General features: G+C 34.0%; 3 protein-coding genes across 5 annotated transcripts; 2 read left to right on the top strand and 1 right to left on the bottom strand.

The window, feature by feature from the left end:
• The first annotated feature begins 16,486 nt into the window (after window positions 1–16,486).
• Window positions 16,487–18,660, top strand: LOC105791776 (hypothetical protein). The gene is made up of 3 exons (XM_012620006.2): window positions 16,487–17,155; window positions 17,881–18,066; window positions 18,154–18,660. The coding sequence occupies exons 1-3, from the start codon at window positions 16,580–16,582 to the stop codon at window positions 18,445–18,447; spliced, it is 1,056 nt and encodes a 351-aa protein (XP_012475460.1). The 5' UTR covers window positions 16,487–16,579; the 3' UTR covers window positions 18,448–18,660.
• Window positions 18,661–37,535: 18,875 nt separating this feature from the next.
• Window positions 37,536–43,082, top strand: LOC105791775 (protein DETOXIFICATION 43). Of its 3 annotated transcripts, XM_052634327.1 has the most exons (14): window positions 37,578–37,659; window positions 39,491–39,567; window positions 39,930–40,135; window positions 40,243–40,364; window positions 40,508–40,792; window positions 40,961–41,151; window positions 41,238–41,470; window positions 41,542–41,642; window positions 41,725–41,888; window positions 41,991–42,062; window positions 42,147–42,263; window positions 42,346–42,441; window positions 42,550–42,671; window positions 42,756–43,082. In XM_052634327.1, exons 3-14 carry the CDS (start codon window positions 40,041–40,043, stop codon window positions 42,808–42,810), a joined length of 1,653 nt encoding a protein of 550 aa, XP_052490287.1. In that variant the 5' UTR covers window positions 37,578–37,659; window positions 39,491–39,567; window positions 39,930–40,040; the 3' UTR covers window positions 42,811–43,082. The 3 variants fall into 3 exon arrangements, with proteins under 3 accessions (XP_052490286.1, XP_052490285.1, XP_052490287.1); XM_052634325.1 differs by having other exon boundaries at window positions 37,577–37,659; window positions 40,508–41,151; XM_052634326.1 differs by lacking the exon at window positions 39,491–39,567 and having other exon boundaries at window positions 37,536–37,659; window positions 40,508–41,151.
• Window positions 43,083–45,093: 2,011 nt separating this feature from the next.
• LOC105791773 (cellulose synthase A catalytic subunit 3 [UDP-forming]) lies at window positions 45,094–52,356 on the bottom strand. Its single transcript, XM_012619995.2, has 16 exons — window positions 52,211–52,356; window positions 52,011–52,088; window positions 51,202–51,361; window positions 50,653–50,848; window positions 50,204–50,430; window positions 50,039–50,108; window positions 49,726–49,924; window positions 49,200–49,466; window positions 48,732–49,077; window positions 48,508–48,645; window positions 48,023–48,148; window positions 47,723–47,935; window positions 47,307–47,571; window positions 46,986–47,188; window positions 46,324–46,674; window positions 45,094–45,956 (listed from the first exon to the last, which is right to left on the bottom strand). Exons 3-16 carry the CDS (start codon window positions 51,220–51,222, stop codon window positions 45,372–45,374), a joined length of 3,207 nt encoding a protein of 1,068 aa, XP_012475449.1. The 5' UTR covers window positions 51,223–51,361; window positions 52,011–52,088; window positions 52,211–52,356; the 3' UTR covers window positions 45,094–45,371.
• Window positions 52,357–72,089: the final 19,733 nt, after the last annotated feature.

Raw genomic sequence — 72,089 nt, 5'->3', positions numbered from 1 at the left:
CTCCCTAGTATTGAAATGTGGACGTTGGCAAAAAACTATATTTCCGCGAGTAGCCCGTGTACCTAGAGGAACAAAATAACACGCAATAGGGGTGCCGACAAGCAAACCTTTAGAATCCAAACAATATTTAGCTATCCACACTATATGCACATGTTAAAGATGATAAATCAACTTCAGAGGGAAAAAGTCGATAGGTTAAATTTGTAATAAACGACCCAAGTATTAGTGGACAATTACATCGCAAACACATCATGAAAGTTTTGTGCAAACCAATATCCTAAATTAACTTTAAATCCAGAATGCATACACCACAAAAAAAATTCAGTTTTAGTTAGGACAGATGACGAATTATTTCGTCCTGAAAAACTAAAGGCTAAAAATCGATGGATATATCTTAAAGTGGGTTAATGCACCAATAAGTCTTTTGTGGTTTTCAAATTATAAAGTTGATTAGAATGAGTTAAAGCACAATATACATCTTGAGCATCAAAGTTACTTGGAATATCTAATAGAGCAGTATGATAGGCATCGGATTGAATATTGTTAGGGTCGACGAAACCCATGGCAATGTTAAATTCAAAAATAGACATCCTAAAGTCCTTACTAAGTAACCGAAAATAGATAATGCTTTGTGTTTCAACAGTCCATAATGCATTAATACTGAAGCTAAATGTAGTGTAGAATTCATAAATCAACTTATAATATGCACTACATGAAATATTTGTAAATGAATTCCAACAAAGCTTCAAAATAGCCAATCACAGCATCGTGAATATTTAGCATATCAAGAGTGGAGAGATCGATTTACTTACAAACCAGGAGCGGACGTTGTCGGATGTTATCGTATCTTGTGCGATGCTCCCAAGATAAAAAGTTTAGAAACCCTCGTAATTTTCCTTCGGTAGGAATAGTGTTTGCACGATCTCGTCTATTACGTTGATCGTCTCGTGATGGTTGAACATATTCGTTAGGCGAGTCGAGTGGTGGACTTGAATTTCCAGTAGCGTCAGTACTACTGTGTGGGTGTCGCTGACTCATGCGTCGTTCGTCGACGGGCTCGAGTGCTGGACGATCGTGTTCGACGTTGAGAGACACACTTGTTCTTAGTTAAGGGACCTTCTACATGGTCATTAGAGGTCCTGACCTCTTCTGAGTAACCTGTATAATACGTTAGTAAAGGTAAAATAGGTTGAGGATCAGGAGTCGACCTTTCGGGAGTAGCGGGGCTGCTGTTCGAGTGTTCTGTTTCGACCAGAGTTAGACTCTGTCAGCAACGAGTCCTCACTGGTGCGGTCATACGTCTTGTAGGAGGTGGATAAGGTTTTGAGTTATCGTAGTCTAAATCGAAGACTGAAGGTGCTAAAAATCAATGTCGACTTCGATTAAGTGAAGCCAGAATATTATCGGTTGTTTGGTTCCGAGTTCCAACCATGGTTTTCTTACAAATTGCACGAATAAATGATTTTGCTTGCTACGGCGGTGGAAGATGACGACGGTGGCGTCGAATCGCAGACGGTATGATTTTGGTTGATTTTTTAAGGGTAATTGCAGAATTTAAGGTATGGTGTCAGTTAAGGTAATGGGAGGGTGGTTTGAGTGTTTGGTGATAGAGAAAAAGAAAAAATAGATGAGATGGTGTTTGGGGACAGAGGAGTATCAAAGCGTGGGGTGACAATTCCAATCGGCAGCGGCGCGTCGTTGATGTGGTGAAGACAGTCGCTGAATTATGGTTTCCGGTGGAGAGGGAATAAGGAAAAGGAAAAAAAAAGAAGTGTTGGTGGTGACTTGTCGATGGTGCCGAAAAAAGGGGTCATGGTGACTCGTCAGGGCGGCAATGGGATCGACAACGTGGCGAGGACGAGTTGGTGATGAGGGCGGCGATGACGGCGTAGGTTTGGTCTAGGGTTAGGGTTGTTTTTGTTTTGAAGAATATGAAGAAGATGAAGGGAAAAAAATAGGGTTTGAGGATTTAGGGATTTTGGTGTTTTATTTTTCTTTTTCCTTTTTTTTTCTTTTGTGGCTAGTTAAGCCTCCTTGGTTATTTCTTTTTTTCTTCACTTTGGGCCAACTAGGCTATTCGGCGCATTTTCTTCCTTTTCGTTTTTTTCTTGGGTTAGTTTGTGTGTTGGGCTTATTTTGGGTTTATTGTGTGGTTTGGGTTGGTATTTGGGTATGGGGTAAGTGGGTTAAATGGGTTAGGGAGTGTTTATTTGATTTGGGTTTTTGGGGTTTTTATAAAAGTTAAGGGTATTAGTTTTTTTATTTGTACGTAAATAATCGTCACCATTTAGAATGTTGTGCCCACGCCACCATCATTATCTGACTTTTGGAAAAAATTCATTACGTTCCTAGAAACATCAAATTAACTGGATTAAATAAAAATTTATTTATTTACAACCTAAATCTTACTAAAACTTAAAATTAAATAAATGAAAATAAACTTGGATTGCCTCCCAAAAAGAGCTTTTGTTTAACTACGCTCGACCTGGAAATTTATTTAACCGGCTCTTCGAGGGCTAATTCCTCAACTATATGGACTTGAAAATTTTCGTAGAAAGGCTTTAATCGTTGTCTATTGACCTTGAAATTTTTTTTGGATTATTCACTTTTAACCTCGACTGCACCATGTGGAAACACGTGAGTAACAACAAAATGCCCTAAGCACTTAGTCCGAAGCTTACCTGCAAAAATTCTTAATGTTGGGTCATAAAGTAATACTTTCTGCCCTACTATAAATTGTTTATAGGTTATATTTTGGTCATGATATGCTTTGACCTTATCCTTATAAATTTGGGCACTTTCATATGCTTCTCGTCGAATTTCCTCAAGTTCCTGAATATGTAACTTACGATGCTTACGTGCAGCTTCCAACTCCATATTGCATTGCTTGATTGCTTAAAACGCTTTATGTTCTAACTCAACAGGAAGATGACACGGTTTACCAAAAATTAGTCGATAAGGAGACACACCTATGGGTCATTTATAAGCTGTATGGCACGCCCACAGTGCATTATTTAGTCGCAAACTTCAATCTTTTTTATCCGACTTAACGGTCTTCTCTAAAATCAACTTGATTTCTTAATTTGACACTTCTACTTGACCGTTTGATTGAGGGTGATAAGTCGTAGTGACTCGTTGCACTACCCCTTATTTATTCAAAAAATGTGTCAAGTACCTTATTACAAAAATGTGTTCCCCGATCGCTGATCAATGCTCATAGTATGCCAAATCTGGAAATAATATAACTCTTTAGAAAATCGACTACCGTTTTGGCGTCAGCATGACGAGTGGTTTTTGCTTCCACCTACTTTGACACATAGTCAACAGTAAGTAAAATATAAAAGCTACCGTATGATGAGACAAAAGGTCCCATAAAATCAATGCCCCATATATCAAATATTTCACAGACATGTACAAAGGTTAGAGGCATTTTATTTTTCTAGCTCAAGTTTCCTACCATTTGACACTTTTCACACGTTTTACAGAATAAATATACATCTCAAAAAAAATGTGGCCAATATAATCTATATTCAAATGCATTATGCATAGTTCGTTTAGGGCCAAAATGTCTATCACATGCATAAGAATGACAAAAAGATAGAATGGATTTTACCTCAATTTTTGCAACACACCGTCGAATTACAAAGCGGCTGCGCAATTTTTGAAAACCCCTTAATGAACCGCCTATAGAAACCTGTATGAACAATGAAAGAACAACTCTCTCTCACAATTGTGGGGTATAGCAGTGAGTTAATGATGTCAATTTTTTTCTTTATCGACAGAAATTTCCTCAGCAGAAATGATATAACCTAGAACTAATCATTTATCTACCATAAAATGGCATTTCTCATAATTTAGAACAAGATTAAATTCTAAGCATCTTTCAAAAATTTTTGAAAGAAATGACAAACACACCTCAAAAGACTCAACGTACACAGTAAAGTCGTCCATGAACTCCTCAATTATTTTCTCGACGTAGTCAGAAATATACTTACCATGCACATCTGAAACGTGGCTGGTGCATTACAAAGTCTGAACGGCATCTGTCTGTAAGCGAACATACTGAATGGACACGTAAACATCATCTTCTATTAATCTTCCTGTGCCACTAGAATCTGGAAAAACCCTAATTAACTATGACAACAATAATGAGACTTCCCAGCTAAACGTTCTAACATCTGGTCAATAAAAGGAAGTAGAAAATGATCTTTCTGAGTTAAGGAATTCAACTTCCTATATTCGATTCAAACTCTCCACCTGTTTTGGACCTGGGTGGGAACCATCTCACCTTTCGAATTGTCAATTACGGTCACACCAATTTTTTCGGTACTACATGGATTAGGCTAACCCAATTTCTGTAAAAAATGGGATAGATCATCCCAGCATCAAGTAACTTTTGAACCTCCTTCCTTACCACTTCCATCATGTCGGCTATCGTCCATCCAATTACCTCGTTATAGTCTCTAAGAACTTGTACCAAGTTTTCCTCTTCTACCTTCGAGAGTTTACTCGAGATTATTACCGGTAAGGTATTTCTTTTACTAAGAAAAGCGCACTTCAAATGGTCCGGAAGTGGTTTGAGTTCCAACTCTGGATCTTGCAAAACAGATGATACAAGCTTAGTTTGTGAAGGAGAAAATTCAAGAATTTTACCTGAATTTTTCCGTAATTGTAGTGCCTCTATATGAGCCACTGTTTCACGAACAGACTCTTCAAATGTTATCTACTCCTCTAGTTCCTCTATGGCATCAAAGTCTAGACTTTTAAAAAGAACATATCGTAATTCATCATCGTCATGATATTCTAAATGTAATTCAGTTAAAGGATCGATTATATCAATATTAGAAACATTAAAAATCATGCTAGGGCGGTTCATGACCTCATAAAAATTGAATTTCACCACTTTTCCATCGAACTCCATAGTGAGTATCCCACTTCGTACATCAATTTTCGTTTGTACGGTACTAAAAAATAACCTCCCAAGAAGTCTGTCAGATGAATTAGTAGAGTTGTCATTCTCCATGTTGATAATGTAGAAGTCTGTAGGAAATATCAGTTCGTTTACCTTAACAAGAACATCCTCCGGCACTCCTTCCGGATGCACTACAGATCTATCTGTAAGTTGAATAATTACACCTATTTCCTTCAAATGACTCGCATTAAGTAGTTTGTAAATTGACAAATACATAACATTAATTGATACGTCTAAGTCACATATGACTTTTTTAATACAGACACTACCTATTTTTCAAGATATGGAAAACATACATTGGTCCTTACATTTAAGTGGTATTTTTCTTTGTAAAACGGCAGAGACATTTTCTCCGACACTCACCTTTTCATTGCTTAGAAGTTTACTCTTATCTGTGCATAATTCTTTTAAAAATTTTGCATACCGTGGAATTTGCTTAATCGCATCAAGAAGAGGTATGTTAATTTCTACTTTTCGAAAGGTGTTGAGGATCTCCTTCTCTTTTCGCTCCTTCTTGTATTGGATAAGTCTTCCAGGAAATGGAAGTGGTACTGAAAATGATTCTTGTGGTGCTGACTCTATTGGAGCCTCTGTGTCAAGTCTCTTCTCATCTCGACCAGCGTAATAGGCACGACTCATGCCAGGTATGGACTCCAAAACCTTACCACTCCTCAACGTTATAGCACTTACATTGTCTCGAGGATTAGGCTCAGTTTGGGTCGGCAACTTACCTTGGGACTCCAAATGACCAACCGTGGGCGCAAGCTTGCTCACTTGCTTATCTAACTCTTGCAAATGCATTTCAATTTTTAGCTAAAACTTCTCTGTACTACTGGCTCACCTTTTCACTATTGCTTCCAAAGATGACTTTGAGAGAGGTAATTGTTGATTCGGAGGCAGCCTTTATTGGTAAAGTTGATTGAATCGAGGATTTGACCCATAACTTAGATTCAGGTGATCTTTCCACCCCACATTATGCGAGTTCGAGTAAAGGTCCTAATCGCCTTTAGGGCGGTTCTAAAAAGTTCCCGACAACATTTTCTTGTTCTGTCAAATCCTTATGTAAAATCAGACATGAGTTCATCGGATGGTCTGGCTTAACGCAAATTTCGCACAACTGTGCTAGGCCTGTTTTCTCTGTAAGCAAAGTTTGAACAACGTTAGTTAGCTTATCAATTTTATCTTTTAAGGACCCACGAACCCATCTCGTGGGTTCTGTGACCGGTCAGAATTGTTGAGAGTTAGCAGCCATTATTGAAATCAACTCTCGTGCTCTCTAAGGAGTCATATTGACTACAGGCCCTCCACTTGCAGCGTCTATCATTTTCATTTCCATCGGGAGCAATCCTTCATAGAAATATTGCAAGAGTGACTGTTCTGTCACTCCATGTTGTGGCAACTGGCACACAACTTTTTGTATCGCTCCCAGTAATCGTAGAGCGATTCAGTCTCATTCTGACGGATTCCCACGATATCTTTCCTTAGTTTGGCCGCTCGAGTTGCAAGGAAAAACCTGTCATGAAACAAAGGAGACATGTCAGCCCATGTGTTGATAGATCCATGAGGTAAATAAAATAGCCACTCTCTCGTAGAGTTAGCTAATGAGAAAAGAAAAGCATGACGTTTGATTTGGTCTTCGGTTACTCCCTGAGACTTCATGCTGGTGCACACCATATGGAACTCTTTAAGGTAGGTGTGTGGATTTTCGTTCTGTATTCCACGGAAAGTGGGTATAAATGGATCGAACCTGACTTTAACTCAAATGACATTTCTCCCACTGAATAGGTTATACATAAGGGTTGTTGTTCATCCCTGCCGCTGCAAGTTGGCGTATCGTCTGTTCGGCCATATCGTTTGGTTCTTCAAATGAGAAAATTTCCTCGATGTAAGATATGGTTTTGAATCTGGGATTTGGTCATTTACCGCGTCGAATGGCTTCTTTCTGCAGTTTTCAGGTTAATTTCTCAATTTCTGGTTCAAACTTTAGAGTTCCTTATTCTAATCTGGTAATAAGGTAAACAAACAAAAATTAGAAAATATCTCCAATCCCCGACAACAGCGCCAAAATTTGATGAGCATCAAAACCACCAAAAATAATTCATACAAAGTAACTTTAAATAGTAGTAAATAGTGGTAGTAGGGTCGATTCCACAGGGATTGGATGTTATAATCAACTTCCGTGTTTAACTTGTGATCAGAATTTTTGTCGTGTCGAAAGTCATGGCAAAAGTCGTGCCCACGACTCCAAACGGACCTGCTGAAAAATAAACAAATAAATTAGCGGAGTTTTCAAATGTCTAGAAACTAAATAATTGAAACAACATAATTAATTAATTAATTAAATTAGAAATTAAATTGGAAATTAAACTCGGATTTGGTAGTCAAAGATAATAAGCCTTAGCCCTAGACTCGGTGGATTCTAGATTTTTGAATCGATCCTCGAAAATTAATCTTCTCCTCCAAACAATAAGCTGGTTATAGCAGTTAAGAACTTCCTAACCACTAATTCTTCCTCCTGTAGCTGGTCCTAGTACGACCTGCAAACCAACCCTTACCGATTATCTAACCGAGATACACGCTTTCCCGATTCAAGATTCCGCCTTAACTATTTATATACATGGAATTTACTAATTTTAGCCTTAACTACTTTAACATAAAATTAAATAAAATTAAATAAATAAAATAAGAATTTTTTTTCTATTTTTGGCTTTTACAAAGTGAAAATCTGATGAGTCCTTGGCTTTCTTCACATTTTTTGATACTGCCTCATTTCATTGATTGTGTTTCAATTTGGTCCTTTTCTGCTCGTTTTTGTCTCTTAACGTCCCAATTGCATCCCTGACAAGATTAAACATAAAAGTACTAATCTAGCAAGGATCAATTTAGAAATAAACCGAATTAAAGAAGAAATGTCATGCAAATTAACATGTTATCACTTAAGGAAAAAGTTAGAAAAATTCACGATGCAAAGGTCACATGGGCGTGTGGCCAGGCCGTGTAACATTCGAAATAGGGACAAACGGCCGTGTCCCAGCCCGTGCCCGTGCCCGTGTAACTTTCTGACTTGGGTCACATAGCCGAGCCACACGCCCATGTGCCAGGCCGTGTAACCTTCGAAATGGCCTCACACACCCGTGTGTCAAGCAGTGTAACTTTCGTAAAAAAACCATTAAAACCTACAGGGGACACACTGTTGTGTCGCATGGTCGTGTGTCACATACGATTGAGACACACGCCCGTGTACTTGGCCGTGTGGACAAGAAAATGACCAAAATCAAGCCATTTCTTTCACCCATTCAAACATGAACCTACAAGCAACTTGCACATATAGTTAAGACCTTAAAACATACCTAAATCATGCATAATAAGACCAATTCCCTATATCAAATATCCATACAACCAATATGCCAAAAGGCACCTCAATCACAATTCATTAAACTTACCAAAACATATGTATAATTAACCTTACTTCCAACATACACATTTAGTTTCGTATCATCTTAAAACATACAACAATTAAGACCATTTCTATCATAGCAACCTAATTCACCAACAAGCCAAAACAAACCATAAGTGTATATTTTCATACCATTCGAATTGTACCAAAAGGATACATATTTATAAGCTTAGTAAAGTGTATAACAACTTAGTTTAGTATTTTGTCCAAAAGATACCATAACAACCTATATAACCACATATACATGCCACAACCCTAAAGGACACAAGAACTACCAACAGTGAAGGGATAGTGTGAGCTAAAGATTCGATCCGTCCAACGTCAGTAATAACGAATCTACAAAACAATTCAGAAAAAATGAATAAGCTTATAGAGCTTAGTAGAACATAGTATATTATTAAACTTAACAACAATTTAATACAACACATATTTTACTAGATTCAAGGTTACTGAAGTGTAAACAGGGCAAGTATGTGCAATTCAAGGTTGTCGAAGTACAAACAAGGGCACTTATGTGTAATTCAGGGGTACCGAAGTACAAACAGGGGCACATATGTGCAATACAGGGTATAAATAATTATAAGTGTTTAATTTCATAACTATATTGTAAAATATAAAAATAGAAATTCAATTACATATTGAAATATTATGAACTTACCTCGACAACTAGGACGTAGAAATGCGATCGAGCTAATCCGTGATTTTCACCTTTCCTCGATTTAGGTCCGATTGAGATTTATCTTGATCTAAATAAATAATTATATTCAATTAAGTATTTCAATCAATCTCAACATTCAATTCAATCCATAATTCACATTAATGCATAATTATAATTTTGCCCCTAACATTATAACTTTTCACAATTTAATCCTTAAGCTCATAATTTAAAATCTAAACATTTCAGCCCTATTCCATGCTAGCTGAATCTATTATGAGCTCATATCAGCTCATAAAAAGTCATTATTTCGTAATTTAACCATGGTATTTTACTATTTTTATAAATAAGCCCCTAAATGATAATTTCATCAAAAATCTTTTTACAGAACTTGTTTATTTAACAACAAGGACTCACAATCTTTCATACAATTTCAAGAATCATACAAACATGTTCATGGAAAAACCTTAAAATTTTAACAGTTTTGTAAATTAGTCCCTAGGTTAGCTAGATTAAGCTACAACGATCTCGAAAACATAAAAATCATTAAAAACGAGACAAAATTACTCACATGCAAGGAGATATACCTAGACAAATGTGCAAGCCCTAAGATGGTTTCTTTCTTCTTCAATTTTTATGGAAAATTAGCTTGAAGAAGATGATACCTTTGTCTTTTACATATTTTACTTAATGAATTACTTTATTAACCTTACTTAATAACTTCAAAAATCACTTAAGTTAAGCTCATATTTGTCCACTAACTTCATGAATGGTAATATTACTATTTAAATTCCTTTACAAGCTAATAGATACCTTTAACCAATAGAACTCTACTTTTGCACATTTTACGATTTAATCCTTTTCACGAAATTAAGCATGCAAACGTCAAAATTTCTTAACGATTTTTTTATACGACCTTACTAATATACCATAGACATCAAAATAATAATAAAATAAATTTTTACTCGTAGAATTTGTGGTATCGAAACCACTATTTTGATTTCAGTGAAAACAGGTTGTTACACTATTCTCCCCCACCTATATTATGGTGTACAAAAAATTTACTGGCAAATAAACCTCAAGGATACAATGAAGCCCAATGATTGTCTATGTTTTGCACTGACAGAAACAATCCACTGGGATTTGGGCAGAGCATAACAAGGATATCAAATTCTATAAAGAGAAATTCTTTATAAAATAATCTAGGAATATAAAAAATAATGGGAGATCAGAAAGAAACTTTTTTCTATGTTTTTTGGGTTTTCATGCAAATGAAACTTCACTCCTATTTATAAGAGGCCTCATGTCTCTTTATAGAGGCATGGCTACTCAAATGGATAATCATATCTTTAGCAATAAACATAATTATTCAGTATGTATCTACTTGAATAATTATGACTATTTGTTATTAATTAAGTGACATAACTTTTGGTAACTTATAACTTTTCATTTGCAACTATTGGAACACCATATATTTTGAAAATGTTCCAATTATATAGGCAATTTTAATATAACCTATTAAAACAGTGTTAATAAAATTTAGGAGAGTTATGTCTTTCTTTCTTTTTTTAACATCGATCCAAATTGATTGTATCTAATGCCCAAGCTAATAACTAGATTAATGGAAAGATCTAATTGATATTATACTAATAATTTGATGACTCAGTTGAAATGTTTTGAAGTTCAAGGAATAATTTATAATATAAGCCATAATTCAAGAATATCTAATGGAATTAACCTTATTTTGGTAAAATAGCTATTATTTAAAATAAATTAATTTAAAGCTTATTGTTTTAGGTTAGTTAGGATAGTTAATTAATAGTATTAAAGGCGGTTTAGTTTTTAATTAATTTTAAAAGTGATATTTTAGGTTGAGGTTGGTTGTTTTAGATTGGGTTTTAGTACTTATGATTCATGTTAGTATGATTTCAATTTAAGACAATTCAAATTTGACATTTGAGTTATTTAGTATGAATTTTTTGCTTTTTATAAAATAAGATAAAATTTGATTGAGTAGTATTTAATTAGAATTTATTGATAACATTTAAAAATTCGTATAGACAAATTTAATTGACAGTTGAGTGGAGAAAACCCCTAAAAATATTTTTTTTCTTTCAAAATATGTTTGCTTGTTTTCTTTTGTTTTGTTTTGCTCAGCGACAGTGTTAGTTTCCAGGTCTATCACCCACCGTTTTCTCCCTCTCTTCAACCTTCTCTTTCATTTTTTTCTCCTCATTCACTCCATGTGCATTTTCTCATTCAGTTTACAAATCTATTTTGTAGGTATCTTTATTGTCTTCATGAGTTGTGATGGGAAAATGATGGTATCTATCATCGCTAAAACTCCACTGGCCACTAGCAGTTTCTCTTGGAAAATGGGTGACTCTTCATCGGCTTCTTAATTTGTTTCAATTTTGAAAGTATTTAGAATAATAAATTATTTCACAAGATGGTTTGGACTTGTGTTGTTTTAAATTTTACATATTTTTTGTTTGTCTTTCATTATTTAATAAGCCTTCACTTTTAAAAGTTTGTGTCTACTCTTGTAGCACGTTTTTGGGTATTGCTTATGCATATAGTATTGCTTTTGCAAATTATTTTAGGGATGGTTTTGTCATTGTCTTCTCTAACTTGGTGGATGCTCAGTTCTTTTTCCAATTTTTACCAACCGTTTTGGACCATCCGGGGTTGATTTTCTTATCGTATTAAGTGCTTACAATCACTCTAAATATTTTGTGCTTGAGTTATGATAGATCCAATTGTCAACATGACATAGTGTTCATTAGATGTTGAGGCTGAAACCTTTGTTGTGTTGATGGAGCTTGTCCTTCACCACCTAGGATGGGTGTTTGTTATTCCCCCCCCCCCCAATTTTATGGTCTCATTCATGGAATGAATTAATGAATTTTTTTGAAAGAAAAATTTGTATAAACATTGCATGCTCAAGTTCAATTTAGAAAAAAAAAGGTATATGTTGACATCGTGTCCTCATTATCTATTGTTGGTAAAGGATGAAACTCTCAGATCAACTCAAAACACTATTCCAACCCTAAATTGATTAACAAGAACCATCTAAAAAATTAGGTTGTTTCATATGGGGATTAGAAATTTAAATTTACTTGGAAGTAAACTAGGACATGGATTTATAGGATAAGAATGTGAACGTTTGTTGATTATTGCTTGCCAACAATTTTCAACAATATGTTAAATTGCAATTAGACCAAGTGATTACTAGTAGGAAAAATATAGAGATGCGCACCAAAAGCTTGTTTGCACAATTCAAAAAATTCATACGTCTACGAGATTTTATCGAAAGAGTTAATACATTATGCTCAATGAGTACAAGCTATGATATAAGTTCTACTCACTCACCAAGTAGCAACCTCACTCCTATACTCAATCTAGATAACTTCCCTTCTAAGGCTTCCCCCATTGAAAGTTTAGATGTAAATTGGTGGACTCTATTCAATTTACTTACAATTTGCACTTAGTAAAACAGTACCTATATGAACAAGTATAGTGCTTTCTTTCTTTCTTTCTTTCTTTTTTGTCATTTTAAACCTAAAAAAATCATGCTTATATAAGAGTTAATCAGGCTTGTTAAATTACAATTGATTACAGTCAATTAATTTCACTGAAGTAACGACAAAAACAAGTCTTCAATACCCTTCATAAAGGTAGAGATCTTTTAGGCATCAGTCTCCTTGAAGATCAAATCTTCTGATTTTGGAACTTCGATTATATTGAAAGTCTCCAAACCAATCCTTACTTGACTTGAATCTTGCACATTTGACTTCAATAATAAGCTTTTAATAATTCTCACGATTCACTCAAGATAAGTCCCAAGTAGATTTGGTAAAAAAATATACCAATGAAATATGGTAAGTTATAATACATCCAAGTTTCCTTCAATTTCAAATTGGCATTAACATTGGGTGGTAAAGTTGGCACTAACAAAATAAACTAGGAATAAATATATCAAGATTGTACACATGAATTTTTTATTTAATTTTATAGATGAAATTTATATAAAATTTTATTTTAATTTAATTGTGCATATTTAGTAAAATAAATAAATTCAATTACTTTTATGTCAAGTATATATATACATATATATTGTGTATGTAATAAGTAAGCTTAAAATATTGCCACAAGATAACAAAGTTAATGTTTTATGATAATTGAATTAAAATTAAATATCATATATATAATTGCAAAAATTCGAAGTTCCTACATTAGACCTTGAAGGCCCGGTTCGAGTCCCATCATTTGCATTTGTGATGTGTAGGTCACTCTTCCACCATGTGTATATGCCTTCTATGGGTTTTGTCCAATTTCTTTTCAGATTTTGTTTGGCTTTTTCCGGTTCTTTATCCACTATACGTTGTATTGGTTGATTCTACATACCATTGTAGTTGGTTGAACATGTTACTTATACTTGCAATCTATACCATGTCTTGTATTTGTAATTGTATTATCTTATATCAGTGAAACTTTCAAAAAAAAAATTCTACATTACATTATACATTGAATAGAAAAAATCATGTATAATGATTAAATGAAATAGATGCTAAGAAACAAACTACACTAGTGAAGTGGTGCCAAGGAAGTGCGCACTTCCTTTGCCACCAAATGTGAAACAGTAAACAAATGAAAACAAGAAATTATTTATGCAGTTCGGTTTCCCTATGTTTGCAGAGGCTAGCTCAGTTAGAAATATCCACTCTATTTGTAACTTGAAAACACGATACTCACACCACTAACTTCACCCATTGTGAATTCAACAAGCAAAACCAAAACACAAAGGTTTTTCTATCAATATGCACTTACAAAATATAGTTCCTCACTCGAACAGATTTAGTGCTCTTAATTTTAGGTACATAAACCTATACAAGTCTCTCAATTATATAGATTTGTTACAGACTTGCTAACATAGAGATCTATCACAATCCCTATAAAACAACCACTATAGACTTTAACACAATATAATAATAAACAGGGTAAATAAGGATTCTTGAGAGTTAAGTCTTTAGTGATTCAATTCAATCCAATCTCCAAAATATGTTTATCCAAGTGATATGATCTTCATTGATGGGCTAGATATCGTCCATATACTCATCATAGCTCATATAAGTCGTTAAATAAATAGTCAACACCTTAAATATAGAAATTGTCTCCACATAGATTTGGTGGCTAGAGAGTGGACACTCCCTCTAGCACCAAATTACCAGTTTCATACTTTTCAACATATAACATTAAGATTCATCGCCAAGTAAAATTTAACATCCAACAGACATCTTTCTATTTTGAAATATATCTTCCAAAGGGGTTTTCCTTTTTCTTTAGTTTGCATCTCAAAACACTCTTCTGTCATCAATGATGGACAAGGGGAGGCAAGCTTTGGGGGATTCATAGTAGATAGCTTCAAAGATCAGATAAATATTTTATAATTTTTAATTGGTATGTAGTGTTAATGATGGTTAGTGTGCAAATGAAAAAAAAAAGGTTTTTATAATTTTTTTCATATATTTTTAATTTGTTTTATATTTTTTATGCTTTTTATAATATTTTATAATTATTATTATTTTTAATAATTATCTATATTTTAAATATTTTCATAATCTTTTACATTTTTTTCATTTATATATTTTTATAATTTATATACTTTTTTAAAAAATACTTTAATATTATTTTTATTTTAATATTTTATATTTTTTCATTATAATAAATTTTATAATTTTCTATATTTTTAATAAATTTTATAATGCTTTTAGTTTAAAATTTTTTATACTTTCGGTGATTTTAAATATGAAGTTTTCACCATGTGGCACAATCTTGTCATGGTACATGGCAAAAATAATCTAAAAGAAGAAACCATTATTCTTTAATAGTTAACGGTCAAAGAGTTTAATTGATTAAAATTTTAATATTCAAGAGCTTACTTAAGTGAAAAATAAATATAAGGGCTTAATTTATTCTTTTAAAAAAAAAAAACAAGAAGAACAAAGGAGGAACATATGGTTAATGTTACTTACTTGGGAACATGGATTCTTAGGATAGGAATGAACTAGGGATAAATATCAAAATTAAACTTTGATTTAATATCATTGAACTCATGTAAATTTGATTTTGATTTAATTTTATAGATGAAATTTGTATAAATTTTTATTTTGATTTAATTGTATATATTTAATAAAGTAAATTCACTTACTTTTATGTCAGATAACTATAATCTTTTTTGTGCGTATACAATAAATAAATTTAAAATGATGTCACACGATAACAAAGGTAATGATTTATAAAAATTAAATTAAATTTAAAAAAAAAATAATCATAGCATACCTTGAATAATATTAAGATTCATGGGCAGGTAAAATTCAACACCCAAAGGGTTTCCATTTTTCGTTGGTTAGTGTTGGAAAATTCACACACATCAATGGTAAATTATTTACAGGAGAGGGCAGCGAAATGATGAAGAAAATAATAAATAAATAATTAATAATGAAAAGAATTGGGGCACCTGCTTGGTGATGATGGTACAAGGATAGTGAGAGTGAGACGGGGAGTATGCGCTGTTGCTTTTGGCATCTCATAAAACCAAATGCTGCTCTCCGATCCCATTCCCACTTTCTAATCTTCTTCTCACTAACTAGGATCACTTTAATGATCTTTCATCATAACCCCATTTATATTCAAACCCGGATATGCTTGTATAACAATTCATCATGCCTTGCAAAGCAAGCCATTTTTCATCCTTTATTCCAAATCTCTTATATGAATGATGAGATACAAGCAGCAAAGTATATATACAGTATAGTATCTTTGAAGGAATACGGTGTAGATTAGTAGTTTGGTTGGAGTGTGAATTAATGAGCGCGCACACACACACACTCATCATTATAACAATGTAATTATGAGTGTGCTGTGTGCACTAGTGTTTTGCTGTTCTCCATAAATATAATATAATATTCTTCTACGTCAACCTTTTTTTTTTCTTTTTGAATGGAAAAAGGAAATCAGGATAGTTTAAATTAAGAACAAAAATGAAAGGCAGTGCGAAAGCGTGCCTACTTTGTTATCATTCCTAGGATGTAAAATGATTGAGATTTGGAGACAATTCGGTGCAAAGCAATTAGTCCAAAAGCCAATCTTGGACTCTAGGATCCCTTTAATTTCATTATTTATTTTTAAGAAATTGCGTAATTGCTTCAATTAAAATCAAGAAAGAAACAAAATCATTGGTATAAATAATTTATTCAATTTGAATAAGAGATGAACTTAAAATTTTTGAAATTGGCAAAAGGGGCCCTACATGGCTCCCTAGCTATAAAATAAAATACAAAATCTATATCTAAGAAAATGAAATAAAAAAGAATCATACATAATTGAATAAATCCGGTTATTCTCTCTCCATATTCTGATGAATAATATATATGGGTGTTTCTCTCTGATTTCCATGTGCAGTAGTAATAGTTTCTCTCTCTAGTTGAAGAGGATGGAAACGTACAGTCATCATGAAGACCAAGAAGCGTTGATGTTCCACGCCTATCCATGTGCATACTACGTTCAAAGCCCTTCCACCATCTCCCATGCAAACAGTGCCGATCATATCCGCAACCCCACCAACGAAGACCAATCCGCCGTCACCCTGCATTTCCACTCCCCCACACCCTCCGAATCAGCCATCCTCACCAAGAACCCCGACGTTTCTCGCTTCACCCTTTCCCGTTACTCTTCCTCTCGTGGATCCAACAACTCCTTCTTGCATGACAAAAGCATCGTCGCTGCTGCCGATCACAAAGGAGGATTCAACCGCCTCATCATGATCGACCATGGGGTCGGTAAGGGTGATCAAAATGATGATGATGATGATGACAATGATGATGAAGAAGGACAAGGGTTTTATGGGAAGAAAAAAGGGTGGTGGTGGAGGTATTGTTCTTTTAGAAGCTCTAATTCTTGTGCCTGGATTTCTTTACAAATATGTTGGAGGCTTGTGTTGAGCTTAGGATTTGCATTGCTTGTGTTCTACATTGCTACGAAGCCACCACCTCCTAAGATTTCTGTTAAGGTATGTATATTGGTCAATGGTCCTCTATTTTTGCTTCAAAACTAAAGGCAAGTACCCACAAGAGCATAGTTTATAATGCTCCAATACCAACTCCAATGTTGGGTTGTTGGCTTGTTGCTGCCGGACACGATGAGTTACAACACTGTTACCAATTAAACATTTGTTTTAAGCGTAAAGACCAAAAGGAAACTCGCATTAAAAGAGTAATTTTACAAGAAAATTTACATTTCATAGCCATATGATCTTTTAAAATGCATATTTTCAGGCAATTCTATGCAAGAAGGTAGTCTTCTGTCTCTCATACTATTTTTATTTTTTATGTTATTTTTGTTTTGCTTTCAAGAAATCAAATAGGCAAGAGCCTTCTTTCCCAAGAAAAAAATCCAAAGAACCTGAAGATGATGGGTTGCTAGAATTCATCCCAAAAGGGCCTAAAATCAACTGTTTGTATTTAACCATGAACCCTTGCCCACTAGAACCAAGCATCAAGCCCAATGATGGATCCTAAGGCCCTAACTTGCAAGTTGCTTGTAGGGATCACAATAGATAGTGGATTTGAATATTTCCTATTATTAATTCAAGGGAAAAAGAGAATTCTCAGTACTTCGGAGCACCTCAGTGAAGCTATATAAAGATATAAAAAAAAAATTGTGAAGTCTATTAGAATGAAGAGAAAAGTGTAATAAAGTATAGACTATCACACGATGCTTGGATTGGCAATGCAGGTGGCAAGAGTAGGTGAATTCGGACTAGGGGAAGGAGTGGACGGCTCAGGTGTTACAACCAAGATTCTAACCTGCAACTGTTCTGTGGACCTGCTCGTTGAAAATAAATCAAAGCTCTTCGGCCTCCACATCCACCCTCCAACCATGGATTTATTCTTCGGCCGCCTGCCTTTCGCTATCTCACACGTACGTAATCAAGTCCACCAATTGAATTTTTTTTATCTTTTGCTTTTTGTTTAAATGTTGTTTTCAATATATGAATCCGACTTGCAGGGACGAAAGCTATATGCACAGAGTTCGAGTCCATCAAGGTTCCAGCTATCGGTGGGAACACGAAGTAAACCGATGTATGGCGCAGGGAGAAACATGCAGGACTTGCTGGAGTCGGGAATGGGATTGCCACTAGTGATTCGTTTGAAGCTGAGCTCCAATTTTCGAGTTGTATGGAACCTTATAAAGCCTAGGTTCCATCACCAAGCTGAATGTTTATTAGTCCTTGATGACAAATACGACAAGAAACACCGAACCCAAAAATATAACAGCACCTGCACTATCACTTCTTCATAGAACCAAGTCTGCCCCTGCCCCAGCTGCCGCTTCAATGAATATGAACAAAATCACCATTTCCACCCTCTTTTATATATATTTGAGTTTGCCGGAATTTGATTCTGGCTATTAGAACTAAACTCTATATCAACAAGTTGTGTATTAACACAAACTGTTGAATCTTTTGTTATCAAATATAATATACACTAATGGTGCTAAAAATACCTTTCTACATATACTCTGTATCAGCATATATATTGGTTTTAACCACACATTGATACTATTAAATAATAATTTTGATAAATATATAATTAAAACAATCTTTATTTATTATATTACATTAACATCAAATTTTAAATTTAAATTTAAGTATAAATAAACTTGAAAAACAATTTTAAATGTAACATCAATACATCTTAAATATATTTTCTTTCTTTAATTTGATTTTAGTTTCTGTTTTATGCATGAATTATCATCTCCAAAAAGCATAGATATGCACTTAAGAACAGAAACAACCAACAATTATATTTATTCATTTTCAAAAAATATCAAAAGTAATTATATTTAGGATAAACTACTAAAATAGTCACTTTTGTTTACCTTAGGTTACATTTTAGTCACTTGTGTTTGAAATGTTACGTTTTAGTCACTTATGTTATCGCGTTGTAACATTTTAGTCACTGAGCCACTAATTGCCGTTAACAGTGTAATGGTAAGCTGATGTGGCACGTTAAATCATCATTTCAAACAAAAAAATCCAGATTAATTTATACAATCGGTCCCATGTTTTTTCGTTTTGAGCAATTTAATTTTTTGGTTTATTTTTTTTAACTTTCCTTTTTTTTTTCTTTATTTTCCATTATCTCCTGCTTCTCCCTCTGTTATCCTTCCTTCTCTATCTCTTTTAACGAAATTTTTCTATGTTTTCCATTTGTTAAAACTAGTCCCTATACTTTTATTTTTTAAAACAATTTAATTTTTTCGAGTGAGGCGAGCTTGTGGACTAGTTTTAACAAATGGAAAACATAGAAAAACTATATTAAAAGAAATGAAGAAGGGAGGAAAACATAGAGAGAAGTAGAAGAGAATGGAAAATTAAAAAAAAAATTTAAAGAACATAAAAGAAAAAAATTAAATTGCTCAAAATGAAAAAATATAGGGACCAATTGTAGAATTTGACCTAAAATTTTCATTTGCAATGATGATTTAACATGCCACGTTAGCTTATCGTTATACCGTTAACGGCAATTAACGGCTTAGTGACTAAAATGTTACAACACAACAACGTAAGTGACTAAAACGTAACATTTCAAATATAAGTGACTAAAATGTAACCTGAAGTAAACAAAAGTGACTATTTTAATAGTTTACCCTATATTTTTTCATTTTTAGATATTTCCAATTACTCCTTAAAAAATGTATGAAGTTTTATTTAAATTACTCATCATATACATCATACATATCATATATATATATATATGATACTAAAATAAGGTTTAGACATAATCATCTCTGTATATTTAATTAGTTTAATATTAATATTTGTAATTCACAATATTTATGCATGTAATATATTCTATAAACACAAAAATACATATAATATATTCAAAATATTACAAATATACTATATATTCTAAATGATATATACATAAAGAGAAAGAAAACTAGTATATATAAAGTAACTTATTCACCCAAACATGAAAAGAAGCACCTTTGGAATAATTCACAACATCCCATGTGTAACCAATCAAAAAGTGACACATAAGTAAATTTATTAATTATTTAAAATATTTAATTTAATAATCAATTACAATTAATGAATTTTAATTAAGGAGACAAATATATCATGGAACAAAAATACTATAAAGTATTATTTTTAACAGGGTTAATATGTTGTTTGGCTCTTAAATTTGTTCAAAAGTATTTAGTTGGTATCTGAACCTTTTTTGTGCCTAGTTAAGACCTAAACTCGTATTCAGTCACACATTATCTCAATTTGTTAACAACGTTTATTTTTTTAAGAGTTAACATGTAGGTTGCCCCCTAAATTTATCCAAAAGTACCTAGTTGATAGCTAAACTTATTAAAAAAGTATACTTTTTTAAATTAATTTATAATTTTTAAAAGATTTTTATTTTTCTAATTTATATTAGTCACATGTGATTCTAAGAAGCTGCCATGTGTCACTATAATATTGGCCATCAATGCCATGTCAACACAAATTAACGGTGTTAATGTGATGGTACCAACCTGGCTGACAGAATAAGGCAAACTGCATATCAACCCTTTTTTAAATGGGATAATATATAATTTGGCCCCTAAACTTGTCCATTGGTACCTAGTTGGTCCCTAATATTTTTTTGGACAAGTTGATCCGTTAACTTGTATTTCGTCAACCAAGTTGGTACCTCCACACTAATATCGTTAGTTTGTACTAATGTGGTACTATTAGTCAATCCGATGGTGCCATGTGGCAGCCTCTTAGAATGCCACATGGAAAACATAAATATAATTTTTAGTATATATTTTTTAATTTATGTTTGTCACATGGTATTTTGAGAGGTTGCCACATGACACCACCAGATTGACTAGTTGTGTCACGTTTGCAGAAATTAACGTTAATTTATTGATCTTTCATTTTTCTTTACACTATTTTTTTTTTAAAAATGTTTCCTTAAATTATTTTTTATATTTTATTTATTTATTTGATATTAAATTTTATTAAACTATTGTATGTTTTAGTAATTCTTTTACATTTTAATAAAAATATTTTAATTTAAATTTTAACATTTTTAAGCCTATTTATTTTACAATAAAATTTTAGTTTGCCGTTTTCATAAATCACATTATCATTTATCCTACGATTTTTTCTTATTGATTTTTACTTTTACATTCAATTTTCAACAATAATATTTAAAAATTATGCACGTTTTATTTATTATATCTATATTTAAAAAGCATACAAAGAAACTTTATTTTATATGAAATTATATTTCACATATATAATTAAAGTAGAGTTCAACTTCTTAATTAAGACATTAATTTATTTAAATTTTTTATATTATTACTACTATTATTCTCATTATCATCATTAAATATTAAGTTAAAATGTAATCTTTTATATACTTTTTTATACTATTATTATCATCATTATCATTAAATATTAATTAAGTGCACAAACATATTTTCCAAGATGTCCATTGTACAAACCCAATAATGTCCGGGCCCAACTAAACCTAGAATGGCCCAACACCTGACCCAAACTAAACAGCCCACTAACTAAATTCCAGCAGCAACCCTAGCAGCATACAACCTTCAACCCTAGCCGCCGCACATCAGCCCTGCACCACCACCCTTTGCGCACGTACGTGTCCCACGTACATCCCCAGTTGGCCGAATCTGCGCAACAAACGGCAAAACAGACGTAAAGAACAAGTAAATGAAAGAGAAAAACGCAAAAAAGGAGAGAATAACGGAAATACAAAGATGTTGTGTTATTTCTTTGATTTTTTCTTCATTTTTCGGCTATATAAAGCCGAGGAAAATCTGTAAATGGGGGGGAATTTTTCAGTGTAAAAAAATATACGAAAATAGAAAGAAATACGAAAAGACAGAGAAATACTGAAGATTTGAAGGTGAAATCGTGTTTCTATTATTCTCCTATTTTGTTTATCTCTCGTTTGTTGTAGACAATAATAAAGGAGGAAAATTTTCTAAAGAAAAGATCTTGAAAGGTTTTTTTATTATTCTTTATCGATTTCCTTTTTTCCGTTTTTAGCTTTTTTTTAAAAAAAGAGGATCTTACCTAATATTGTCGTGGTGCTCCCTTCGCCGTTGTAACCGGTGACTGGGGGCACCGACTGAAACCATAGGAATGGCTTTGAATGGCGACGGCGGCATGGAAAAGAAACCCTAGCAGAGGGTTTCTCTGCTATCATTTGTAAACAAAAGAAAAAATGGGGCTTTTGGGAAATTTTTTTGGTTTTATAACGACTGCAAAACGGTGCCGTTTAGGTAGCCATGACCCGCGCGGTGACCCGACCCGGAGGGGAGGATCCGCGCGTTCTGGCTTTAAATGAGATATTTGTGCTATTAGTCCTCCTTTTTGCGATGCGCTCCAATCAAATCCATTTTGTTTTTTTTTTAATTTTGCCGCATATTTCATTTTTGTTTCAATTTGATCCCTCGCTGCGCAGCGTTTTGGGGGGTGGGATTAATTTCCCTTTTAGTCCCCACTGTTGCTCGCGCGCCCCAATTTGGTTCTTTTTTTGTTTATTGCAAATTTACCTTTTTTGTTTTAATTCAATTTAGTCCATATTTTTAATTATTTTTATTATCATTATTATACCTATCTATGTACACGCACATGCATTTTTTATCATATTTATGTATATACTGTATATATATTTAAATGTTTTATATGCATATGTTATATACGTAATTATTATTATTTTATAACATTCATGCATTGTTTTTTTATAATACATGTACATACGCATGGCTTTTATATAATATATATATATGCACTTTTTAAAAGTATATAATACCTCTATATATTTTATACATTATTTTATTTTATTTTCTTACTTTTACATATATAAATAAAACTTTTATATATTTTTTTATAAATATTTATGTACATATGTTTTTTTATTTTTATTTTGTTTTTTACGATATACTTATACTTTTCTTTGTAAATATATATACATATGCGTATTTTGATATTTTTATCTTCACAATTTTCACATATACATACACGAGTTTTGCATGCATATTCTTAGAAACTATTGTGAGCTTGTTGTATATATTTCTTTACCTTCCTTTTTTTATATGTACACTTCTATGTATGCATTAAATATATACGTCATTTATATTTGTAAATTTGTTTGTATATTATATCTACTTGTATATATATTTGTAAATACTTATTCATATATGTTTGAAAATAGAGAATCTATTTCATGTTATACCTTAACCCTTTTAGCATCCCTTTTAAAAATATATATTTTGATTTTCTCAAAATATTTAAATCATCCTATTTTATAAATTCTAAAATATTTGGCATTCATGATTCTCGAGAAAATAATCGTATCCTAACTTACTGGATTGCGATTATTTTTTGATGAATTTAGAGAGCCCAGTATTTGTTTTGCAATAAATTCACAGATTTCAAATAAAGCTTATTCTCGGGGATTCAAAAATGTTGGGTCCTAACTTACTGGTCCTGATATTTTGACTTCTCGAAATAAAAATTTTCAAAAGCAAAAGGCAATATTCGGGTATTTTGAAGATTTAAAAACATTGTGCCCTAACTCACTGGCTGTGGTGTTTTATTTCTTTAAAATAAGAATGTCTTATTATTTTGATTCATTCACGAAATAAAAAGTTTCCTTTTAAAATCTTTTCAAATTTTCGACACCAAGGCATTAAAGAATCAATTTGGTACCGATTTTGGGCGTTACGAGGGTGCTAATCCTTCCTCGTGCGTAACTGACTCTCGGACTCATTCTCTCAAATTTCATAGACCAAAATCATTTTAAGGTGAGCCGATCACACCTTAATAAAGGATCGGTGGCGACTCCAATTTTTATTTTTAAAAGTCGACAACTAAAATTTTTGTTTTCAAAAAAACGGGTTCGACATCCATATTATACAAAAATTAAAATTATAATAATTATAAAATTCTTATGTTTGCTTAATTCTACTAAATTTAATGCGTAACAGTCAAAATTAACTATTAAATTTATTAATATTTTTCATTAATTTTTAACTGTATATTTTGATTCCACATTTTATCCTTATATGAACTAAATAAAATAATTATCTCATTGCAAACGATTAAAATTTGCTACACATACCTCTTTTCATTTTATATTTACTTCAACCTCAACTAAATTTTATAAAATACTCTCATTTTAAAATTACATTTTCTTGTGCATCGCCTAATACTATATATATTTAACGATTGAAAATTTTTACCTAAAATAAATTGTTAAAAAATTAATTTACATCTAATTTAATATGCATAATATATATAAATGGAATATGAAATATGACGATTAAATTATTAAAATATTAACTGTAGAAGAATATATAACTAATCCTCCCTTATATAAAATATAAAATATATAAATTTTTTGTCTAAATTTTATATTTATAAATTTTAATAATTTCAAATTTTTAATTTGTAATTTTAAAATATTTTTAAATAAAAATTTTTTTATTTATAATTTTTAGCTATTACAAAAGATGCATTACATCATTGAGTAAAAGAGAGCAAGTCCCTGTTGGCCACCACAACAAAGTCTGCAACTTGGTTGGCCTGACTGCCATTCCTCAAACTCCTTGATATTTCTAACTAGTGGCTGCATCATCGTCGATTAATTGCAAACCCTTAAGCCTATATTAATCATTCACTAAATCTTTGGTTAATTTAAACCTGACTAAATATAAAATAAACATGTAAAAATATAATTATAGTAAATTTATTTCTATTAAATATTTAAAACAATAAATTTAAACCTTAAACATGTAAAAGTTTTCACTGATTTATATTTGAAAAGAAAGTGATGATATTGAAGAAGTAAAAAAATAATAAATATTTACCGAAAAATATTAGATACATTCTTAATGAAAAAACATAATTCGAACATTAAAAATAATCCCCCAACCTTAAACCTGAACCATATTAATTTTTCTCACAATTATTCAAGGGGCGGATTAATATCATCATACGATTACTTGGCACGTGGCAAGACGATTTTGAGTAATTAAAAATTACGACTAAAACAAATTTTGGTGATAAAATGATTTCTTCAAATACTACAAATTACTGAAATTAGGTCTGTTAATCTTTGGGTTTGGACAGCCTTGTCCAATGAATTTTCAGTTGACAAAATTAATTAATAATTATTTGGTATATAGTTAGCGCAGATTTCAGACAAGCATAGTTAAAAAGAGGTCAAATTCTAAATAAAGTCCTTGTACTATAAGTTCTTGACAATTTTAGCCCCTCTTCTATAATTTAGTCATTTTCAGTCTATCTACTTTTTCAAAATTTTTAGTTTTTAGACCAAAATTTTCTGTTAGTTTCATCAAATAATTTTTGTGGCTTTTTTCTAAAAGGACATGACAATGTATACCTTGGTGTTTCTATATAATTGGACAAATTTTTCGCATTAAAAAATGGGAAAACTGGGTAATGTTTGTCTAATTATAGAAAAAGTACCAAGGATATATGCCACATTACCATTTCTTTTCTTAAAATAAACCACGTCAAATAATTGGCAAATTCATGGACAAAATATGGCCTCAAAATTGAAAATATACATGTCGAAGAGTAAAGGACTAGAAATCATCAAATTACAGTAGAGTAGAGGGGCTAAATCCATTAAAAATACATAGTACAAGGACCTTTAATAAAACTTTAACCTTAAAAAGATGCATGACACGTTATAAAAAATTAAATACAAAAAGAAATGATACATATGGCGGTGTTGTGGTTCATTTATGTAATTAAAAATCATTATCAGAGTTAATCAAATTTAAAAATATAAAAAATCTTATGTAAAAATATATATATATATAAAAAATTCACATAAAAAAGTTTTAAAATCTTAATAATCCAGATTCACATCTCATCATTTATGGATTTTTTATTGATCATTTATAAAAATAATAAAATATCTTCATAACAATATAATTTATTTTGTAAAATTTGATTTTTTTTAATTATTATCCAACCGTATTAGTTGCCCAGTTAACACCGTCGGTCCATGAGTCTCATGCGCTATCAGTGGGTAACGATATGACACCTCATCATTAAACTCTAAACTTGAAACCCTAAACTCGAGAAATCCAAACGTTGAAAGTAATTAGTATTTAAATAAAATTTTTAGTATCTATTTATAAATCTTCCATTATTATTTATTACATAAAACCTATACGCATGCTATAGATATTTCAGTATCTTCCATATCCATTTTACGATCCATATTAAAATTTTGTGATTATCCCTTTCATAGTTCAAACTTGTGTTTTGTTAAGAGTAGAAGCTTAGGTTATTCCAATATGTCCACTAAAGGGGATGATGGTATTGGTATCACCACTACTATATTAATGAGCATATGGAAAGAATGTGGAGGAAAATTGAGCCGACCAATGGAGTTGTACAATTTATATTTGGTCCCATAACCAAATCTTACCAAAAGTTGGGCTTAGTTTTGAATATTCCCACTTGACACTGCTGAAGGGATTTTGAGTTTAGTAAAATCCAGGCTGTCTAAACTCCTTTTTTTTTTTCTTTTATACCACAATCCTGGTGGCCGTAACATATTTAGCACAAAGTCAATAATCATTAATTTAGGAACCACCTTTTTAAATTAATTTGTTGGGAAGCAGATATAATATAATCGGCTACCAATGAACATTATATATAAATTAAATTCAGGCAGCGAAAATGATGTCAGTGCTTTCTGATCAGTTTGGTCACTGACCGAATGGGACAGTGTTGGGAATTTTATTTAGAAGCAGAGATTAAATTATAAAATATAATTAATTACCTCTCAGGTGCAAGCGACATCTGTGACTGAAAGCAGTAGTGTTGAGGGGCATCTCCACTCCAAGCACCACGGGTGCACTAAGAGATTTAAAATCTACAATTTTTATTTATAGTTTTTAATTTCCCCAGACAAAAGAGGCTTTGCTACACATGAACCTTTCGCAAGCAGTTTTTATCATGCATTAATGCATGTATATGATGTCTACTTTATTTAGATATTAGGCTTGCTTTTGTTTGTTAATCCACAGCGCTTATCTTATATATACATAGTGCATGGGATTAATTATATAATTTATAGGGCCAAAAGAAGGGGGAAAAAAGGTTGGTAAGTGGTTTCTTTTCATGAGCTGGAATGCATGCATATGGTTTCCACACGACATTGCGCTCAAATCCTATTATTTTAATAACGTACGCGTGCTCATATCGTGTCTTCCACACGAAAGTGCTTAAATTACCTTTTATCCATGTACGTTTAGTTCTGAAGTAAATAAGTAAATACTTTAAGCCAACGTTAAATTTATTGATTCCTCATCTTTTAAAGTGATATGAGAAAAAGTGAGAAATATGGTCCTCGTTGCATTCTTTTTAAAAGGAATGATATAAATTTTAGTTTTTATCTATTTTGGTTCTTAAACTTAGCAACTAGATTCATTTTGGTCTTTAAATTTGGATTCCGTCAAGATTTGATAATGTGACCAGTGTTATTGGAACAAGACTAGATCGAACGGAATGAGAACTGATCGATATAACAGTCCAAACAAAAGGTTGAACCGGTTGACTTAGAAATTACTTGAAATTGGTAAATTTCGAAAACTAGGACGAAAAGCTACAGTTGAACTGGTTTCATAATTTCTTATTTTTTTTATTTTTTTCAAAATTTTTAATTAATTCATTATTGTTGGCCCGGCGGTTAAACATTAATAAATTGGAGGGTGAAGAGACTACCAAGACTTCAAGAAGAAAATCAAGAAAAAAAAATAAATTCTAAAATAAACAAGAGAGATTTCTTACAAAGAAAGAAGTTAAAAGAGTTGTATTAAATCAAATAATGAAGATGCCTTAATAGGCTAGCTCATTACATCAAAATCAAACTCCTAACTATAATGAAACTCAAATTAATATAAACGAGCCGTAGTTCTAGTTTAATTAAATTTTCTTGTTGACTAAGAAACATAAAACTTATAAACTTTAATACTTTAAAATATCCTAAAATTCAAAATAAGTAAAAAAAATATAAAGCCTAATAAATACAATATTGGACTCATATATAATCCCGTCCAGAAATTCTACTCGCACAATTTTCACTAAAACAGTCGTAACTTGAGCTCGAAGCTAGATGATTCAAAGTGAATTTTGAAACTAAGAGATTGATCTTTCATCGATCAAGAGACATTTCGACTAAAAAATACCTAGATCCTATCCAAAAATACATCGTGAACTTTGTAGAAAGTTAAGCCAAACATGTTCTTTGCCTCGGGTCAATTTCAAGCATTTTTTTTTAATTTGTTAACTTATCTATGAATGAGTAAATCTTCTTAGTGTGAGGTATGAGAACTTTGGTATTCTTGAGTTGATGTGTTTGGATAAAAATGAAAAGAAGTGCTTAAATTGAAACATTACCAATTTTAAATAATAAAAATACTGCTCTTATCATTCATATTACCTGCAAAGTTCATGAAATTGTGTTATCTCCCAACACAGGTCATTTGTGGTTTGCAACCAACTCTTTCTCTGTCAAACCAAGAAAATGTAGGAAGTTTGTTCTACAGGTAAAACTATATATATCCAGGTGTCAACTCTAGCTTATCAATTTTGAATAGGTTACATCCAAAGCTCAAGAAAATTCAAAAATACGAGACGACCATATCGTATTACTGTGGACTGAAATTTAGGATGGAACTAAAAACGACATCGTATTGTGCCCTTGAAACAAAAAAGAAAATCAATTCTATGGTTGGATAGGTGTCAAACAAAGAATTCATTTAGGGATTGTTTTTTGAATTTTTTTTTGGGTTTAATTAATTGTTATTTTGTATGATATTATTTTTAAGTTTTTATATTAAGACTAGTATTTCTTCTTGATTATCATTTATCAAAATATATAATGTCTTTCTTGAATAATATAATACTTTTATCATTAGTACTTCAGATTTCATACAAAATCTCATGAAAGATTAAGGAAAATGCAAATTTGTGAAATAATTGTTACTTCTTCAACTATATGTTATGCTAGTGTTAAAGATGGTAATCTTATGAAGGGAAATATGGAATTTATGAACTTCTTACGAATACTATTGATTAGGATAATTATGGTAAATGGAATGTTGTTATTTCGATGCGAATGGACTGATGTCAAATTGCTCGAAGGATTAAAAAAGATCAATTTCTCTTGATTAATTCACAATGGACAACAATTGATAGACAAGTTGTACGTTTTCTCTTCTTAAGTGAAACAAGTTTTTTTACTTAAAAGATCCCATTGATGAGGTTTGGTATGTTATACTTTGTAACTGTTGGAAAAAATCTGGTTTGAAAACTGTTTTTTTGCACAATAAAAAATAAAAATTTTGAAAATCGAGCTAGTTTGTGATATTTATATCAATAAAACATTTACTGAAATCGCAAATGTGTTTTCGACTAAACGGATCCTTTTCGTTCCTGGCTTTCAACCAAACAATCTTGTCCGCGATTCTCATACCATGAACTACTTTGAGTGTAGGCTTGAACAATTCGAATCAAAACACTGAACCAAAAATAGTTTTCTTTACTTTCAGTGTGAAAGCAAAATATCTTCTTAATAGAAATTGGCAGATTTGTTATTCCGGAAAGTAGATTTAATACTTAGAGAATAAACTCACCATTTTCGGGTAAAGTAACAATATCTTAAAGTTGTGTATTTAATCCTACCGGTGCCATCTATTTATAAGAGGAGAAGTAAAACCCTTGTTGAATTGTACAAGTCTATTTCAATAGAAAAATGTACTCTTAGTCTAACTAGGAGTAGGTGGGGCGGCAACCCTAGTCAAAGAATCTAGGGTTTGTCGCCCCTCTCTTAAACATGAGGAGTTTTTCGGGCCTCTCCCATATCGAGTCCAATTACAAGTACTTCCTGAATTTTTAACTCAATACTTTATAATATGATCCAACCCGATATTTTTTTCCCAAAATAAACATATTATATTAATTTACATAAATTAATTTCTCAATTAAATAATCTTTTCAATCCAATTCTAATTCCGTTAAAATCCTGACGACTTTACCGTAAAAGAATGTATGAGAAAATGTATTTAATATTTCTACATTCAACGGATTTACTATGACCAAATGATTTATTTCTATTTTTGAACTTCAATTAACTCGGAAATCATAAATTCATCTTCGGGTCATTTTCATTTTGGAGAAAACCACATTCATTTCCAAATGCTTCTCATTTATCCATTTTTACCATTTCTATCCATTTTTGTTCATTTGATTTAACATGCAATTCATTTATGGTTACATCGAGCTAGCGGAGGGATCGATTGGACATATGCGATTGAGGCTCAAATGATTTATAATTAAGTTTCAGCTTTTTTCCTATTAATTATAAACTCATTTAGTCACTAAGTCATTCCACTATAGTGTCGTGACTAAGTTCTCCCCAATGACACACCATTACGAAAGCAACTTGTTAGCTCGGAAGGATCAACTCGAGATCGATAATAGAGAGGTTGAAATAGCCTTTGAGAAGTTGTGGTGGAAGCAACAAAAATTGTGCAACAAAGAACACAAGGACTTATAGTGGTTCGGCCCCAATTGCCTACTCCACTACCTTAGCTTTCCACAACCAAGGATTTTCCCAAATTCACTAATTTGGCAACCTTTGAGAACAAGGTTTGACCTTACAATCTCTCTTAGGACTTATACCCCAAAATCCTGAGATACAACTCCCTTAAGATTTCTATCCAAACCTTCAAAGTAAACCTTCTCTCAAAAGAGATGCAAATAAGCAAACAAAGAAAACAATCCTAACAAGATCAAGATGTTTGCTAATTAAGTACAAATACAAAGAACACTTAAGCTAAATGAATACAATGAAAGCTCACAAGTGTCTACAAGAAAAGGTATAAAAGAATTAAGTTATAGGTTGTTTTGATTTATCTTTAAGCTTTGCACATTGCTCTTCTTGTTGCTAGACCTTTGGAAGCTAGTATTTATACCCCTCTAATTGATTTCCAACCGTTGTGGTTGTTGTGGAAGTAAATATAGCCGTTGGGGTTGAAATACCAAGTCATTAATTACACCTACAGCAACGAGTATCAATACCTACTAAAAAGGTATCGATATTTTTTTGTAATTAATACAAATTTCAGTGACCGTTGGAGAAGGAAAATCGATACCTTAGGAAATATATCGATACCTTAAGAAAAGTATCGATACTAGATCGATACCTACTAGGGTTTGAAAGAAACAGAATGTCAATTTGGTATCGATTATCAGAAGGGTATTGATATCTTGTAAAATATCGATACTTTAGACAAAAAGTATCAATATTGTTCTAGAGCAATTCTAACTTGTTTGAAAATGGTTAAAACATATTTGAAAATGTTTGACTTAATTGAAACCATTTCAGCTTGATTTTATCAAATTGCTCAACTTTACTTTTATTAAAAACACTTTAATTTGTTATATCAAAACATATTATCGAATAAGGCCTAGTTTAACACAACTCAATTAGTGCTCGTCCAATGACCTTGTCATAAGTGTGTTACCCTCATAGGATATCCTTAATCTCTTTAAGATAAATTCGTTCTTCCAATATGATCCTATTTTATCTCATGGTAATCATTACATCTTTCTTCATGAAAAGTCAATTACTATCACATAATAATCAAGTCATTCATCACAAAAACTAAAACTATGAGGATCTAAACATTTAGTGGCTTAAGGTCCTTGGTTGTAATCATTACTATTGATTTCATTTTAGTCTGATTCATAATAGTTTAGCCAAAGAAATTTTAAGATAATTTAATTTGGCCCGTTTGTGATGCTCCATAGCCGGATCTGACGGGCGAGTCGGGCGTTGAGTGTTACAAAAAAATTTCATGACTTGCATGATATATGCAATTTGTTAATAAATTGAGTTAAAACATGTCATATTATGTGTTGAATTGATAAATTGATAATGAATTTACATGATAAAGTATAAATTGAATTGTATAATGAAATTGGAATTTGGTTACCCTATTAGCGATTCAGACTGTGTTAGACATAGTTGGCATGCCATAGGGTCAGAGTACTGAGTAAAACCATCATTACCGAGCAATCTGGGGTGGCAAACATTATGCATTGAGTCATTGTTGTTGGGCAACCCGGGGTGACAGATTGATTGAGTTGAGAAAACCATTATTGTCGGGCAATCTAGAGTGGTATTATATATCGTTATAGCGTCATCATTGTCGGACAACCTGAGGTGACCGATCTGTGTATCCGTACAGAATTTGTGTCAAGTTAATAGGGTTAAAAGTTTGAGAACTGACCAAATGGTAAATGAATGAAATGAAATGTGAGATACGACGATATGTGGAAAACCCTATGATTGGGTTAAAAACGAACCTTGAGGGCTGATTGATTTTGAACAAGCCTATAAGCTCAAAATCTCTAAATGATAGCATGGAATTGAATATATTTATAAACATGCTTTGAAATGAATTCAAAATGGTGTTCTAATGCTTATGAATGAATGTGAATAACTTATATGGTAATGGTAGTTTTAACATATTTAAACATATGAATTGGCTTGTAAAATTGGTATAAGCATAGCTATACGAAAGTGGAAGTAATTTTTCATGAGTTAGCATGGGTTAGATTATGATTTGAATATATACATTTTTATAAATTTGTTTATATTGCTTTGAATTGTAGAATTACCATTAAGTGTTTCGCTCAGCGTACGATTTTGTTTTCTCCGTGCACAGGTAACTTAAATTTTTAATAGATCGTGGGGATGTCTTTTTAGCGTCCAGAATTCAAACCCGACTCAGCAATATTTGTGCATTTTTTATGTTAGTAGTTGGCATGTACCTAATTGGTTGAGTTTTGTTGGTATAATATGATACTTATAACTTAGATGTTGCATTTGATGTTCTTCAAATGATATATGTTTGATGTATATATATACAACTTAGATTTGCTTTAGTTGATTAAGGTATGATATATGAAATGGCAACATGGTTAAAATGATATATATGAACATTTATATGCTTGCATCTCTATGTTGTGAATGTTAAATTAGTTGATGAAATGGATTGAGTATTTGAAGGAAATTGGTGAAAAGAATTGAATGGTTACTTATGTGAATAGAGATACAATTCAATATTGGGTGTATTAGATATGTATGTGTAACTTAAGGATAATGAGATTGGTATATGTTTGATATTGCTTGAAATTGTAGGCTTGAGAAAAACTAGAATTTTAGAAACAATATATGACATCACGATGTCAAATGTACCACGTTGCAACAAGAAATGGCCTATAATATCACGGTGTGGTGAGAAACTTGTCGTCTCAACGAGACCCAAAATAGTGTGTCATGTCGTGATGAGGAACTCTCTCATGTCACGATGAAAAACTCTCTCACATCGCGACGTCGATCCTATAATTTGAAACTTTTACAATTTAGTCCTAATTCGATCTCGAGTTAACTTTAAGGCTTTCGTAAGCTTGTATATGACTCGGGGATAATTATTTATTGGATTGATTGCTTTTAATTCTTATATTTATCTTATTAATGATGTGAATCATATTTTATTTTATCGTAGTTGCTTTGACAACGAATATGGTACCTTATAACTCAGACCCGGTGATCGAGTCGAGTATGGGGTGTTACATGTCTCACCACCGATTTTAATTTCATTTCTATAGTACTTAATCTTACTACTACAGTAAGTAATCTCATAGTCACTGATGCTTTAAATCTTTGGAAATCAACACCACCCATCCAAATGAACCCTATTTGTACTACATATTTGTAGATATTCAAGTTTGGCTACTAACATTTTATCTCTTCCTTGAGTTAAATAATATTATATTTTAGGAAATTGTGCTACTAAGCGTAGAACAAGTAGCATTATTGTTTCACTTAATATTTTTTTTCAGAGCAACAACTCTTGTTTAGAATAGTTGTTGTTCGAGAATAGCTATGTTTAGAACAAGGCTTTAGTTAGAACAACTGTCATCCAGTGTATCTGTTATTTAAGAATAACTCCTGTTGAAAACAGCTAAATTTCAGAACAACTCTTGTTTAGAATAATAACGTTTCAGGAATAACTATATTTAGAATAACCATTATTTAGAACAACTTGTATTTAAAACAATTGTGTTTTTTTCTAAAGAGTCATTATTTAGAACAAGCTTTACCATGAAAATCATCACCACATAACAAGTCTTGTTTGGAACAACTATGATGAGAACTAGTCACATTTGGAACAAGTCAGAATAACTCTTACTCAAGAACAACCTTCATCTTACACCTTAAGAGATGTTAAGCAGAAGATGTTTTCCATAATATTATTTCACCGAAGTAAAATAAGTGAAAGTAACCCTGGAATATAGCAAGGTTTGGGGGTCATTTTCACTCTTGGAATGTTCCAAGGAGTTTGGCTTGGTGGATTAGATATGGAGGTAGTTAAGACATTTTCTTTTTAATCTTTTTCCTATAATTTTGAGTGATTCTCCCTTCTTTTAAAAATATAATGAATTCTTATTCACTATTCGCCATCACTTATAAAATCCTTTCATTAAAAAAAAAGCATTAATGCCTTTCTAACTGAAAAATATGAGTTATTATTCTCATTAATTGCTAGCTTTGTAACTCATATTATGAAACATAGCAAATAGGAGTCTGTCACAATCGATTAAAGGACTTTTGACATTTAGGCATTTTGAACTCTCAAAACATTTTCTTTGAAATTCTCTCATCTTGTTTCTTTGTTGAGTCTAATCGTCAACCACATTTCCACTTCTCCACCTTATTAAGCATCACCTGTAACTACGTTCAATGTTACCAGATCTACTTCAATCTTCTTAACGATTTTCTTTCAATACATCTCATTTACTTGTTTGTGCTGCTACCTAGGGGTGAGCAAAACTCGATTCAACTCGAAAAAATCGAAAAAAAAAATCGAATTTCGAGTTAAACGAATCGAGTTATTCGAATCAACTCGATTTTTTTTTCAAATTTCGAGTTCGAATCGGGTTGAGTTTTCGAATTCGAATAACTCGAATAATTCGAATAATTCAAATATCAAACTATAATATTTTATATTTTTACCCCAAATTCCCAAACCTTTTTACTTTTCCCTCAAAACTTTTACTCCTTCCCACTTTCCTCCCAAAACTTTTACTCCCCTCCCCTCCCAACCCCTCAATCTACCCAAAATTCATTTCCCACGAAAATTTTACTCTCTCATTTACTTTTTCTCAAAATTTTATTCCCCAAAACTCTCAAAACCTTTTATTTTCCCCCAAAATTTTTACTCCCTCCCACTTTTCCCCTAAAACTTTTACTCTCTTCCCATCCCACCTCCCATCTACCCCAAACCCTCCCCCTTCCAATTTTATTTTTTAATATTTTCCCTCCAAAATTTTACTCCCCCTATTTACTTTCCCTCAAACTTTTATTCCCCAAAACTTTTTATTTTCCCCCTAAACTTTTACTTCTCACCCTTTACTCTCAAATAAAAAATCAAAATTATCCAAAAAAAATCACTAAACATAAATAGTAATAATTTTATTTATATCTACTATTTATATTATTAAATTAAATTCCACATTTTATATTATTTATATTATTGAATTGTATAGTCATATTGAATATTTATATTAAAATTGAATTATTAATAATGCCATAAAATATTAGTGTTAAAATTTTATATTGGTATCAATTTCACATTTTATTTAAAATAACTTTTATTAAAAATCATATTTTTACATTTAATATATTTTTTAATTCCAAAATACATAGTGACAAGAATCTGAAGATAATTGAAACAACTAAGCAAGCAAAGAAGCTAACCAGTATATAAAAAATTAATAAATAAATTATGAGGTGATGAAAGTTAATAAAAAATTTGATTAAGGTGGACAAATTTTATTACAATGGGTGACAGTGGTTACAAGGACCCAAAATTATTTTTTAAAATTTAACTCGAACAAATATATTCGATTCGATTCGATCCGAATTCCATCTCACTCGACTCGATTCGAGAAAACTTCAAATAAAGTTAGGATGATAAAATGAGATTCGAAAACTCGATTAACTCGAAAATTTTCGATTCGATTTGATTCGATTCGATCGAATGCTCTATCTCCACTAAGTAACTATGTACAATATTATTGTATAACTAACTATAATTGTAAAGCTTAAGGAATATTCTATTTTCTTTTTTTAATTAATTAATTAATTCCCACCAATAATCATGAATTAGGGCGCTGCAAAAGGAAAAAGACAAACCCAAAAACAAATAATAAAAAAATGGGAAAAGGAAGTTGAAAAGGACAAAAAGAAGAGGTGAAAATACTGTAATTACGACATTATGTCATTTGCATATTAATATACAATAGGAAGTAGTGAGTATGTAATTATAAATAGAAAGAAAATAAAAAATCGAATTGCTCTAAGGACAATAATTTAAGTTATCACGACATTAGATGAGATGACATGCAAATATGAAAATATAGACTCAAGGAGTAGGGAAGGGACCCTCCAATTTTTTTAAAGGGTCTGGTAATCTGTCACTACCAAAAAGCCGATGGACCAACAAAACAAGTTGTAAGAGTTATCAAAATCCCCCCAAATCAAGGGTCCTTTGAATTTAACACTTGTACTTGCTGTACGTTGCCTATTCCCTGTCCTCTAACTGCAATGATGGGGTGGACAAAATATATGTATATGAGTACTTACGAATTTGAACTCCACGCTAAATTTAATCGAATCTAATGTAAATGTAAATGTAAATTAAGGCATGGTAACGAAGTTTGGATTCACACTCACTAAAAATGAGAAAACCAAATTGATGGGTATATGGAGAAAATTAGGTGAAGGTGAAATCAAATGGATATTGCAAGTGAAGTAGCATGTGAAATTGGCATTCAACTATTTTAAGCATGGGGTGTATATTGGGTTTCCTACGTAGCCCACATTCTGCTAAAAGTTGAATGCTACCAACTAAATAAGCACTTATATTTGCAGGTCTACATTTTTTTTTTCTAAAAGAGATTTAACCTGTACGTGGATGGTTCCACTTCCCAACTTTGAATAATCCAACTACAATTAACATTTCTTATTAATGAATTAATTCCTGAGGCAGAAAATATTGCTCATCGTCTATGTATGTATGTATGTATGTAGGTGTGTCTTGCCTCATTGCTATTGGATATTGCATTTTATTACTATTTTCAAATAATCAGGGAAGCTTGTAGTTTGTCGTTATCATCAAAAGCTGACGATGGATGTGGATGCATGCTCTCTCTCTCATGCATACATACATACGTGCATAAGTAGATGATGATTGGTGTTGGGAGCACGAACGTCTTGAAAGGTATATAAAGGGCAAAGCGAGGTGTAGGTTTGGCAATTGGTGAACAAGTTAGCGTTGGCATTGGCATTGGTATCGGCTTTGAACCGAACACAAGTTAGCTTACTTCCTCTCTACTTATCATAAAGTTCCATCCCCTTCACTTATGCTTTTCCAAATTTACATATCTTCTTTTCTTTTCTTTCTTTCTATAAAAGGTAACAGTGTTCAAAATTAGTGTTTACACAAATTTTGAATATCACTATACTCATAATTTTGTCAAAATCTTTCTCTTTTGTTGGGATAAGTCGCTCTCCATAATTTATTTTACATCTTTATTTCGCTTTCATTTGGTCATTTGCTTGGAATGTTATTAGAAAACGTATTTGTACTGTTTTTCAGTAACACGAAATGAAAATTGAATTTTTTTTAAAGCTATTTTATTATAAATGTTATGTTTTGTTTTTATGAAAAACATATGTGATCAAATCGCGTAAAAGTATTATGGAGGTTCCTATACTAAGAATCAGATTGTCTTTTGTTCTCTCTACTCCAAAAAACGTGCAATTTAGTCCTTATACTTTAAATCAAAAAAGCAAATTAGTCCTTATGTTAAAAATTCTTCCATTTCTACTGTTAAAAATTGCTCCATATATATTAATATAAGGTACACGTGGCAAGCCACATATTACTATTTGATTATTCCATCATTCATGCCAGTTTTTAACAGTATAAATGGATAAGATTTTTAACAAAAAGGACTGATTTATTCTTTGATCTAGGAACTAGTTTTTTAGTAGAGTAGACAAATGCAATCTAAATCTTAATATAGGGTCTTCTATAATACTTTTACAAGTCAAATCATTTGTGAAACTCATAAGAGAATCACAAGCCACAAATTTAAAGCCTATTTTTATATTTAACTAGAATTTGTGCCACACCCAACACGAATAAAAAATAATATTTTATTATATAATTTTAATATCGAGAAATAGTGGGGTTTAGTTTTACTTCATTAATTTTTCATCTATTAAGATTAATACATTTTAATAACTATTCACAAGTTAATTTTCATATCTAATAAATGGATCTTATATGGGTGTTGCATATTTGAATGGTGATTAAACGCATTAAATAAATAATAATAATGAAATAGATGTTAATATGAAGTTATGATAATTTTTATTAAAATTTAATTAAAATACTACATGAATAAAAATGTTTTGTTTTTCCTTTTAGCTATTAAGAGCAGGTAATTTAAGTAGTAGGTTTAGAGGAGGGTAAATTTTAAAAAAAAAGAGAGAGTATATTTTTATAAAAACTTGAACTATCTTAATTACCTTTTTTTTAAAAAAATTTGAGTCTACTAAAGTCGATATTTCCACCAATTGAATTGGTTTGTGTCGTAACACTAATAGAGTGAGAAATTTTATCTATAAATAAATATGAATGCATAGAAATGAATTGACTTGGAGTCAAAAATTTTATCTATAAATAAATATAAATATAAAATTATAAATGCATAGAATGAGAATTATATGATGACACGTGTTAAATGTTTAATTTATATATTTACATTTTTATAGAATTTTTATATTTGTTTATAAAATCAACGTGTGATTTATCATATACAAGCCCTTAACTATAGTTAATGACAGAAATAAGTGGCCAGCACAACTTATTGGAAACTGATGAGGAACCTACATTTGTCTGCTTTTTTTTGTTTTTACCCCAAGCTAATTATGTACACATTAATGTTGCTTTCACGTCGCCTTCTTTAATCCTTTTTAATCGGTGATAACTGTGTTTTCCAACAATGTTCCTTAGCTCTTTTTATTTTTCAAAATCTGCCTTCGTTTAATACTAGAAAATAATATCTTGGAAGACTGTATGACCTGCATGGCCATATATTTAATATGGTTTTGGTGTGTTATCTGAGGAATAAAAGGAAAAGAAAAGAATCTTCCATGGAGGCAAACGACAGGGAGTAATCTGCGGAAAAGTGATTTGTCTAATATATTAATGGTATGTGATTCTAGTCGTACGTGAATCGAAGACCTCGGTTCTCATCTTACATATGAACATTAACAACTGAGGAAGGTGTCTTGCATTGTATATGTAAATGTATATAGTGAGACAAGTTTCTTGTAAGCAACCGAGGGAGGTCTCATGTTATATCCAGGTTTTATAAGCAGTGAGATTTCTGGTTCTTTGGACAGAGATGTCTCGGTAATACCCAACAATAGTTGATTTACTAGGATGCAATGCATTCTCATTGCATTGCATTGCCTTGCTTTGCATTGCAGATCTGTTATCGCCATAAGATTTCATAGTTTTTAACTAATAGCTGTACTTTTTTATAACATTGATTTCCGTGCACTCCGCAGAATCCGATCGGGGACTTAGCTCATAAGAACTCAGAAGTTTCAGGGTGGAACCATAAGCATCACTAGCCTTCAACTATATAACAGTACTTTAAACTTTGAGGTTGATTGCCAATGAGTATCATGGCTGAGAATGGTATTATGCACCCACCTGAGAGCAAATGGAGCCTGTTGGGAGTGCCTGTTTTTGTCCTCTTTAAGGATGCAAGGTACTAAGTTAAGCTATCAATAATGGATGTTAAAGTGTTTTAGACCTGGTTAATAGCAGTTTGATAGCTTTAGCTGACTGATTTTTTTATCACAATTTGTTTTATAGACTTGTTTTCAAATTGGATTCACTTGGCCTGGAGATACTAAGGATCGCATTTCCTGCTGCCTTGGCCTTAGCTGCTGATCCCATTGCTTCTCTGATTGACACTGCCTTCATTGGGCGTATAGGTCAGCTCTCGTATCCTATATATATATATACACACTCCTGAGGGCATCATGCATGCTGCAGCGTGTCTGTTATAAGCTTGATATACTTTACTGATCTGATATGGATGGTCTTTGAAGCAAAAATTGTTGCCCTATTTGTGTAGGACCGGTGGAGCTAGCTGCTGTAGGAGTTTCCATTGCTATATTCAATCAAGCATCAAGGATTACTATTTTCCCGCTGGTTAGCATGACAACTTCTTTTGTAGCTGAAGAAGATACACTTGCAAAGATTAGCCCTGAAGCCGTAAAATCTGAAGATTTGGAAAAGAATGAACCCAAAAACAATGAAATGAAAGAATTGATGAGGCCAGAAGATGTAGTGGCAGCCAACTTGGAAAACGGTCCAGGTGCTGCAGCTACAAACACTGATACAAAAGAGACAGAGGATGGTACATATATAACTCTCTCTCTCTCTCTCTCTCTCTCTCTCTCTCTCTCTCTCTCTCTCTCTCTCCCCGATATGTTAAAACATAGATATAATTTGAGATTACATTGGAGCATGCAGCTTCTGGTATGCTCTTCTAATAAGACATTTTGGCTGGTGATTTATTCGTCAGGTTCTTCCAACACAAGTAAGGATCCGCCTGTAGTTGATAGCAAAGCTCAAAATGCTCAAGTGAAAAAGGGAAAAAGACATATCCCGTCAGTGTCAACAGCATTGATTCTGGGTTTAATGCTTGGTCTCCTTCAAGCTATATGCCTTGTTTTTGGAGCAAAAGCTCTCCTTCGTGTGATGGGTGTGAAACCTGTAAGTGCCTGCCTGCCAGCACCTGTAAGCTCTCCATTTTAATGCTTGAAAAGGGAACTAAGAAAAACCCAATTTTTCTTGACCAGGATTCCCCTATGCTAAACCCAGCACTAAAGTACTTGACTTTGAGGTCATTAGGCGCTCCTGCAGTTCTTCTATCCTTAGCCATGCAAGGGGTTTTCCGAGGATTTAAGGATACAAAAACACCTTTATATGCAACAGTTGCAGGAGACCTGACAAATATCATTTTGGACCCTATATTTATCTTTGTCTTAAAACTAGGTGTCAGTGGTGCAGCCATAGCACATGTCCTTTCTCAGTAAGTCAATTTGTCTTGGCTCTCACTTCCCAATATCTTATACCATCTCTAATGGCTAATGATCACTGCAGGTATTTGATTTCACTCATCCTCTTATGGCGATTGATGAAACAAGTTAATCTCTTACCCCCAAATATGAAAGACCTACAATTTGGAAGATTTCTTAAAAATGGTAGGGGGCTTTCTTTGATGAAACAAATTAATCCCTTTGACCATATGATCTAACAATATTTTTGATGCATATTTGGCCACAGGTTTTCTTTTATTAGCAAGAGTGATAGCAGTCACATTCTGTGTGACATTAGCAGCATCAATGGCTGCTCGGCTTGGTTCAACACCTATGGCCGCATTTCAAATCTGCTTACAGGTCTGGATGACATCATCTCTTCTTGCTGATGGTTTAGCTGTCGCTGGACAGGTATACATATATATATATATATCTTTCACCATCTTTTTTTAATGAAATTGCATATAATTGGTTGATTAATTAACCTATCTGTAACGTTATCAACATCTTTAGGCAATTCTTGCTTGTGCATTTGCTGAGAAGGACTACAAGAAGGTAACAGCTGCAACATCTCGGGTATTGCAGGTAATGTTAGAAACAAAAGAAGATCTATGTATTAGTTCAAACATGGAGCTTAGCAGAAAATGAACAAGGTTTGAGTTTTAGCAGATGAGTTTTGTGCTTGGTGTGGGGCTTGCTGTGGCGGTTGGAGCTGGTTTATACTTTGGGTCAGGGATCTTTTCGAAAGATGCTAGTGTTCTTCATCTTATCAGTATAGGAGTACCGGTAATTTTAATTCTTGATATGCATCGATCCACCAACAACCTCAGATATACATATATATTAACTTAAAAGTATATGGAATCAGTTTGTAGCAGCTACACAGCCAATCAACTCAATTGCTTTCGTGTTTGACGGTGTCAACTTCGGAGCATCTGACTTTGCATACACAGCTTACTCCATGGTAACCAAGTCTTTCACACATACAATACAATACAAATTAAGGTTGTATATATATATATATGTATATAAGAACCATTAATTTCACATCTTTGATGGTTGGTTTATTCAGGTATTTGTAGCTGGAGCAAGCATTGCATCATTGTTCATTCTCTCCAAAAGCAATGGATTTATAGGGATATGGGTTGCATTAACCATTTACATGGTTCTCCGCAGCTTTGCTGGTGTTTTGAGGTAATTAAATCTTTCTTCTTATAGTTTAGAACAATTTTTTTTTCTTTTTTGGATTGAAAGTGGTCTCTTAATATGTACATGCAGGATGGGGACTGGAACTGGACCTTGGCGCTTCCTAAGAAGTAGACCCATCGCATAGGATAGGGAACTAAAAATTTTCAGCTTTATAATGAAGCTATATATAAAATATGTATTATTCATACAGATATAGATATAGATATTACTTGTACGTGTGTTTTGCATGGTGGTTGTTTGTTTGTTTGTTTTGGTAAGGGTAAAAAGTAGGGATATTAGTAGCTGCCATCGTCTTCTTTGATATGGTGTTGTTTTTAATGTTTTGCGCAGATGCAAAAATAAAATCTGATGCAAAAAGTGTACAGCATAGCTGATGCCACTCTTTGTTTCAACAAATGTTTGTTTTTGCTTCTTCAGAATTTTAACTATTCCAATATTTGAAGTTAATTATTGATGGTCATTAACTTTCGACAAGAATATGATAATTAGGCAACCATAAATGTTGAGATTCTCTTTTCTTTTTCTTTTTTTTAGCTGATACTAATCTCATCTTTATCCCTTTGATCTTTTCTCCTTCGTTATGTAGTAGCGAGTAATCAATGAAGAGAAAGAAAAAGGAGTGAATTTTTTTTTAAAAAAATCAAATTAAAATGAATAAAATTATTCAAATTAAAATATTTATTTAATTGAACTGAATTCATCGATTAAGTGCTCACCACCTTCCTAAAATAACAAGATTCGCAAGTTATGGCTATGTGATAGTTTAGGTGGACGGGACACCCATTCTGCCTTCTTCCATGCATGCAATATAAGCAGTTGCTAAATAATTAAGATGCAAGGGAGATGGTAGTCTATACGAGAATGTATGAAACCAATGCCTCGCAGGCCATTTGATAAATGTAGAGATTGTCTTTATTCATGATTTTCCACAGGAACAAAATGATTTTAAAAGCAACTTCAAGTTTCCAAATGCTTGTCTAAAACCTTCTTGTGTTTTGTCAGTGGATGCTAGCATAGCATATCCTGATTTGGTATTATAATTCCTTTATGAATTATATTTGCATAAGTGCCAACATGAATAAAGCTCCAACTAGATCTGTCCATTGGCATCAGTTGCCTCTTGGGAGGAGATGTTTGTGCAAGATGTTACCATCAAACACTAAACTAACACCATTAGCAAACAAGCTGCTAGTCTAGACCTTTCAAAAGGAGATCTGTTCCTAGGAGAATGCTTTTCCAAACTCAAGTGTAAGGAAAGAGCCTTGCTTGCAATTAAAAATGACAAATCATTCAATCTAATTAAAAATCGCAAATCATCAATAACATTATATAATTTTAGTTCAAATTCAAAATTCGTTGAATAAAAAGAAAAAACTCACCGGACTTAAAAGTCTGGTTGAAAAGTTTCAATAATTTGAGATATAAATTTTTTAGTTATCAAAAGAAGGGTATAACTCTACTTTTAACTATCAACGAATGATTTAAAAAACAATGAGAGCACCAATGATACTTTGGCTATATTGACAAGTTGAGGTATTAAGCCTTTTAAGTATTTAGGATCGAGTCTCATCGTATTCTCTAGATTTATTTCAATTTGATTATAATTTATATAGATTAAAAACTTATGTTAGGTGATTAATTTGATCATTGATTTGATCAAAACTGTGCACTTAGCTCGATCTATTTACTCAATTAACTCAAAACTATTTTTCACTTTGTAAAACATCTCTAGGGTTTTTTCACTCTTCTATTTGTGCCACTTTTGCTTGCTTTCCTTTCCTGATGTTTTCCCTGTCTCTCCCTAAGAAGTTTCTGGCCTTCATGGAGGAAGGAGAAGGTTTTTGATGGGCCGAACCACAGAAAAACCATGAAAACACAACTGGTGTTCTTTTTCTCTCAAGTTGACAATTATAGCAAAACAAGGACACAATATATCTTTAATCAATCTCAATAACTACAAACAAGAAAAGAAAATAAATGAGATTAATGAAGAAAATCCTTGTAAAGCAAAGAGTAAAAATTATTTGATTTGAAAGTTGACCATTTTCGAAGTTTTTGAGAATACAAAGTCACCGTAAAGAGTATATAATTCCAACAAAGCTATCCACAAATAACTCCACGTAAACAAAAACTGACATTGAAAGCTCAAAACTCAATTAAAATTTTTGATCGTACACAACTGTCCAAAAATCAGCTCAAATGTACCTTGAATGAACTCCGATGGTTTTGTCTTGTATAAAATATTTTTAATAATAAAACAATTGAGAGGATTAGTGCGACCAAAATTGTTTATTCTAGCAGATAGCATATTTAAATTATACTATAATATATATTTTTTACGTGTGTGTTTGTTTTTAACCAAGGTTAGGTCAGTAATGCTAGAATCAAAGCAAGAATACACTCAAAATTTTGGAAAAGAATGATACTCGTGTTTGCTCTTAAACTCCAAAACATATATCTACTTCGAAGTAGTGTTTTCTTGAGAGAAAGCACTATCGATAAGTTATGTCCCAACTCCAAAATATTACATCAAAGTAGAAACAAGATGACATATATATATATATCAACAACCGTATATTCTGCACATGATGTGAACTGACATACACAAATTACAACTAAACAAACCTTTGGCATTGGAAACTTAGTGACACCAAAACAAATCTTCAGTCTTTATAGGTTCTCTCTTTAACAGTTTATTCCACACTGTTCTACATCTGGCCCGGTAACTCTGGTTGTGAAGGGATCGATCCGCACCCACAACAAAGAGAAAATAGAGGCAAGCAGAATTGACCATACAACAACAATGGTGGGTGTACGGTTTTGGCGTCCCATCAAACCTTTCAAGAAGGGGTAGAGATGGATGATCACCCAGAAGGCAAAGAATAGCTTACCAAAGAGGGGACCCCATGATTGGTAGCCACTATTGATGGCATACGATATTCCTGCAACAACCCCCACCAAGTTTATAATGAGGAGAGTGGTTGGTGGGATGAGAAGGGTTGTCCATTTGAACATGTAAAGTTCAGCGAAATCCCCATCTTCATCTGATGCTTTTGAAGTGACCGTGAAGTTAGTGTCAATGCCAGCAAGAACTTTGAGAAGCCCTTGGAAAACAGCAAAAAGATGTGCCGACACACCACCAATAACCCAAAACTGTTCATTTCTCCACCACTCATCAATTCCCACACCACTCCACCTCATTTCTAAAATACCAGTTGCAAAGATGGAAAGAAAGAGGGATATGAACCATATACTCGCAAGGTTACTAATCTGCAGTCACAGCAAACCAAACAAAATAGTTAAAGCATATAACGCAGTGATCTCTAGCTCTCCTAGAACAAAACAATAGGGGTTTAAGAAGTACTACTAATTTCATTTTCTGTAGGGTAAAATGAGAGAGTTCCAATAAGGTCTGTTTCAAGGTGACACATTTCACAAAAGCATATAGATATGAACAGTTTTGAGACTCAAAACAGGTTATAGCTATTCAATCAGTAAATAATGGCAATACCATATAGACAATAAGTTTATTTATTTTAGGCCACTAAAAGAGGGTTGGTAACACGTTTACATTAGACAGTGTTGGGCATATGTGCATATATACAACTAAAACAAGGATAATATAGAGAAGTCTAACCTGTGGAATAATGAATTTGTTAGTGAGCAGACAGACTGCTGGCAGTGTACAGTACATGAGAAGAGGAATAGCAGTGACCGGGTAGATGGTTGTGTTAACATATGCGAACCGTTCAAGCCACTTGAGCCTACCACTATAACCATACCAGATAGGGCAATGCCTACTGAAAAGAATTTCCACAGAACCAAGAGCCCATCGAAGCACTTGGTTCAGACGATCTGAAAGATTGATAGGAGCAGAACCTTTAAAGGCTGGGCGTTTTGGCATGCAGTAAATTGACCGCCAACCACGGGCATGCATTTTGAATCCAGTAAGAATATCTTCTGTAACAGAACCATAGATCCACCCAATCTGCAGGCAAAAAAAGAGAAAAGAAAACTTAAGTCCATTTGTACAACTTCCCAGGAACAGGTATGGGTTTCTTAAAATTCAAACAGTTTTCCTTATGCAATTTATAGGTTAGAATACTATACTATAATCCCTTTCTTCTAAAGCCCAAAAAGAATCAGTTTTACATAATTCAGTACATTACTACCAAAAACTCGATAGCCATGAAATTCACGAATCAATTTTCATGCACTGGAGTCACTGATTCTAAGGACAGAGCAATAAAACCCTTCAGGGTTCAGTGAAAAACATGGGAAGAACAGAGAGCAAAATACCTCACTTCCCCAGTCTGTTTTGTCCTCGTATCCACAGCTGATAACATGAATTGCTTCCTTAAGAAGTGTTTCGGGGGTAGCAGACTGAGGGACACCACCATTTTCCATAAGTGTAGAGGCAACAAAAACAGCAGACTGACCAAATCGTTTCTCCAGGCTCATTTGTGACATCAGTAATGACTTTTCATCATCAAACCCAGCCCCTGATTTCAAAAAAATTTGCCCATATGGAGGACATAGAAGGAACATTTCCTCATTAGACAAAAAGGAATTAAGTAATAATGACCGCTAAGCTCAAAAGAAATAAACCAAATACTTTACCTTCAACACCCTCTTCTATATCCTCTAGATTGAATACTGGTACAGTAGAATCAACATGCTTGCCAGATTTCTTCTTGTCTGATCCCTTTTTACTTGATTTTGAACTCTTCTTACGAGAACCTCCGCACAATGAAGATAGTATCCCTGTTTTTCTATGCTTGGGCTTAAGGGGAGGTTCATATCCATACAATGCTGTTCTATTGAAAACACATCCCGTACCGACATAAACCGGCCCTTGAATGCCATCAAGACCCCTCAAGTTTATCTGTAATTGCACAAAAAATAGACAATGTCTCAAAAGAATTTCAATAGCCGGTATGTTTGATGAAAATTGATACAGACCAGTCATTCTACATCAGTAATAACATCATTTACAAGATGCAACTATTTTTCTAGGTAAAAGATATGGTGCTTACATCAAAGAAAACAGTATTTCTGTTGGCATATCGATCATTCCGATCAATACCATCAAACCTTTGAGGAAACTGAACGTAACAAACTTGCTTTCCAAGGTTTGGATCCATCAGAAAACACATAGCTTCCCTTAAAGCCTTGCTATTATTTATGTAGTGATCACAATCAAGATTCAATAAGAAAGGTCCATTAGTAAGGACTGCTGACACTCGAACCTGAAAGAAAGATTCATTGATAGCTAGGTTAGATAAGATAGAAAATGAGTATTACAAAATAATGAGAGATTTTAAAAAGCAACTTACAAGTGCATTCATAGCACCAGCTTTTTTGTGGTGTTGGAAGCCTGGACGCTTTTCACGAGAAACATAAACTAACCTTGGCAGCTCATTGCCCTCAGCATCAAGGCCCCCACTCTGGCCTAAGAAAACCTACAAGTTTTACAAAACCTTAGTGACATTAATAATGGGTGCAAACTACTTATAACTCTGCTAATCCACTAAACCTCGTTCAAAATAATGAAAAAAATGAACAGGATGATCATGCAATATGCATAAAAATGGAATGGAATAACTCGAGCAAATTTGCTCTCATCTCATGTGTCTGCTAATATTAACTTCCTTATCTATGATTGAATCGAAAAAGATAAAACCACAAGTTGAGTTTTTCCAGACCATTGAGTGTAGAGAATTTCATATAAGCTAGAAAACCAGAAACAAAGGCTATCTTGACCAAAGCGGATGAATGAGTAGTGCATCTATGACTGCAAAAAGCAAATAAAAAGTCCTACCTGGATCATTCCTGGATGGTCTCTGGTGTTATTACCAGGCCATGGTGTACCATCCTGCATAATCCATCCTTCTTCAGGAACTTTCTGTGCCTTTGCAACAAGCCCATTAACTCGGACTTTAAATTCTTCATACTCCCTCTGCAATAGAAGCAACGAAGTGAGCACGATGAAAATTTGAATACGGAGCAATACCACAACCAAGTATCGACCAAGCTAACCCTTACCTTCATAGCTCTGCGCTCCTTAACAAATGATGTTTGAACTTTATCTTTCAGGTAATCAATCTTCTGTGCAAAATACCATTCTGGAGCCCGAGGCTCAATATTATACTTCTTGCAGAAAGGTACCCACTTCCTAGCAAACTCTGATGTCTCAGACAGTGCTTCAAATGTTAACATAGCAGCACCATCATCAGAAACATAACAGGAAACCTTGTCGACTGGGTAGTCAACTGCAAGAATGGATAGCACAGTGTTGGCTGTTACAAGTGGAGGCTCCTTTAATGGGTCGACGGTACTCACAAAAATATCAACAGCAGCTAATTCTGATGGTTCTCCTTCACGATCATATCTGTTATACAGCCAAGGAATTTAAATAAAAAAGCAAGGCTAAAACACAAGGACTTAAATGACACAACTGCTTAAAATATATTAGCGAGGATTCATGAGATTGGAAAGAAGAAATGTCTTTACCTCAAGGCAAGCCTGTCAAGATAGGTTTCTCGGTTAACAGGAAGCCACTTAGGGAACTGATCCAGTATCCATGATATTGCAAACCAAATCTCACATATAACAGATATCAACCACAGAGCATAGGCATTTGGAACAGGGTTTGTTATTCGATAGTGCAAGAAAATGCAGAGAATAATGAGCCGAAGAATGATGACCATCCGATAAGGGTTTATTTTCGATGAGGGAATGGAGACCTTTCTTGATAGAGGCTGCCGAGCTTCATCATTCCTGCAAATTAGGAAGAAAGAGTATTGATAATTAAACTTAGGCAAAACAGATTCCTAGCAGGACTTAGCTCCGTTAGATAAGAACTTTATCAATGGTTGCAAAACCAGGTTCTCCAAATTCAGAAAATTATTCTACATTGCAAGATTTAGAAACACAGTATGATCATGATTCTTAAAATATTTTAGCTTACCATGGACTAATGCAAACAAGAACAAATAACCTCATAAAAGTTCTACATATGAATCAGATGGGAACTCACAGTAAAGAGTCGTCCACAAGCACATCAGTGCTGGCATCAATATCTCCAGCACCCCTTTCAGAAGCAGCCTGGCCTGTACTCATAGGAACAACATTCTTCTCCTGCTTCATCTTCCAGCCATCAACTCTCTCCTTCCAAGCTACATTGCCCAATCCTGGTGATCCAAACTCCCTCACAGGATCCACAACCCTAATATTTGCTGCAAGGAATTTCAATGTTCATATCAATTAGCCATAAGAACCTATAAATGGAATGATAGATTTCATTTTGTGCAATTAATTAATGCCAGCCATAAAACAAAGAGGATTCATACATTTTCCACCAAGTCCAGGAGATGCCATAGAAAGCCGCTCAGGTGATGCAGCAGATAACTCGCCAGAAACCTACAATATGTCAGTAGGAAAAGCAAAGTTCCAATCTATCATTCCACTCATGAAACAATTGCAAACAATAGCTCCAAGAAAGCTTATAGACTTACCTCCTGCCCATTCGTGAGCAGGGGAATATGGTTATGAGAAACCTCTTTATCATAATTTGGAGCACCAACGTCCTCCCCTCTACCATATGTTGCATGCCAGCTCAACATTCTTTCTGAAATTTTCTGCTTCTGATTTTGGTTTTTGTTTTCTGAAGAGTAATTGAAATCACTAGCACCATCATCAGCATCACCATCCTCTTCTCTATCTCCAAGGATAGCAGGACTACCTGGAATCATAGAGACAATGAAAAAAATTAGTGATTAATATAATTGAAAATTTACATTGAAAGGTAAGAGAATAACGTAATGAAAAAATCTGTTTAATACTTGGTGTTATATGCAACTCGTGCAAACAACAAAGAATCACACAAATGTAATATTGAGTGTGTATGTGTGGAAGTTAAGAAAACCAAGTCAATATCTAGTGAAAAAGAAATTCTCAAAACTACCTTTGTGCCTCTTGTATCTGGTTTTACATTGAGGGCATGACTGATTCCCATCCTTCCTTTCATATTCATAGCAAGGGCGGCAGACAGGAAATGCACATACACCGCAAGCAATGAATGGATCACCATCCGCATTTTTTCCAACATTATCACCACAGATTTGGCACACCTGGCCACCAAGATTCTTCATGGGCTTGCCCTGATCAATCAAAGAGTAACAAGTCAAATATTCGGCAAAAAAATGAAACCTCCAGTAATCAAAGTATAAACATCTAGCAGATATGGCCAACTATAAGTAAGAACACATATCCAAGTGCAGAGAAATCATTGAGAGCAGTGATAACTAGGTAGCAATTTCATAAGAAAGTGAGTAAATCATTTGCAAACAAAGTACACTCGAACTCCTCTTCTACTATGTGGCTTAATTTTATGTTATCATCAATTTTCTGTTATCATCAATATGTGGCTTAATTTTCTGTTATCATCAATTTTCTAATCAATAAAGCAAACTGAAAATCAGAGAGAACTGTGAATATTTCTTCCAATACATACCCCAATATCTCCTGATTCCATTGTCACCTGCTTCTTTTGTCAGTTGGGAACAATGGATACAAATAGCTGTCCAAATTCAACAAGATGTGTGCATGCCTTTATTTCACGACAGAAAATCACAATGAATCCTCCACTTCAAGAGTACGTTTTTTGCACAAATCTGAAAAAACAAATAACGGGAACCAGTTTATCATTCTCTAGCTAGAACTGTAAATGACTCAAAGCACTTCCCTACAAAAGAAATTTTAATAAAAAACAGTAGAAAAATCTTATTGTTAGATATTCGACTATATAATCATTCTTCTAATGCACTCAAAAATGCCACTTGATTGAGTCAATAAAGTCGATTCCTTAATAATTCTAAGTAACTGAATCGACAAATAGCAAAGCACCGACGAAAGCAATTGACATGTCCAAATCCAAACATCTTAAACGAACATAAAACTACGAGCTTTAAGTCAACGCATTCGTCAAAAAAAACACAATCAGAAATTTCGATGCAAAATAAGACGGACAAAATAGGAAGAACTAAACACTCCAGTTATAAATTTTAGAGCAAAAGATCTGATGAATAATATTTCAAAAAGTTGAAACAAATCCGTGAATAAGCCACGAAAATATCATCGATAAAAACAAAATGACCTTTTAAAAAAAAGGACTGAAGGAGTTTAACGGTCAAACGCCAAATCGAACTCGAAAACGAAAACGAAAACAATGGATTCGATCTCTTTGCAAAAATGAGAGCATATCAACATCAGATCTAGCCGGAAAGCAACGAGAGAAAGGGAAATCTGATCTACAATGCAAACCTTGGAAATGAAGAATCAATGTAGGAGGAAAGAGAGCAGGAATTCAAAGCAGCAGTTAACACCCTTTTATCACTCCGCCTACAAATAATATAATAGAAATCAAAATAATTAAAGATTTATTTTATTATTCCCTAACTAAATGATAGCTGTAAGCGAAGAGAAATTTTTATGTGACGAAAGCGACAGAGAAACTACGATACCAGCTCCTTCAACACTCCACCGACAGTCGTTTAAGGGTTAGACATATTAGACAGAGAAGATGAAATGAGAAAGAAGCCTCAACTGACAGATCATTTACACCCAATCATTTCTTTCCTTAATTTTATTTTGAAAAATAGTAATACTACTTGCTTTAAAATTAAATTTAGGGATAATATAACTTTTGACCCCTGAATTTGGTAAGTAAGTTCATATTGGCCCCTAAACTTGTTTTACTTTGATCCCTAAACTTGAAAATCATTATTCATTTAAGCTCAGTCGGTTAATGACTTGAAAAAAAAGGGATAATGTAATTTTGGCCCTTAAACTTGACAACTAGGTCTATTATGATCCATGAACTTGAAAATTATAAAAGTTTGATGATGTGACACTTTGAGATTTGTCATGTTATCACTTGAGAAATAAAAATTTTAGATAATAATGTGGTACAATCTCAAAGTGTCATATATTCAGTGTTTTAATAACCGAACCGATGGTTGAACATGTTAGACCACTAGTTCTCGATTCAACCAGTTCGATCGATTCGACTGTGGGACCAAGTAAAATTGGTTTTTTATTTTTTATTTTTTTAGATTTTTGTGAACTTTTAATTATTGTTGGTTTGACAATCGAATCGACCGAACTGGTGGTCTAACCTGTTTAACCATAGGTTCGATTATTAAAACAATGAATATGACACTCTAAGATTGTACCACACATCATTGTCTAAAACTTTTTTATTTTTCAAACTCATAGTGCCATATAATCAAACTTTTAGAATTTTTAAGTTCAAGAATCAAAATGGATGTAGTTGTCAAGTTCAAGTGCCAAAGTAAACAAAAAAAAATGTATAAGTTCCAAAGTGAACTTAGTTGTCAAGTTCAAGGGCCAATGTAGACCTACTTGCCAAGTTTAAGGGTCAAAAGCTACATTATCCTTTTTGTTCATGATCATTATCAAAATAGACTTAAATAAATGATAATTTTCAAGTTTAAGGGTTAAAATGGATAAAAAAAAATCAGAAACCAAGGTTAACCTACCTATTAAGTTCAAGGTCATTACCCCTTAAATTTATTTAAAAATAGTAGTGTATCTTTTCTTTTTTTTTTGTACTTTGTTTCGGTTCGAAGGGTCGGACCGTTGAAATTAAACAGCTGGAACGCGTTGGCATTACGGTTCAAAGGACCGGAGGAAGAAAAATTAACGGAGGGTGACTTTTTTTTAATACTAGCAGTCGTAGACTCTGTTGCTCTTTTGTTCAAGCGGACCACCCCCCTTTTTCTCATTTTCTACAACTGCGTCTTCACCTATAAACGTTAATAGGGTTTATATAATATTTTCCCCCCTGAAGTTGCCCACTAGATCTACTTTGGTCTTTTTTTTTCACTTTGATAACTAATTACATTTTGATCCATAGATTTGAATTTTGTTAAAATTTAAAAACATAACACATTCTTAAACTTTTACATTTTCTATAATTATTAAATTCAAATACCAAACCCATAAAAAATATACAAGCCAAAAAGTTGCATTAACCCTAAACTATATAAATGATACCTTGTAGATACTCGTAAATTATTAAATTTTGATTAACCCTATAATTGGAGAAAGTAAAAAATGATTAATTATAATTATTTTTTTAATTATGTCCTTTGTAAATTAAATCATGTAAAATATTAATAGGATAAAATGTAATTTTCCATCTTAAAAATAATTTAACTTTTCATTCTTAACTTTTTCCCCAAATTAGGGTTTAGTAATTAAAATTAATTAACTCAAGATAAAGTAAGGAAATTCAACTCTCTTTACTTTCCCTAAACAAGGGAAAAATGTTACTTTTCTTTCCTTTTCCTAATTTTAATGCAATCCAAACATAGTGTAAATAATTTATATTTGGCTTTGTAGTTCATCAATTGAAACTTGAATTTAAACACCTTGATAATATATACCAATCTTTTTTTATTTAAGCTAGACTACAAGTAGCTTGAATTATTGAATAAATTACATTTAAATGATAAAAGTATTGTAGAGACTCTTATATTAGGAGTCGAATTGTATGTTGTCCCTTATATTAAAAAAAGCAAACGGGTCCTTTTGTTAAAATGTCCATCCATTTATGCTATTACAATTTGGCTCATGTACGTCAACATAAGGTACACATGGCACACCACGTGTAACTATTTATTTCACCAGCTATGACAATTTGTAACAGTAGAAATTGATGGAAATTTTAACAGAAATGATTAGTTTATTCTTTGATCTAACTTATAGGGACCAGGTTGCCCATTTTTTAATTAAGGGAGCAAAATACAATTTATCTCCTAATATTGGGTCTCAGTAGTACTTTTACCCATTCAAGTTTTTAATACCTTATTTAAGTAAATTGTGAGTTAAATGGATTTTGTTTTATTTTTAAGTAAATTTGAAGATTCTTCCATTCGAATTGAAACTTTAACTCCGAGTATTAATGAATGTATTTAAGGTAGCATAATTACATATTCAGTCTTTAGCGCTTACATATTTTATTAATTTGTTCATTTTTTAGTTAAATTTGACTCTTAACCTTTTAGAAAAATCCAAATTTGACCATCAAGCTTTTAAAATAGTAGATTCATTGTTTTTTTAACGAAAATACTTGAATAAAACATTCAATTTTAACATGATAGCCAATATGGTTATCCGCTTGTACTTTATGTTTTGTTTATTTTAGAACTTTTATAAACTTTCTATATTATTTGATTTTTGATTTTTTTATAATTTTTAAAATATTTGTTGGCGTGACATATAAGAAAAATAACACCAAGTTAGCATGAAGTATAGGTGGACTACACACAAATTACCACACTAACATCATTGAAAAATTGATGCTTTAGTCAACATTTTCGTTAAGAAAAAGTAAATTGACTATTTTTGAAAGGTTAATGTCCAAATTTAGCTCAAAAAATAAGGGTCAAATTGACAAAAGATGTGAATATTGAAGGCTAAATTTATCATTATGCCTATAAAGTATAACAACCAATCTTGTTTTTTTACTAAATAAACTAGTTTAATTAAGCATAATCAAGTGAGATTCAACATTTAGATTTTTATCTTAAAGGGAGGTCAAGCATAAATAATTGACTTTAAAGTATGTTACACTACAGTAAGGAAATAAGATTGTGGAAGAAAATAATATGATCTAAACCAAACAAATTAGTAAACGCCAAACCTTGCAAAATAGTCTATTGGCACACCACACACAAGCAGCAAAGCAATTCTCAACTTGACAACAGTACAAGTCGTAAGTCAGAGGGTGGGATCACCAATGAGCTTAGAGACAGTCATATAAGGTAAAGGACACTAACCAATCACATGCAATAAACAATTTATCTTTCACTCACTATTTAGCAGCCCTAAAACATCAATGGACCTTGATATAAGTACACCGATATGTTCACATTTACATGTATCATAAAGTAATGATTTTTCAAATTCACAAGTATCATAAATACCTAGAGAATAAGGAAATCGAGAATTTCGTGACTAGGTTTTCGATTCAGATTCACAACATTCTAATTTATCAAAGTACAAAAGAAAGCTTACTTCAAATTGGTGATTGATTTTCAAAATTGCAATTATTGATTTTAAAGCAAGTGAGGGCAATGAAGAATTTTATTGGTTTGATGTTATGAATATCAATGCAACGATCAAGGTGGAGGATCCATTTCCAAGGGGATTCAACTTTAAATGACTAGGTGTGTCTTTTAAATATGAGAGATTATCAAATATTTGTTATGCATATAGTTATTTAAATATTTTGTTTAAGAATTTTTAGGCTTGTATTAAGGACACGAGAAATAAAAATCTACAAATAATGGATGGTGGTCGCTATTATAGGAAGGAAATAATCTATTGAGAAAGGAAAAAAAACCCTAGTGTGAATGAGAATGAAGACGATGGCAATACATAAAGGGAAGGGGTTCTCATATGCCTTCGAAGAAAGTTAAAGGCATAGGCATGGTTGTCTAAATCAAATCGGCCGGATTACTGGTTTGGACAAAGTATTTAAACCGCTTTAGGAGCAAACTGATTTGAACCTCTGAAAACCACAAATCACTAGAAATCGAAAAAAACCAATTTTTTGTATTTTTATCCCAAAATATGGCCTAAATCAGAAGAAAAACATAGCCCAAACCAACTCTTACTGGAACCCTTAAAAATCAATCCAAACCAATCCTTAAATATGAAAAAAAAAGAAACCCTTAATCTAATCACAAAACTAAGTAAAAATGGAAAACCCAAAAAGAAAAATAGTAGCCTCCAACAACTCTTTTTAGCCTTCTGTCTTTGAAGATCCCTTAAATCGTTTGTATATCACCACTATCGCCCTCTCTAACTGTTAGATCCGGTGCCCTAAGTGTAGTATATTCGTTTGTACACTTATAGTTTTTTCAAATAAATTGATTAATAAAATTATTCATGAATTATATTAATACCCTTTGTATATTGTCCTCACGTGGTTTTTGCATGTAAAGCAAAATAGAAGCAAATATTAGCTCACCAGTTGTCTGATGTTTAGCTTATACTATACGGTATTACGTGGTCATATCGTAATACGAAAAGACAACTTATATTAGTAGACAAACTTAAACATGTTCTTAGTCTAATAGGAAATGAGCAAACCAATTGAAAGACTAATATGTCGCCTATCAAGTCCAATTGGGGAGATGTTTTATCTTAGGCATCGAAACGAATGACTCACAAAAGATAGAGATATAGATGTGACTGACTGTAACACGCCTCACCCGGCCCAACTGTCGGACCTGATCTATAAGATGCTACTATAGATACCAAAACAAATCACACATGAGTCATAGCAATTAATTCAATTACGCATCAATTTATAATAAAATTACATGCACAACATGTTTTACAATCAATTCCAAGACTCAATCGAGCTTCTGGAAGCTCTTAAGTTGACTCGAGCATGAAGAAGGACCAAACTAAAAACTTTTCCAAAATTTAGCGATATGTATCGATACTTGGGATAAGGTACCGATACCCCTGTTAAGAAGTATCAATACCAAATTTAGTATTGATACCATTTTAGCATTCTACCATTTTCAAAATTTGAACACAAGTCAACTTGTATCAATACCTTTATAAAGTATCGATCCTTAAGAATAAGTATCGATACAATATACTGGTATCGATACTAAATTGGCATTTTGTCAATTTTGAATCATGGTAATTTGGTAAAGTATTAATACCTTAGTCTCTGGTATCAATACTTGTAGCCAAAAGGTTAAAAATATTGCATTTTTGGTACTTTTCCGTGCTCAAACCAACAACACATTCAAACAGTGCCATAAGCACACTTCCAACCTGTAACACCCCTCACCCATGTCTGTCGCCAGAACAAGGTTACAGAGCATTACCGGAACAAATGCAGTTAATTCATGCCATTTACTATTCATAACCAATATCAATCATATTCAACCATATTGTCCCTTAAATGGACCCTCGATGACCAAAATACGCGTTAAAAACAAGTCAGTACTAAACCGAAAACTCAGAGAATTTTTTGCGAAATTTCAAAATTTTTCTTAGGTGCAGATGACACACGTCCGTGTGGCCAGGCCGTGTGGGCATTCGATGTGTGGCACACACTCGTGTCCCAGCCCGTGTCCATACCCGTGTAACTCTCTAACTTGGGTCTCACGGCCAGCCACACACCCGTGTGCTAGGCCGTGTGGACAATTTAATTTTTTAAAATTAGGTGCAGGGGACACACGGCCAAACCACACGCCCGTGTGCATAGCCGTGTGTCACACACGACTGAGACACACGCCCGTGTCTTTGCTCGTGTGGACAAAAAATAGGCCATTTCTATTCTCACCCCATTTGCCTTCCACCTACAACATCATTCAAACACATTCACAAGCCAATTCATAACCCTCAAATCATTGCCAATACCAAGATTTATGCATGACATATTATCTCATATATTCAAGTGTTTAAACTTACCAAGAACACATTTATGCTTATAGGCATACTTTATCAATTATGAAATCAAAACCATTCACCAATAGGTTTGTATACTTCCTATCATATCATCATTTCACCACACATCAAACTTGTTAAGGCCTTATATAATTACATCAAAATATGTTTAACACTAGCCATTCCAATGGCTAGTTATAACCAAAATACATCATCATTTGGCCTATTTTAGCATATACATGCCATTATACCAAAAGTTAGCTTATTTCATATACGAGAAGTCCGAGGGATAGTGTTGTAACAGGCCCAATTTGCCCGGGGCCCATTCAAAAAAACCAAAAAAATCAAAACAAAAAAGGAAAAATATTAAATTCAGTTCGAAAAGGTCCATTTACAAATTGGCCCAGATCAGTTACCAAAATAATACAAAGGCCCGAAATACAAACTAAACCCAATATAACAAGCCCAAATCAACCTAGCCCAGACCCGATTACAATAGAAGAGGAAACCCTAGCATCAGCCCCAACCAGCGCCGCAACAGACGTCCCCTCGCACGTACGTAGCACAGCTCACACGAGCCTCGTACGCACGCCTTCGCCTCCGTACATGCCACATCCGCAACCTCTACACACAGTACCTGCCAAAGACGAGCAACCACAGCAGAAAACAGACCACAAAACGAAAAAGGGGCACAGAAAAAAATAAAAAGGCAGAGCGAGGGCGATTGGTGGATTTTTATTTCGAATTTTATTTTCTTTTTATTGTAAATAGACACTATAAAAAGACCAAAGAACATTGTAAAAAAGGGGGACGATCGAATATACAAAAAAAGCATACAAATATTGAATACAAAAGGGAACTTTTCTCTAAACTCGTTTTCTTTAAAGGTAGATCTGGCACTTTTATTGTTTTCTTTCTCGATTTCGTTCTTTTTTACTTTCTTTTAACAAATAATGAAAACAAGTTAAGAAGGATTGAATACTTACCTCAGTGATCCCATAGTCGTTCTCGTCGGAGTCGAGGTACCGGAGGACCCGTGGATGGTTTAGCCCGAGAACGGCGTAAAAAAAAGAGAGAGGAGAAGCTTTTTTTTCTTTCTTTTTCGTTATTCTTTAGGGTAGCTGAATAACCCATTAAGGTTTCTTTATTTCTCTATTTTAAGGGGATTTAAATGGTGCCGTTTGGGGCCTGAACAGTGGCTCCCAAAACGGCATTGTATTGCCAGATGGCCTGCTCTCGACCCGATGACCTGACCCAGGCGTAGCTTGACCCGCGCATTCTGGTGTAGGGAGGGATATTTGCGCGGCCAGCCCTCCCCTTTTCTGTTTTCTTTTGAATCAAGTCCCTTTTCCTTCTCTGATTTAACCCACACATTTTGTTTTCGTTCCATTTTAACCCACTATGAAGTGTTGCGTTTTAGGGAAGCGGGATATTTCCCAATCGGCCCCCCATATAATTCGCACACTGCAGTAGGGTCCTCCGTTTTATTCATATTTCATTTATTTCCTGATGATTTGATTTTGATTGTGATTTACCCCTTTTTATTATTCTTCTATTTATTATTATTAGTAGTAGTATTATACTATATGCATTTATCATCATTATGTTTGATGTTATATTTCATACTTATTTGCTTTCGTATATACGCATTAATTTATTTTTATTTTACATGCATCCTTTAGTTTTCTTTAAAAAAAAAGATCTATATGTATTAGCCATTTCTTATGACATATTACTTTTATTATTAATATTTCATAAATTTATTTCATTTTAGGTTTTTATGTAAATTCATTCATTATATTTTAGATTTATAAACATACACTTTCAAATAATACCTTATTGTAATAATAATATATTTACTTATTCTATGATTATTTTCATCATATATATGTATACCTACGTACGTATATAACCCATAGTAATTTCATACTATCAAATAGATTTTATTTTCCTCAAACATTTTTAAACAATCATTTTTTACATGTTAAGTTATTCAAGTTTGTTTCAACTCTCTAGTTTATTCATTCCGTAAATTAGGTTCAAGCTTATATGTTTCATTTGAGTTATGTGATTTTGCTTTAATTTTAATTAACCTCCTCTTGTTAACTAATGTTAATATTTATGTGATGTATGTTTGAAACTATTATTGTCATGCTCGTTCATGTTAGTTCATTGGTTGCTTATCGTTCATTAATGTATATTTTGTCTTTGAATTTCCCTTTCGCGTTTTATGAAAACATCTAACCATGTTATATTGTTAAGAGACTACATTTTACTAATGTATTAAAATAATTTTTTTTTAAGTTTTCAGAATACCCTACATCCGACGATTTTCGAGAAAATTGTGCCCCAACTTACTGGGCTTTATTTTTTTTCGTCGAATTTAGGTAAATAACGCCTTTAAAATAAAATCATAGTTTTCAAATAATTTTTTCGAGATTTCGAAGCTTGGACCCTAACTCACTGGATCTGAGAGCTTTGCTACATTGAATTAAAGTTTTTTTTTAAATGTGGAGGTAATGTTTGATGTTTAAAAAATTCGGGAAATTGATCCCTAACTTATTGGGTTCGGATTTCTCGATCGATTTAAATCATCAAATACCCTTCTGCGAATTCAAGATTTTCTTAAAACGGGTATACATTTAATTCTAAAAGATCGAATTGTTGCACCCTAACTCACTGAGTGTAGCAATTTATTACTCCAAAATGAGTCCATCTTATTATTCATTTTTGTTTTACGCAAATTTAAACTTCAAAGATCGTATTTTAAAATCTTTTCAAATTCTCGACACTAAGGCATTAAATAATCAATTCGGTACCAATTTTGGGCATCACGAGGGTGCTAGCCCTTCCTAGTACGTAACTGACCCCCGAACCTGTTTTCTTAAAATTTCGCAGACCTAAAATTTATTTTAAATGGTGAACCGATCACACCTTAATAAAAGATCGGTGGCGAGTCCCAGAGTTTTCTTTTTAAAAAAGGTCGATATCCGTTTTTTCAAAATTTAAAAATGGTTTCGACAGCTTGGCGACTCCGCTGGGGACACCAAGAGAGTCAGGCCGTAAAATTGATTGTTTTTGTCTTATTGTCAAATTTTAAATATTTAATTTTATGATATTTTCTTTGCATATGTTTGTATGATTATTGTGTTTTATAACTTGTCATCATATTGCATAAAGACTATTTAGTCTTACCCTTTTTAAGTGGGAGTGAGAAGCTACTCCTTCGTGAGGTTTTCACCTCCGTGCAGGATAGTGGATCACTTTCGGAGTACATCCGTACCTATGTCTTCGTGAGATTTTCATCTCCGTGCAGCCATAGGGAAATATATTCCCCTGAACCGAACTTGGTCTGTATGAGTCTATAATAGGTGAAGACTGAGGAATCTGCTGGTTCGGGTACCTCGAATTTAGAACCAAACCGCATATAGATAGCCTAGGAATCCAGCTTAGGTATAATTCCCCAAACTCTAAGGATTGCTCATGTAAATGCTTGTTTCTCTTAATTTTGTTGCCAATTTTATTGATATGTTATACTGACTTATGGTGTTTTATTGATATGTTTGCATGTCATTTCATATTCAAAAGAGTGTCGATTCAAGTTCGGTTGTTAAAATTAGAAAGTTTGTCATGGAGAACGACTTTCTTGATAAGGTGGAAGACAATGCCATGGTCCGTATATAGTCAGAGAATGTGCAATTGGAAAAGGGAGACAGTCTAGCTAAAGATTATGTGTCAGAGCTGTGGGACAACACTCGTATTAGCGTGACGCAAAATAGCCTTCAGGAGTTGACAGAAATATGGGATAAGTGGAATGATGAGACCAAGCAGTTGTTCTATTCCAATTATGGAGATTTGCCGTATTTGCTTGATGTCAGGGTAGATGAGCGATTGTTTCGGGCTCTTGCTCAATATTGGAATCCTGCATATAGTTGTTTCACTTTTGGCAAAGTAGATCTGGTGCCTACAGTAGAGGAATATACAGCTTTACTACATTGTCCCAGGCTTCAGGTAGATAAAGCATATTCTAGAGCCGCGTACGTCCCGACATTTTGGAAGAAGCTGATGAATATTACTGGCATGAGCGAGCAGTGGATTACGACCAGGATCAAGCAGAAAGGGGAGTGTAAATGTATTCCATGGAAAAATTTGTGGGACTTGATTATAGGGCATCCGGATGGGAAAAAGAAGGTCGACGTGTTTGCTTTGAGTATCTACGGGTTAGTGATCTTCCCTAGAGCGCTGGGGCATGTTGGCGAGGCGGTTTCATATCTCTTTGATCGGTTGAGTAAAGGGGTCACGCCTGTTCCTGCGATTTTAGCTGAAACGTTTAGATCTCTGAATGCGTGTAGGCGAGCTGGGGAAGGCAGATTCATAGGTTGTGTGCAATTATTGTTAGCCTGGTTCCGTAGTCATTTCTAGAAGGTCGACAAAGTTTCGTATCGAATTTTCTCTGGGCATTACTCCCCGTTAAAAGAGATAGTGGCTACGCCAAGAAGGGACGACATATCAGAAGAAAATTGGACAGCAATCCTGCAAAATCTTCAAGATGATGATGTGGAATGGAGAGCTCCCTGGTTGATTCCTAATGAAATTCTTTACCGTTGTGGAAGCTTTGACTGGGTCCCGTTGCTAGAGATTTAGGGAGTCGTTGGGTATGCACCTTTGTTGGTCCTAAGGCAATATAATTCAAGACAGTTTGTGCCGACAACGCAAGGTTTAGCTTAATGTGAGTTCTCGTACTGGGGAGACAATTACAAGAGAAGGGTGAAAGAAATTTTTCAGGCTTGGAATCAGGTTCATAGGATGAAAAGGTTAGCTGTGGGTTCAATGACAACTCTAGAATACAGTGAATGGCGAAATAAGAGAATTAATGATAACATTCCAGAGTTAAACTTGGAGGGTGTTCGACCAATGGAAGAGTACCTACAAGTAGTCCCATCAGAGTTGGAGATTATAAAACAAGATTTCGAAAAGAGGAATTCATAACTCAAAAAAAAATAGAGCGGTTGGAAGAAGAGAAGATGCATTTGAGACTAGACGTGGACATCCAAAAGTTAGAGGCCGAAAAATTAAAGAAAGGGAATAATAAAGTAGAAGAGGATCTGGATAGCTTAAAGACAGACTACAAAAAGTTACGGGTATCAATGAAAACCGCGGGGCTGGGAAAGACTTCAGAGTAATGGCGACTAGAAATCCAAGAAGAAAGAGACAAGGCTGATGGATGGGAAAAGAAATGGCAAGAGACTCAAATACAAAACCAGACCCTGGAGAGGATTCTGTTAGAAAGCCGGGTGTGACAGATGAATTAAAGGCACGAATAGCTGAACTTGAAATGTCTCTTCATCATTACCGAAATCGTAATACCGCGATGGAATTAAGAGCGAGCTTGAACAAGATTGAAGAAACAAAGAAAAGAGTGGAAGAGTTAGATGCGAGGCTACAAGATTGTGATACGCGGATTGCATTTTTTAAAGAAAATGAAGAACGTCAGAAAGAACAGCTCTATTATTATCAAAGCCAAGTTAGAGACAGAGATCATGTCATGGGAGAAGCTGTGACCCAGATTCGGGAGGTAGCCGATTACTTGTAGACCCTAGCAATATAAGCTGATACTTTGAGCGTAAAGTACGAGCTGAAATCAGACCGGGGAAGAGAGCTTGCTTCGCTGCTTAAAAAGATTAAAATTCTGAGCATCAGGGCAAAATTGTATATGTAATCTATTTTATGTAAAGAATGCTGTTATCCAAATGAAGCTTTCTAAATGAAATTAAATCAGAATCGACACCTTTTTGCATTCATGCATTGCATCACATTGCATCATATGTATTAAAGTCCACCAAAAGACCCTAATTGGTTAAATTATTACAATTAACCTGGAAACCAACAAAAGCTCACCCATTAAGCATCAATACGGTACTCGACAAAAAACTAAAGAAATGGACCAAAGACTAGAGAAACTGGAATAAATGTAGTGGGATATGCAAGAACGATTACAAGCATAAATGCAAGAGCGATTGGATAAAATTCAAGAAGACATGATAGAAAAGTTGATTAAATCTCAAAAGGATGCTATGGCTGAATTGACCCATCTATTGACGGGAGGAGTAGATAAAGGAAAGGGCCCTATGGCCGATCATGGAGAGGGTAGCGAGGATCCATTGTATCCTCCGGGTTTCACGCCACCAAATGCATGAACCCAAACTGAAGTGTACCAAAGAGGACCGTCCGTCACAATTAGGCCGCAACAATTACAAACTGGTGCCACAAATTTTCAAGGACAATCGAGTTTAAACCTGGGAGAAAACCTAATCAATCCCACTATTCCGAATTTTGATGAAACAGCTGAAGAAGGAAAAGCAAGCGCAGAATTACCAAAACAATGGGAGGATAGGTATAGGTGGTTGGAAGAAAAGTTCAAAGCCTTGGAGAGCGCTGATAGTAATCAGGGAATCGACGCCAAAGATCTAAGCTTGGTCCCAGATTTGGTACTACCTCCTAAATTCAAGATGCCTGAATTTGAGAAATATAATGGAACTAGTTGCCCCGAGGCCCACATCACTATGTTCTGTAGAAGGATGACTGGCTACGTCAATAACGATCAGCTGTTAATCCACTGTTTTTAAGACATTTTAGTAGGGGCAGCGTCTAAATGGTACAATCAATTGAGTTGTACCAAGATTGGTTCATAGAGGGACCTAGCACAGGCATTCATGAAGCAGTACAGCCATGTAACGGATATGACCCCCGATAGAATTACACTACAAAACATGGAGAAGAAACCAAGTGAGAGTTTCAGACAGTACGCATAAAGATGGAGGGAAATTGCCATCCAAGTCCAACTACCGCTCTTAGAATGAGAGGCCACAATACTCTTTATCAATACCTTAAGAGCCCCGTTCATTATGCACATGCTAGGAAGTGCAACCAAAAGTTTCTCAGATATAGTAATGAATGGTAAAATGATTGAGAATGCCATAAGAAACGGGAAAATAGAAGCAGGAAAAAGCAATAAAAGGTCAGCCTCGAGAAGAAAAGAAAATGAAGTGAGCAATATAAATGCATACAACAAGTCAATTATTGTGAACCAGCCGAGAAAGGTGATTGCGGGTCAACAGGGTTCAACGAGACAAGAATCTGGTGTGAGGCAGGGTACTGAGAAGCCCCAGTTCACACCAATTCCGATGTCATACAAAGAGCTATATCAGAATTTGTTTAACACACACGTAGTTTCTCCCCATTACTTGACCGCTTTGCAACCCCCGTATCCTAAGTGGTACGATGCGAGCGCCCAATGTGATTACCATGCCGGAATTACAGGGCACTCAATAAAAAACTGCACTGCTTTCAAGAAGCTAGTCGAAAAGTTTATTAGCATGGGTGTTGTTAAGTTTGATGACTCACCTAATGCAGAAAATTCGCTACCCAATCATACTGATAAGGGAGTGAATTTGATGAGCGAAAGTAGGGGAGAAGAGGTCAAGAATGACATCACTGAAGTAAAAACTCCGTTGAAGTGGGTTTGGAGACAAATGGCGATGAGAGGGCTAGTTATTTCAAATTATGAAGAAAGATGTGAAGATGAAAACTATTGTGAATTCCACCATGAGGCAGGACATGAAATTCAAGAGTGTGAGGGATTCAGGGCTTTGGTCCAGAGCATGATGGACAACAAAGAGATGAGATTTTATGAAGAAGCAGAGGGTAAATGAAATGTTTACGCATCAGAGTTGGCAGCGAAGACCACGGAAATGAATCATCCTGTGGTCATCATTTCACGCCCTCGGAGCGATGGGTCTAGTGTCCGTACAACACCAAAAATTATAATCCAGAAACCATCAAATTTCCCATACAAGGATGACAAAATGGTACCATGGAATTATGGATGTAACGTGACAATCTTGAGAAAAGAAGCAGAAAGAAATCAGGAAATAGGTTCTTACACACGTAATGGGAAGCGATATGACGCACAGGCAGAACCGTCAAGAGAAGAGAATTAGAAAAGAGAGCAGAAGAAAGAGAAAACCGTGGAAGTTGAGTCATTGGTTAATGAACCAGTAAAAGAGGATGAGGCAAAAGAATTTCTGAATTTTTTGAAACACAGCGAATATAGCGTTGTGGAACAGCTACGCAAACAGCCAGCCCGCATTTCTATATTAGCTTTGCTCTTAAGTTCAGAAGCATATCGAAATGCACTATTGAAAGTACTAAATGAAATATATGTGGCGGATGATATTTCGGTGAACAAGCTGGATCGGTTGGTCAACAATATAAATGCTGACAATTTTATCTTCTTTAGTGATGACGAAATACCATCTAGAGGAAGGGGTTCCACTAAAGCCCTGCACGTCACTGCCCGATGCAAAGGGTACATACTCTTGGAGATCCTGATTGATAACGGATCTGCACTAAACGTATTGCCTTTATCTACTCTTATTTGGTTACACGTGGACAATTCCCACATGAAAGCGAGCCAGAGTATAGTAAGGGCATTTGATGGAACTGAAAAGAAGGTTATGGGTAGAATTGAGGTACCGTTAAGGATTGACCCAATTACTTATGATGTGGACTTCTTGGTGATGGATATTAAGCCTTCCTACAACTGTTTATTGGGAAGGCCATGGATACACTCAGCTGGGGCAGTACCTTCATCGCTACATCAGAAGGTGAAGATAGTATCAGAGGGTCGGGTGATAACAATAAGTACAGAGGAAGATATCATCGCAACAATAACTGGCGAAGCACCTTATGTGGAGATTGATGATGAGGCAGTGGAATGCTCTTTTCAGTCATTAGAATTTGTGAACGCGATGTTTATTGCTGAAGGAAGCAGAAATCCAGTACCGAAAATACCCAGGAGCACAGAGATGGGGCTGCAATTGATTTTTGGAAGAGGGGCTTCACCCGGAAAAGGATTGGGAAAGTATCTTCAAGGAAAGATTGAAGCACCGATACTGAAGGAAAAGTTTGACAGTTATGGGTTAGGATACAAGCCAGACATGAAGCAGAAGAAGAAAGAGGTAGAAAAAAGACAAGAGAGAAGAAGGACACGTTTAAGCGGAAAAGAGGTTAAGTGGGAGCCTATGTCCTTTCCCCACATATGTACATCTTTTGTATTGGGTGGATTTATTCATCCTGAACGTGGGGTGCCCAAAAGCAAAGACATTGGAGAGATGTTAGAAAATGTTCATATCAATGCTATAGAAACATCTGAGAAAAAAGCCTCGTTAGAGATCTGTCCTTACGAAACTGGAAGCGAGCTAAACAACTGGACTGCGGAAGAAATCCCTGTAGTCTTTAGGGCTTATTCAGAGTAATACTCAGAACATTCTTGTTGTTTTAGCCTGAAAATGACAGGAAATCTTTTGTGAAAAAGGCTTGAGCCTGAACATCGTTATTCTAATGAAATACATCTTTACATTCATTTCGAGCAATTATTCTTTTTCTTTTATACAAATAAGCACTTTCTAATTGATTGTCCTGCAAATAATTCTTTCATTTGTAACCTTATTGTATAAATAATCATTCATAAATTTATATATTTTTGGTATATTCTTTGATATGCCCTTATAGGTCCTCAGATATCAACGACATGAATGACGCTGTTTCAAACATGGAGCTTCTTTTTGAGCAAGACATGTGTTTAGAGGAATCTCACGACTTTGAAAATGACGAAGACTGTGGTATATCTCCAGACTTGTCGAGAATGGTAGAACAAGAGGATGAGCAAATCCTACCTTATAGGGAATCATTAGAAATTTTGAGCCGAGAGGAGGGAAATGAGGTAAAAATTAGAATTGAAATCGCCGCAAAGACAAAGCAAGACCTCACTGAATTACTCCGAGAATTCAAAGATGTTTTTGCATGGTCATACCAAGATATGCTCGGGTTAAGTACTAGCATCGTGGTACATCGTCTACCCATAAAAGAAGATTGTAAACCGATTTAGCAGAAGTTAAGGAGGATGAGACCTGATGTTGAGCTAAAAATAAAAGAAGAGGTCAAAAGGCAGTTCAATGCTAGGTTCTTACAAGAGATCAAATATTCAGATTGGGTACTAACATCGTCCCTGTTCCCAAGAAAGATGGAAAGGTACGGATGTGCGTGGATTACAAGGATTTGAATAAGACTAGTCCAAAGGACAATTTTCCGTTGCCTCACATTGATACTTTGGTAGAAAATACGGCGGGATACTCACTATTCTCTTTCATGGACGGCTTTTCTGGATACAATCAAATAAAGATGCACCCTGAGGATATAAGAAAAACAATATTTTGTTACAAAGTAATGCCATTTGGATTGAAGAATGCGGGAGCAACATATCAAAGGGCTATTGTGACCTTGTTTCATGACATGATGCATAAGGAGGTCGAAGTCTATGTTGATGATATGATTGCCAAATCTAAAACTGAAGAGGAGCATGTTCAAGTCTTGAAAAGATTATTTTTGAGATTGAGGAAATTTCAGCTCAAACTTAACCCTGCAAAATGCACATTTGGAGCCAGATCAGAGAGGTTATTAGGCTTTATTGTTAGTAAGAGGGGGATTGAGGTGGACCCGAACGAAGTAAAGGCAATCCGAAACCTGCCTCCTCTGCGCACTCAAAAAGAAGTCTGAAGTATCCTAGGAAGACTGAATTACATTACTCGATTCATTGGATAATTGACGGAGAAATGTGATCCAGTATTCCGTTTTTTAAATAAGCATAATCCGGGTGATTGGGATGAGGAATGTCAGCAAGCTTTCGACGAGATAAAGTAATATTTGACCAATACTCCCGTATTATCACCGCCAAGTTCGGATAGGCCATTAATATTGTATCTAACGGTGTTCGAGAATTCCATGAGATGTGTATTGGGCCAACACGATGAAACGGGAAAGAGAGAAAGGGCAATATATTATCTCAGCAAGAAATTCACTGGCTGTGAATTGAGATATTCGTCAATCGAGAAATTGTGTTGTGCTTTAATCTGGGCGACACGAAGACTAAGGCAGTATATGTAGTATCATACGACTTGGTTGATTTCAAGGTTGGATCCTTTAAAATATATGATGGAATCAACTACCTTAAATGGGAGAATGGCTAGATGGCAGATCCTGCTCTCTGAGTTTGACATAGTATATGTAAGTCAGAAGGTCATAAAAGGGAGTGCAATAGCTGATTTCCTGGCAAGTAAAGCCTTGGAGGATTATGAGCCCTTAAACTTCGATTTTCCAAACGAGGACTTGATGTGCGTAGCAAGCACTGAAGAAAATCCTCAGATGGATCATGAGTGGAGGTGAAATTTCGACGGAGCTTCGAATGCTATAGGTAATGGAATTGGGGCAGTCCTGGTATCCCCGAGTGGAGATCATTACCCTGTGGCTAGTAAGTTAGACTTTGATTGCACAAATAATATGGTAGAATATGAAGCGTGTATTATGGGCATTCGCGCAACCATCGAGCGGAACATCAAAGTGCTAAGAGTATATAGGGATTCCGTATTGGTGATATACTAACTTAAAGGGGAAAGGGAAACTGGAGACCCTAAGTTAATCAGTTATAGAATGCTGGTCCTCGAGTTGGTTGACGAGTTTGACGATATCACCTTCAGTTATCTCCCACGAGAGGAAAATCAAATGGCTGATGCATTGGCTACGTTAGCTTCGATGATTCTGGTGAACAGGCTTGAAGTAATAAGGCCTATTCAGATGAGTATCTATGAAACCCCAGCTCATTGTTATAATATTGAGGAGCAAGGAAAAGACGATCACCCTTGGTATCAGAGTATTCTACAGTATGTAAAGAATCGGGAGTACCCTAGTCGAGCAACAGAGAACGACAAGAGAACTCTGAGGAGAATAGCTGTCGAATATGTCTTAGACAGGGAAGTGCTATACAAAAGAAGGAAAGATCAAGTACTGTTAAGATGTGTGGATGCCGTGGAAGCTAAAAAAATTTTGGAGGAGGTCCATGAGGGTATCTGTGGGACGCACGCCAATGGTTTCACCATGGCCAGACAGATCATGAGATTTGGATACTATTGGTCCACTATGGAAGGGGATTACATTAATTACGCCAAGAAATGCCATAAATGTCAGATTTATGGAGACAGGATGCATGCACCCCTTTTGCCACTTCATGTTATGACCTCTCAATGGCCGTTTTCCATGTGGGGTATGGATGTCATTGGGCCAATATCACCAAAGGCTTCTAATGGGCATCGTTTTATCTTTGTAGTCATTGATTACTTCACCAAGTGGGTAGAAGCTGCTTCATACGAAAATGTCAAGAAGTCAGCAGTCTGCAAATTCTTGAAAAAGGAGATCATTTGTCGATATGGAATGCCTGAGAGAATCATATCCGACAATGCGCTGAATTTGAACAATAACACAATAGATGAGGTTTGTAACCAATTTAAGATCAAGCATCATAACTCATCGCCGTATCGTCAAAAAATGAATGGTGCAGTAAAGGCGGCCAATAAGAATATTAAAAGAATTGTGGGGAAAATAACTGAGACTTACAAAGATTGGCATGAGAAGTTATCATTTGCTCTCCCAGCCTATCGAACATCTGTTAGAACTTCTACCGGGGCAACACCTTTTTCTCTAGTTTATGGAATGGAGGCAGTACTACCCATTGAATTTGAGATCCCCTCTCTACGGGTATTATCTGAACTCCAGTTGGACGAAGCCGAGTGGGTCCAATCTCGCTATGATCAGTTGAACCTAATAGAGGAGAAGAGGTTGAGAGCCATTCACCATGGGCAATTGTACCAGAAACGAATGATGCGAGCCTACGACAAAAAGGTTCGCCCTAGAGAATTTCGCGAAGGAGATTTGGTGCTAAAAAAGATCCTTCCTATGCAAAAGGACTTTAGAGGAAAATGGATGCCAAATTGGGAGGGTACTTATGTTGTAAAGAAGACCTTTTCTGGTGGAGCTTTGATCCTAAGTGAGATGGATGGTAAAAGTTTGCCAAACCCCGTAAACGCAGATTCTGTAAAAAAATACTTCACTTGAAAGAAGGGGACCAAAGTTAAAACCCGCAAAGGGCATTTGCTTCCTAAAAAAAAAATTTTGGAGAGGCCAATGTGAAAACCCGCAAAGGACGCATTGAGATCAAAGGGGATTTGAGTCGAAAAGCTGAGAAAGGGCGGCTCAAATATTGGTCAGAGAAGGGCATGAGAAGATTGGAACTGTTCAAATTTTGATCAGGGCACACGATAATCTTGCTATACCTGAACCAACAAGAAAGGGCATACGACATCTTGGAGCATCGACAGAGTACTGCAGATCTCCTAAACACATGCTAAACTTAGAATAGCCTTCGGAAGTTTGTACAGAGAAATTCAAACTGCGATAACTTGGGCACCTAGTTCTTATTGTATTGAATGTGTTAATACATTTTATCATTATACACATTCTCAATCAACTTATTTGTTATTCTTCTCTCCCTATTGTTGATATTTTATTTCTTTCGAGCTATGCTTAGAACCAACATTTATCCATAGTCATAATCTTTCAGTAAAATGTTGCATTGGAATAATGATTAATGGACTACCGAACTTTCACAAAGTAAGTTTTGCACATTACTCTAAAATTTTCTAAATAATACAATAATCTGAAACAGGACTATTGTTTAGAATGAACCAAATTTAAAGGGCAGAAATCTAAGAAAAAATATGATTTTAAACAGTCCCTTCGGACTTCATTGACGGAAGCGTCAATTGAATGAAATGTCAGCAATAGTCATGAGTTAGAAAAGAGAGATCTCCTTGGAGGAAAATTCTTTGTGCTAAGCATGACATCCTGAGAGTGGTTTACCAAAGGTTTACACGTTCAGTATCCTTCAATTGTGATAGAATATGAAGAAAGGACCAGAGCTCCCCATTTTTTTGAGTTGCATATTGAACA

The sequence above is a fragment of the Gossypium raimondii genome, chromosome 8 (genome assembly GCF_025698545.1).
Source record: "Gossypium raimondii isolate GPD5lz chromosome 8, ASM2569854v1, whole genome shotgun sequence".
NCBI lineage: Eukaryota > Viridiplantae > Streptophyta > Magnoliopsida > Malvales > Malvaceae > Gossypium > Gossypium raimondii.
This window is presented reverse-complemented; position numbering and strand designations above follow the sequence as displayed.

Coding starts and splice junctions, on each gene's coding strand:
- LOC105791776 (XM_012620006.2), top strand. CDS start 16,580: ATGGAAACGTACAGTCATCATGAAGACCAAGAAGCGTTGATGTTCCAC. Junction 17,156..17,880: donor CTCCTAAGATTTCTGTTAAG/GTATGTATATTG, acceptor TTGGCAATGCAG/GTGGCAAGAGTAGGTGAATT. Junction 18,067..18,153: donor TGCCTTTCGCTATCTCACAC/GTACGTAATCAA, acceptor TCCGACTTGCAG/GGACGAAAGCTATATGCACA.
- LOC105791773 (XM_012619995.2), bottom strand. CDS start 51,222: ATGGAATCAGGAGATATTGGG. Junction 48,646..48,731: donor AGGAGCGCAGAGCTATGAAG/GTAAGGGTTAGC, acceptor CTTCTATTGCAG/AGGGAGTATGAAGAATTTAA. Junction 47,936..48,022: donor CTGGTGCTATGAATGCACTT/GTAAGTTGCTTT, acceptor TCTTTCTTTCAG/GTTCGAGTGTCAGCAGTCCT.
- LOC105791775 (XM_052634326.1), top strand. CDS start 40,041: ATGAGTATCATGGCTGAGAATGGTATTATGCACCCACCTGAGAGCAAA. Junction 41,643..41,724: donor TGGAAGATTTCTTAAAAATG/GTAGGGGGCTTT, acceptor ATTTGGCCACAG/GTTTTCTTTTATTAGCAAGA. Junction 42,442..42,549: donor CATACACAGCTTACTCCATG/GTAACCAAGTCT, acceptor TGGTTTATTCAG/GTATTTGTAGCTGGAGCAAG.